Source organism: Bidens hawaiensis, unplaced genomic scaffold (genome assembly GCF_021521415.1).
Source record: "Bidens hawaiensis isolate Kalapana, Puna unplaced genomic scaffold, B.hawaiensis_p1.1 tig00030797_1, whole genome shotgun sequence".
In the NCBI taxonomy this organism is placed as follows: Eukaryota; Viridiplantae; Streptophyta; class Magnoliopsida; order Asterales; family Asteraceae; genus Bidens; species Bidens hawaiensis.
In genome coordinates, this window is record NW_027495151.1 from 48,867 (window position 1) to 120,955 (window position 72,089).

The window sequence follows — 72,089 nt, forward strand, 5'->3', positions numbered from 1 at the left end:
ATGAGTCAAGGTCGGAACGGGTCAAAACGGGTCAGATCGGTTTTTTTTTTTTTAAAGAACGAGGGTAAAGGCACAAACGTTTTAGGTTTTTTACATTTTTTCGTTTTTGATTTATATTTTGAGTTATGATTTTTTTATTAATTTTTTTGGGAGGGGTTTTTATTGTTAATAAAAACCCCTCCCAAAAAAATTCAAAAAAATTAATAAAAAAATCATAACTCAAAATATAAATCAAAAACGAAAAATGTAAAAAAACTAAAACGTTTGCGCCGTTGTCCTCGTTCTAAAAAAAATCCGAGAAATGAACTGAAACCGAAAGCCGACGAAAACGAAACATAAACCAAAAACGAACCAAATTAATTAAAACCGAAAAATCGATCTAAACGAAACTAAAAACTGAAACAGAACATAAATGAAATTGAAAAAACAGACAACAACGAAACAAAAAGCCGAAAACGAATCCAAAACCGACCAAAAACAAACAAAAGAAACCGAAACCCAACCCGTCCAGTGCTCCGAAACCGACCAAAAAGAAACAAAGAATACCGAAACCCAAGCCGCCCAGTGCGAAAGCACATGTCGGCTCAAAACCTAAACCGAACTCGTTCCAATCCAAAATCCGTTTCAACCCGAGCTTGCCACATTTCTTTAAATTTGTCGACCCATTTTGACCCGAAAATAAGAAGGTGGAATTTTAAGTGACCCATTTTGACCCATCTTATTAAAATCTATGACCCAAACCAACCCATATGATTTTTAAAACAACCCAAATTGACCCATTTGAAATGGTTTGAGTCAAGATTGCCACCCATAGTACAAAATAAGGCAAACTTGTGCAAAAGAGACCATAAAGATTCGTCTTTTGGTTGTACATGGGCTTGCATACCTAAAGAGCTAGCCTCGCACCTTATAAGCATAAGCCAACTAAATGAAATTGCACATCCCTATTTGAGTTTTTTAAAAGTGAAACAATTAAGCAATCTGATGTTCTGACCTATATTTGAAAAGGAGATTAACATAAATGAAACTGCACAGCCATATATGACAAGTAAATCAAGAATTTCAATTGATCCTAAAAATAAGAATTCAAGCAGCACAAACAAGACGAACCTAAAATTCATTCAAATTAGCTACCAGTGGCCAAAAAAAAACCAAATTTCTTTCAAACATACACAAGCATAAACAATAATTTAGGGGTGAGTAATAACTGAATCGTTAACCAAACCAAACCAAACTGAAAACCGACGAAACCGAACCGATATTAACTGAAAAGCGGTTATCGTTTATTTTTTGTACCCTTGGTTAAACGAGGCCAGATCAGGAACAAACAATGCACAAGACAGTATTGCTCCTATCTTCCTATAGACCACAAAATTTTATCATATATATAAATTATAAAATTTGCCCAAATGGTTTTAGTGTGTTTCAAGTTATACCAAAAAGCGTGTTTAACCAAAATGTCCTAAATTTTAACGCAACCTTGTTTTACGTTGCTTCTATAGTTCAATTCATACTGAAAACGAACTTGTGTTAACCCAAACCAACTAAAATTTATCCCAATCTGGTTTTGGAATTTACATCGTTTATAATTTAACTAAAAAATGACCAGTTTTAACCTCCGAAACTTTAACCTTAAGCCAATATCAAGTTAAAAAAAAAAAGAAAAAAAAAAGAAAGAAAGAAAGAAAGAAGAAGAACCAGTTTAACCCAAACCTCCTAAACTTTAACCTAATCTGATTTTATCCCGTTACAAGTAATACTAAAAATAGAGTATGAAACGAGCGGAGCTCGGGCTCTATGTAAGTTAAACGAGTCGAGCTCGGGCTTGGCTCAGCTCGTTTGCACAGACTCGAGCTCAGGCTTGGCTCAGCTCGTTTGCACCTTATTTTAAACACAAACACAATATACATGACCAATCCCACTTTATTTCACCATTTTGATTGAAACCCTAATCTTTAACAATTATGAATCCTATAATCTGATGAATCCATCTTACAAACTATAAACACACAGATTTTGGAAATCACAAATTGAAGCCCTAATCTCTAACACACCAAGCTGTTCATCAATTTCGGGAATCACAATTGCTATTGCAGAAAAAAAATACCTGGGCAGCAGATGTGCTTGTAGCTTCAAAGGGTTGGTCGATTCCTGGGTAGGACGTAGAAGATGGGTCACGATTTGGGATTGGAGAAGAAGGGAGAAGCTAGTCTCTGTTTCATTCAGCTTCAATTTCTCACTGACGGCTCAAAAGTCATTCAGAAGATGTATTTGCCAAACGCTCTTTACAATCCTCATGTCTGGCCGAATCAGATATATGCCTCTGAATGGCTTCATTAACCAAAATGATTATTCATTTTTGGTCTTCTTCCACAAAACATCTCTCTCTATAAGGAGAATAGTAAATGTTGTATTTTGTAAACATGGTAGCTGGATTCACAAGATGAGAATAAAAACAATATCTTGAAAAATGTGAGAGTACGTAATACACCATTGACAACATAATACGCGATTTGAAAAGCTCCAAACCAAAAAATAAACGCCTCACTTTGATCATCTTCTCATAACAAATTACAAGTACTTTCTCTTCAACCAATCATAGTTTTAACCTCCGAATAATAAAATCAAAAACATAAAGGAACTACATCATCTATCAAAATGGCATCAGTGGATTCATAATTAAGCAAAATTTCACTATAATTCTCTCATTCCTTATATTTTGCTGGAGTCCCTTCCAAAAACAAACCTTCTTCCCCAGTCACCAAGAATCTTGTACGCCAACTCACCAGCTTGCTGCATATCATTAACTATAAGAAGAATTTTAGAAAAGAACAATGTACCTAGCATACACAGAGTACCAAAGCCACTGTGAACTGTACCCAATTGAAACCCAATCCCCAGGAAACTATTGAGTCAATAGTATAAGAAAAATCATACCTTCAAGAAATGAGCATTTTCAACAACACCAGGGGTGTTGAATGTGTTTGCGCGTGCTCCCATTGCAACCACAAGGTAATCATAATCCACAGTAAACTCTTCATTGGTATGCTGGTTGGATTTGCAGTGGACTTTCTGGTTAACTGTATCAATCTTGAAACATTCTGCTTCCTTGAAACGAACCTCCAAGTTTTTCTGCAATTTCAAATTTCACAAACGTTACACACAAAATCAAACTAGAGCTCATCAACTACAAATTAATAGTACCTTTTTGACAATGTTGCGAATGGGTTCAACTACACTGTGAGCTTCAACGGTGCCAACTGTAACACTAGGTAACAATGGGGTAAACGCAAAATAATTACTAGGGTACACAACTTGAACATCTAAGGAGGGATCTTTCAAGTTTTTCAGGAAGCTTGTGCCTGCCCAACCGGTTCCTAAAACAACAACTTTCTTTCTTTTGATGTCAGATTGAGCCGAATCCGCATAAACACTACCAACTGGCCTCACGTTAGTGTAGGCCACCAGTCCACCACCACTGCATAAATAGCCCAAACCAAAACATCAGTTCATTCAGACATACATTTAAGCCACATTAATATTAGGACTGGTGCAACGAGCCGAGCCGCTCACAAGCTACTCAAGCTCAGATCAATAAAAAGTGATAAAAGATTGAGCTTTCAAAGAAACAAGCTGCACAAGAATCAACCATTAGGAAACTACGTGCACAGGTATAAAGTTTAATCAACTTATCATTAAAAGCCAAAACCTGCCATGCACTTGGGGTGTTTCTTAAAAATCCCAACACATTCGGCTTGATATGCAATGAATCAGTTAGTTGAATGACGTTTCACAACACATGCACCTTGTGGTATTTTCTAAAGATCCTAGCTTTTTTGAGTTTTGAGGCTTTGAACAGAACCCGAGCCTCAAATAAAGCTTGCTTAGTTATCAAGACCGAGCTCGAGCCTTGTGTATCTATAAGTTTGACCTCTTATGGACTTTCTTATTAATTATCACCGCACAGCCGAGCTGGAGCCGAGCTCTGACTCGTTTACACGAGCTCGAACCAAGCTTAGGCTCGTTTAAGATTTCTCTTAAAATATATAAAAATAGTTAAAAGCATATATAAATTAATTAATTAATAAATAATAAACAAGCCAAGACTAAGCTTTAAAAAAAACTCATGAGCTGAGCTGGAGCCAAGCTCTGACTTATTTACATGAGCTTGAACCAAGCTTAGGCTCGTTTAAGATTTCTCTTAAAATATATAAAAATAGTTAAAAGCGTATATAAATTGATTAATAATAAATAATAAACAAGCCAACACTAAGCTTTAAAAAACTCATGAGGCGAGCTTGAGCTCTAGAAAGATAGCTCGAAACGAGCTAAACTCTGGCAAGAGTAAGTCAAGACGAACCAAGCTCGGACTCGAGTAAGTAAAAACGAACTGCGCTCAGGGTCAGCTCGTTTCACCCCTAGCTAGCATGTAAAATTTGGTTGACAGAGCAATTTACACTATATCGATCACTTTTAAATGATTATTCTCCAATTTAATCGGTTTCTAAAGTTCACTTTCACAACAAATTAACAAACGCGAATCAAATTTATCATGCCATTGTTAAGCGAATGTCAAAATACTCTAGAATCGTTAGCAAAACATCATAACAATCAAAATTCAAACAAGTATAATAATCGGAATAGAGAGTAAGTACCTGACAGTACCGGCGACGAGAAATATAGAGAGTTTAGGATTATCACGGAAACCATTGGAGGCTCTCTGGTAGAACGAGTAGTAGTATGATCCTCTCATGCCGACACCTACCTAAACCCTAGCCACCCGTATTGTATTGGTAAGAAAGAATGTGTGCGTGTATATATATATATATATATATATATATATATATGAAAGTATGCGTGCATGTATGAATATGCATGTGCGTTAATTGCTGGAATTTGTGTTTTTTACTAATATGCCCCTCCAGTTAACTAGGACATTTAATAACCTTGGGGTATTCTGGTCAAACGTGAGGGATTAAGATCGTATCTTTTATTACCATCATATCGTTTTTAAAATGGTGAAAGATATTGTAATATAAAGTGTCTAAAAAATAATCGAAAATATCTGACACGCCAAAACAGCAAAAATATCTATTCTATAAATATTTTAAAATTTCAACATGAAGTTACATAAACAGAGAAATAAAATAAATAAAATAATAGACAGAATTACAAAAATTATCATTTATCTTTCATTCAAATCACTCGTTGTCATCTTTAAAATTGATCTTTTTTGTCGTTTACGTTTCAAAATCCTTCAGAGTTTGTCCTTTTCGCCTAACCCAGTTAATTTTTCTTGTTAAGTTAGGTCATGTGCCTTGCACATGAGGACAAGTTGGTCATTTTACCTATTAAATTAAAAAAATATTTTAAACATATATTATCTCTTTAACACTTTCTCTCTCAACTCTAAATCACTCCCCCCCCCCCCCCCCCTCTCTCTCAAGATAACCGTCGTCCAGCCGCCGTCGTTGTCCACCGGAAAACCACTACTCCTCCACCACCGTCCAGCCACCACTCCTCCATCACCGTCCAGCCACTACTCCTCCACCACCGGTACTCCTCCATCTCCGCCGTCACTATCCACCGGAACACCACTGCTCCTCCACCACCGTCACTGTCCACCGTCCAGCCACTACTCCACCACCGGAACATTGAAAATTTTGAAAACCAGGTAATTGTTTCTGCAAATTTGCTAAGATTCATGGGTTTTGCTTTAAACAAAATGGGTCAGTCTTAGATTTGCTTATTACACTTCGATTCAACGGATTCAACCGATTCACCATTTTCAAGCCATGATCTTGATTTTGTACTGTTTCGATCAACAGTGACGAATTTACGACCATATGCTGCTTACAGATTTTGGGTTTTGTTAAAGATTTAATATTTTGTTTTTGTTTGTGGAATTTTGTATTGGTTTACTACAGTCACCGACGTTGAAGAATGTGGTGGGTCGTCGGAAGGGGTGAGATAGTGAGATGGTGGCTACTGGAGGTGGGTGGAAGTTGGACAGTGGCACTGGAAGTTTGGGTTATGTCGAAGAAGACGGCGATTTTCTCTGTCGGAGAAGACGGCGGTGGTGGTGGCTGCCGGAGATTGGTAGTGGAGGAGGAGGAAGAAGAAAGAGGCGGAAAGAGAGTGATAATTAAATATATATTTTTAGTTTTTTTTATTGTTTTTCTTTATTTATTAAAACATATTTTTAATTTAATAGGTAAAATGACCAACTTGCCTTCATGTGCAAGACACATGACCTGACTTAACAAAAAAAATTAATTGGGTTAGGCGAAAAGGATAAACGCTGAAGGATTTTGAAACGTAAATAACAAAAAAGATCAATTTTTAAGATCAGGGACCACGAGTGAAATTTATGTGAAAGATAAAGAACAAATTTTGTAATTCTGTCAACTCATAATTCATTAAACAGAAAGGACATGAATCTACCTATACTAATTTCCTTATTTTAATAAAGTAAAAAATAATTATTTTCCCTCCAAAACTAATATCTTAATTAACCTTAATATACGTAATAAATCAATAATTATTTGCTTTTCTTTTACACTCTATTTATATTATATATATACGTTTTTTATAAAAATAAATATTAACATATTATCATACAATATATTTCAAAATACTTGATAAAATCCAAAAATTAACAACAAACCATGTTTGACAAAGATTGAAAAGAATATAATTTCAAATGTTATCATTAACATATTGTACTATGTATATCGTAGAAGATTGTAAAGAAAAATAAAACTAGAATATGCTTTCATTTTACAAAGTAGTTTTTTTAATCATTAGATTATAAATATATGCTTAAAATTCGATCCATTTTTTTAAAATCAATCCATTTATCTATTATTATTATAACTAGGTTTAGAACCCCGTGTATTACACGCTATAAGTTAATGTATAAATTATAATGAATAATTTAATTAATAATTTAATAGAAATAAAATAAAAGATAATTAATGCAAAAAACAATACCGTTGGAAGCAGCATTTAAAACAATGAGGCCTTTAAATATGAAGGATGTAGTTAAAGCCTTTCACAAAAATGTTTTTCACTCCATACCCTAAACCCTAAATCATAAACAAAAAAAAGACATCGCATTTTTCTTTTTGAATAGCTTTTAGGATATCCTTATAAACACACTGTTGTTCAATGTCACAATAGTCTTATACTAAAGATAAAAAATGAAAAATTTGTCTATAATTTTTAAAACTTATTAAACATTGGATATTTGTAAAAAGTAAACAAAATTATTATGATGAAGATGTCTTAAAAATTAAATGTTAGTGTATTAATTAAACACAAATTCTTTATATACATTTTAATTTTAAAGAAAATATCTTTATGACACGTAATTATTATATATATATTAATATTTTTTTAGATTAAGTATGTTTACAATATAATTTATAGATTTAATAATTCAGTTAATAGAGATTGACCAATTAACACGGTATGTTAAATTTATAATCAATACTATATTTAGAACAAGATATTTTTTTTGTTTTCCATCAATAGAAGATAAGTGATTTAGGCGGAATTTGATAGTGAGGATTAACCTCAGAATGTCATGTGTCCAGATTATTTTCTTTTATTAGTATATATAGGTAGTTTATTATTGTTGTTGTAAATTTTCATATAAATTTATAAATTATCATTATATGATTTAAATCTATCCATTTATTATTTCGGTTAATTTAATAAACTATACACACACACACACACATATATATATGTGTGTGTGTGTGTGTGTGTGTGTGTGTTAAAATGTCATGATAGTATATACCAATTACTTTCAGACATTACAAAGTTTATCATATTTAATTTTTTAGTTTTTTTTTATCAAAGATTGTTTCGAGTTTTTTGTGGAACTTAAATTTGATTTTTATGGGTCAAAAGTTGATAAATTGATTACTTTGTACAAGTTAACTACATTTATGTCAAAATTGGTTATGGGTAAAAAATGAGAAATTTGAGTATTTTTAAAAGTTTGAGAATGCAAATAGACTTGTCGTTAAATTTGTTACATGTTCAAAGTGTTGACTTGAAAATGTCAAACGAATAGTTAGAATTTTAAACATGATTCGGGTTTCAAATATTTTCAAGGGCATTTTTGGAAATAATCAAAAGGTTCGAGATTTGCCAAATTGACTATTTTTCATTCGACTATTAAAATTTAAGAAAAGATTGCGAACACTTTCGACATGCCACTCCCAGGGCTACCAATGCTTCTAACTTTTATCAAATTTGAAATATTTGTGTCAGCGTTGACTTTTCCTTCAATTGTGATAAGAACGTTGTATAAGAAGCATATCATGCAAAACTATGCTCAAATGAAGCAAAATATTCACAAAATTGAACGGGTTAACATGTTATTTTTATGTTGTCATTATGACAAAGTCGAGAAGCCCCCCCTGAAACTTATCACAATCATTTTCATGGTGTTGCTTAGAAAAGCGTACTTCTTGAAAAACATCCGTTGCAATTTAATGTTCTCCTTTCCTTCAATTGTAACACCCCGACCAAAGGCGGATTATACATCGGGGCGCCACATATTGTTTCATTACTCGTGACACTATTGGGTGTCAATATTTAATAAATACATTCATTCGCGCACGCGCAGAGTAAACACAGATAACATAAAACATCATAAATCAATATATTATAATCATAATATTCGAACAGCAAAAACTTGTCTTGATACATTTTAATCTAGGTCCAAAATAATGAAAACTTCCTACGTGTCCACAAGCTCCAAAACAGCTACAGCAACCCTGAACATGTGTTAAAATAAACGTCAAACACTTGCGTGTTGGTGAGAAATCAAGTTTAATACAATACATAGATAACAATAAATCTGCGCGCAACACGTGTATGTCTGGTGTTTAACAAGGGTGCAATCAGATTGTGATCAAGCCTAGATAGATCATAGCTCATAGTTCATAGTTCAATCCGTGCTCCCAATTGAGCACAAAAACGAGAAAACATCTGTGCAAGTGTAAACAAAGAAAACCGTAAACGATAGGTCTCCCGTGTTCATCTAATGGATCCATGAAAACTGCGGAATAGGCCGAACAAAGCGGTTAATGATACACACATACAAATAAACAGCCAAGTAAACGTCCTCAACACATGGGATACTGCGCGACTAAAGCTCATAAACAAGTTTAAGACTCTAAGTTTGTATGAACACATGAACATCCCAAAACATTAAAAGCAAAAAGGGATTAGGTACGAGATTACTCACATGATAAACGATGCGGTGTAAGATAAAGCAAGAACCAACTTTAAACAAGCACAAGTTAACCTATAAATAAGATTATTGTTTTAATGGTTTGTTTTAAGTCTTGATATAAGTTAGCATAATTAATAAGTAAATTATTATATATAATATATATATATTACCGGAAAAGCAGGACAGAACAGGGAGGAAGACGGAGGCAGAGAGGGAGGCGGCAGAGAGAGCAAGGAGCAAGAGAGAATAAGAGAGATTAAGTGTTTTGTGTGCGTAGTGTTAGGAAAAATAATACTATTATTTATAGAGAAACCCTAGGGAACACAATCCCTAGAAAAAGGGGAAAAGATCTCAAAAAGTAAGAGATTCCAAAAGCAAAAGATATCAAAAGATATGGCAGCTGCAGGGGGCAAGATAAAGCTGACAGGGAACAGTAAAAAGGCATGGGCAGTTCAGAAAAAGGTACAGGTCAGGCATGGAAAAAGCAGATCTCAAAAGATAATGTCAGTCACTTTTTCTGTCAACCAATGGGGTTGGTGCGCATGCTGCGCCGAAAGTAACTTTTCAGACATAAAGCAGATTAGGTCAACAGCACAAAAGATAAGACAACACAAAAGCAAACGACTAGATTAAACAGAAGAAAACTCAAAGGGTTAAACGTGAGAAGGCATCGAGCGCGAAGGCAAAAGTGCGCGAGCGCGAAGGCAGACAGAACCAACCTTAACGCGTCGCGGGAAGAATTATATTTCTAAGCGCGCCGCGGGAAGAATCACATTTCTTAGCGCGCCGCGGGAGGAACTAAAATTCCTAGCGCGCCGCGGGAAGAACTATAATTCTTCGCGCGTCGAGGGATGAACTACGATTCTTAGCGTGCTGCGAGAAGAGCTACAAATCCTTAGCGCGTCGCGGGAAGAACTACCGTTCTTAGCGCGCTGCGAGAAGAATTACAATTCTTAGCGCGCTGCGAGAAGAGTTCGTCTCGCGTATCGCTGAAACAGGTGGTCTTCACGCAGGATTCCTTGTAAGGGGTCTGGCGCGTGGAGCTGCGCAGACAACCTTAGGCGGGAAGGAACAAAGGACAAGCAAAGAGTTAGAAGAAAAAGAGGGAAACAAGGCGTAAGGGCGGGACGGCGACAAGAGGGAAAAGAAGGCGGAAAGAGAGAAGAGGGACGGGACGGCGGAAAGAAAAAGAGAGAAAGAGGCGGGAAGGAAAATATATATTATTATTAAAAGTAAAATATAAGTATAAATAAATATTAAATCACAAAAGAAAGAGATCGGATAAGGGAAACGGGTACCTGGGTCGGGTCGGATCGGGGCAGATGTCACAGTCTCCCCTACTTTAAGAAATTTCGTCCCGAAATTTATCTCGAAGTAGGTTGCGCAGAGAACAGGTGCGGGTACTTGATCTTCATTTCATCTTCCCTTTCCCATGTAAACTCGGCTCCGCGCTTGGACTCCCAGCGAACTTTCACGATAGGGATGCGACTGCGCTTGGTTTGCTTAACCTCGCGATCCATAATCTCAACAGGCTTCTCAACGAAATGCATGGATTCATCAACTTGAACTTCATCAAGTGGAATGTGAAGGTTCTCGTCAGCTAAACACTTCTTGAGATTGGATACATGGAACGTTGGATGCACATTACTGAGCGCGGGCGGCAGGTCAAGTCTGTAGGCAACTTTTCCTACACGCGCGAGAATCTTAAATGGTCCAACATATCGAGGAGCAAGCTTACCTTTCTTCCCAAAGCGGACAACACCTTTCCAAGGCGACACTTTGAGGAGAACAAGATCACCAACTTGAAATTCGAGAGGCTTTCGCCTGCGATCTGCGTAACTCTTCTGTCGGCTTCTGGCAGTCAGCAGATGATCACGGATCTTAGCGATTTTATCGGTTGTCTCTTGAACAAGTTCGGGTCCTGTGATTTGAGTTTCACCCACTTCGCTCCAACAAATCGGGGAGCGGCACTTACGACCGTAAAGTGCTTCAAATGGGGCCATACCGATACTGGAATGATAGCTGTTATTATAAGAGAACTCGATCAAAGGCAGGTGCGAATCCCAATTACCTCCAAAATCAAGAACACTAGATCGGAGCATATCCTCAAGAGTTTGAATAGTTCGCTCAGACTGTCCGTCAGTCTGAGGATGATATGCAGTACTCATGTCCAAGCGAGTTCCTAGCGCAGATTTGAGAGATTTCCAAAAGCGGGATATAAAACGGCCATCGCGATCGGATATGATGCTCAAAGGAGTACCATGGCGGCAGACAATTTCCTTGACATAAAGCTGCGCGAGCTGCTCAACACGGTAGTTTTCACGAATGGGCAGAAAGTGAGCAGACTTAGTCAAACGATCCACTATTACCCAAATGCTATCATGTTTGCTTGCTGTCAAAGGTAACTTGGTAATGAAGTCCATCGCTACACATTCCCATTTCCACGTAGGAATTTCTGGTTGCTCGAGCAAACCAGATGGGCGTTGGTGTTCAGCTTTTACCTTAGAACAAGTCAGGCATCTAGCTACGAACACAGCAATATCCTTCTTCATACCGGGCCACCAATAAGTAATGCGCAAATCCTTGTACATTTTATCGGCGCCAGGATGAATAGAATACCGAGATTTGTGCGCTTCACTCAGGATATCAGCGCGAAGATTCTCATCAAAGGGAATCCAGATGCGATTAAGATAGCAGAGAATTCCACTCAGATTGGGCACAAAGTGCGCTTCCGCGCCACACGCTAACTCGGCGCGAAGGTTACCATTACAGATGGATGCGCGCTGCGCGTCACGAATGCGCGATTCAAGGTTGCTTTGGATCGGCGCGAAGTGAAGCTGCGTGCGCGGCAAAATACAGTTAAGTTGGCAGGGTTTTCGGCTGAGCGCATCGGCTACCACATTAGCCTTACCAGGATGATACCGGATCTCACAATCGTAATCGCTGATGAGTTCGTTCCATCGGCGTTGTCTCATGTTGAGTTCCTTTTGATCAAAGATATGCTGAAGGCTTTTATGGTCAGTGTAGAGGATGCACTTAGTACCATAAAGGTAGTGTCTCCAGATCTTCAAGGCAAAAACAATTGCACCAAGTTCGAGGTCGAGAGTTGTATAATTCTTTTCATGAACCTTAAGTTGCCTTGATGCGTAAGCGATAACCTTGCCTCGTTGCATAAGAACACAACCGAGACATTGGTTGGATGCATCGCAATACACGACAAAATCATCATTACCCTCAGGTAGCGCAAGAACAGGAGCTTCACACAACAAACGCTTGAGCGTTAGAAAGGCTTCTTCTTGCTTCGAGCCCCAAATATGAAGGATGTAGTTAAAGCCTTTCACAAAAATGTTTTTCACTCCATACCCTAAACCCTAAATCATAAACAAAAAAAAGACATCGCATTTTTCTTTTTGAATAGCTTTTAGGATATCCTTATAAACACACTGTTGTTCAATGTCACAATAGTCTTATACTAAAGATAAAAAATGAAAAATTTGTCTATAATTTTTAAAACTTATTAAACATTGGATATTTGTAAAAAGTAAACAAAATTATTATGATGAAGATGTCTTAAAAATTAAATGTTAGTGTATTAATTAAACACAAATTCTTTATATACATTTTAATTTTAAAGAAAATATCTTTATGACACGTAATTATTATATATATATTAATATTTTTTTAGATTAAGTATGTTTACAATATAATTTATAGATTTAATAATTCAGTTAATAGAGATTGACCAATTAACACGGTATGTTAAATTTATAATCAATACTATATTTAGAACAAGATATTTTTTTTGTTTTCCATCAATAGAAGATAAGTGATTTAGGCGGAATTTGATAGTGAGGATTAACCTCAGAATGTCATGTGTCCAGATTATTTTCTTTTATTAGTATATATAGGTAGATTATTATTGTTGTTGTAAATTTTCATATAAATTTATAAATTATCATTATATGATTTAAATCTATCCATTTATTATTTCGGTTAATTTAATAAACTATACACACACACACACATATATATGTGTGTGTGTGTGTGTGTGTGTGTTAAAATGTCATGATAGTATATACCAATTACTTTCAGACATTACAAAGTTTATCATATTTAATTTTTTAGTTTTTTTTTATCAAAGATTGTTTCGAGTTTTTTGTGGAACTTAAATTTGATTTTTATGGGTCAAAAGTTGATAAATTGATTACTTTGTACAAGTTAACTACATTTATGTCAAAATTGGTTATGGGTAAAAAATGAGAAATTTGAGTATTTTTAAAAGTTTGAGAATGCAAATAGACTTGTCGTTAAATTTGTTACATGTTCAAAGTGTTGACTTGAAAATGTCAAACGAATAGTTAGAATTTTAAACATGATTCGGGTTTCAAATATTTTCAAGGGCATTTTTGGAAATAATCAAAAGGTTCGGGATTTGCCAAATTGACTATTTTTCATTCGACTATTAAAATTTAAGAAAAGATTGCGAACACTTTCGACATGCCACTCCCAGGGCTACCAATGCTTCTAACTTTTATCAAATTTGAAATATTTGTGTCAGCGTTGACTTTTCCTTCAATTGTGATAAGAACGTTGTATAAGAAGCATATCATGCAAAACTATGCTCAAATGAAGCAAAATATTCACAAAATTGAACGGGTTAACATGTTATTTTTATGTTGTCATTATGACAAAGTCGAGAAGCCCCCCCTGAAACTTATCACAATCATTTTCATGGTGTTGCTTAGAAAAGCGTACTTCTTGAAAAACATCCGTTGCAATTTAATGTTCTCCTTTCCTTCAATGCTGGTAAATTGATAAATATATCAATAAAGGTAGCGCTCATTCCGTATTTAGGCTGAGTGGTTAGAACTACTATCGTATAAAAATTCTTATTTCCGAAATTGGTTCACAACTAAAATTCTTTCAATTATACATATATGACACTAAGAACGAAATTTTTAATAGAAAGAGCGTTCTCAGGTACGTTTTTGCACATACATTTATTTTATTAAGTTCATTTAAAAAAAATCATTTGGTGATATAAATAAAATCAATTTATGTACACATAGTATAAATACAAGCATAGATGAATACATTTTTTCATATACGTTATGTAATTATTTCCTTTACTTAAAATGTTATAATTTGGATCATCCCGTGTGTGATACGGGATCTAAAGCTAGTATATTAATAAAAGAAAATAATCAGGATAATTGGCAGTCTTGTATTTCTTCTTAACTAAACTTTCCCGCTCAAATTTCTAATTTTTTTATAGGCATTATAGAAACTTTCCATATATAAATAAAGATTATATATTATAAAATTGGACAATTCCTATTAAAACAAATAATGTTTATCACGATTAATACGAGAAAATATAAAACTAAAAATGGAATTGAAATATTTAACCAATTTCAATTTTAATTTATAAAATATAATAATGTCATTCATAATCATATAAAAAAATGTATGAATAATAATAATAATGATAATAATAATAATATACAATTTCTTAGATGACTTTAGATTACGTTTTAATTTAAAAATTAAATCACTTTTTTTAATATCTTAACCGTTTTAAATACTTATTTTTGTAACATGACAACATAAATATGTATACAGGGCTGGGTCAGGTTATTCAATTAAGGTGGGACAAAAATGAGAAGAAAAAACAAAAGGATTTATGGCCATGAAAAAAACCCCTAAAAAAGGAAAAATTAATTAAAAAAAAATCATAACTCAATATTTAAGAAAAAACGAAAAATGTAAAAACCCAAAAATGTTTCCACCGTCTTTCTCGTTCACACACACAAAAATAAATAAATAAATAAATAATCTTGAAAAATACACAATTTGAGGAAAAAAGATCATTGTGTTTTTTGTTTATTCTCGTCATTGATTGTGTTTTTTTATTTGACGGCTGAGTTTTTTTTCTTGACATTGTGTAATATTACTCAACATTTGTTATATTTTGTTCGGTATTGTGTTATATTTTGCGACATATTGTGTTTTTTTTATTTATCATTGTATTGTTTGTTCATTTTCGGCATTGCGTCTTTTTTTCTCAGCATTGTTTTAATATTATGTTTGTATCATCTTACAACTTTTCTTTTGTTAACAATACAAAACAAAAAAAGTGTATGCTTCGCAATAAGCCCAATGCCAGAAAAAATGCATTGTGTGGTTGAGATCATTAGTCATTTTGGTGACTTATTTTATTTAACGTAATGTTTACTTGTGAGAGACTAACTGTATTTGCAAAAAATTCACGTTACTTTTAAGCTTATGACTAGGGCCGTCTCCAAAAATTTAAATACCTTGGCCGAACCGAAATAAAAAGACCCGTAGGTCCTAACGATTAACAAAATATATAAGCTAATTTTATCAAAAGACGATTAACGTTAATTATTTATTTAGTTTAGGCCAAATAGATTAAATGGATTATGGATAAAAAAAAAGTTTTGGGTCCAATATAATATGATTGAGATTCATACCTATTATATACATATATGGGGAAGTATAAAATAAAAACCCACTTAAGTTGTGAAAACCCTATGTAACATCATATTTTTTTTTGTTACACACGTAATATATGTTGTAACATTTAATACAAAATATCGAAAACTAAAAAAAATGTTTTGCTATTTTTTAACATTTTTTTACTAATTTTTATATATGTTTTCAGGAGAGAGAAAAAGTTATATTTATGTTTACATTTTTTATTAACCCAAGGGCCGGCCTTGCTTATGACGATTTCCTTTCAAAAAATGATCCTTAGTACTTTCTCAAACTTGAAACTTCTTAGCACTTATAGTATATATATTCGAATATATTTGTAATACATTTTTTACATAATAGTGCTCTTATGTTAAGCATTTATTTTTTTATTTAGTTCAAATAATTCATTGTATTAATTTGCACATTCACAAATTCCGTGTAATACACAGGTTAGTAAATTTATAAAATACTTCAAATAATGAAGAAACTAATAGATTTAAATATGAAGCAACATAAAATAAATCAAATTTGATACCGGAATATTCAGTTTGATAACCTGCTACTAATTCTTCTTATGCTTCTGGTAAATCAAAGGATTATATTTAAAAGAAAGATGGTGATAAAAAATAGTTCGGAATGTATATAACGAAAAAGATGGTAATAAAAAAGAAGTCAGATTATATTAGCAAAAATAGGAAATTAAAAAACATAATTGAATATGCTTTAACGAAAAAGATGGTAATAGAAAATAATTCAAGATTATATTAACAAAAATTATGGAAATAAAAAGTAGTTATGATGAAAATATATAAATAGATGTTAGAAGATAAAAAAATAGTGGAAATAAAAAGTAGTTTGATGAAAATATATAAATTCAGAAGATATTTTGATAGAAAAGATAAAAAATTAAAAAGTAAGAGTTCATTTGAGAGAACCCAGCTGGTTAATCGAGTCAAGGCTACACCAACTCGGAATCCTTCCATTGACTAGAGCGAGAGGTTTTCGACGCTCGCCCTCTGCTCTAGGAAGATATTTTAATAGAAACTTTAAAAAGTGGGAGTTCATTTGAGAGAACCCAGCTGGCTAATCGGGCCAAGGCTGCACCAACTCCTGATCCTTCCACTGTCTAGAGCGGGAGGTTTTCGATGCTCTGTGAAACCAGCCTGACGCGTTGCCCTCTGCTCTAGGAACCACCACATAGCCCAAGCCTTCGCTCAAACCACATGACCCAACTCCAGACTTGGAACGGGCAAGCTAGATTTTGTAGCAGCTTGACCCAACCAATCTGGTTCAATCACAATCCAACCACTTTAATGCCTTCACTTGAGTTACAAACTTACATTACCAAGCTCAGCCATGTGCTACATCTCGTTTGCTGTTTATAAACAAGAACATATTTGTTCTGGTTTCCGATGTAAGACAGAAACAAAGTCTTCAGCATCTCTTTCATTTTCAAACACATGATTTCTTGTGATATTGGAAAACAATGCTTATTTGTTTATTGACTTTAAAGTAAATCGAAATGGAGATTGTGTTTTTTGTCAATTGACTTTGTTGAAAATCGAAAATAGTTTTCCTTACTTCTTGCTTTCCTGGTGCCATTTTAACCCTCAATGTCTCTATTTTCAATTTATGAATTAAGATAAAACTTTAAGTTTTTCTTAAATTTTATCACTGAAAAAGTAAATGGAGTTTGGCATATACACTATAGCTGACTTTAATATTTTGAAGAATAAAATGGAGTACCTGTCTTATTATTTCTTTAATCAACCTCGGTCAAATTCCGTAGGTGCTGCAATACATAACCCTTAAAAGCATTATAATCATGTTCGTAATCTTCAGGATGTAGTACATAACCCCTAAAAGTCATGTCTAAACGATGAATAATTGTTAAAATGGCGACTCATATACATGTCAAAAATGTAACCATAAAAAGTGAAAAAAGATATATATAATGGCAAACGAGTCAATTTTTAACATAAACCAGGCGACATCAAATTCACAATAACATTAAAACCACAAATGTGGATAAACAGGATACAAGCAAAGATCAGAATTCTATATGGACATCGGTTAGATACTTCCTCAAGAAACACAAAAACACTCAAAACATAACAATTCACTTCCATTTTACCTCAAACAACCAAACCCGACCCAGCATCAATTAAATCCGACTCGAATCTCTACCAAAAATAAATCTCCTCGTCCAATCAGACACAACTAACACCCTTGTTCTCCAACTCACTTGCTTGCTGCATTTGTCCCAAAAAATAAAAAAGAATCATATACGGAAACATATCATACGCAATATGCAGAAAACTACATTACCTCGCATACACAGAATACCATAGCCATTGTGTACTACGCCCCACTGAAACCCAATCTCCAGGTAACTCTGCTGCAGCCTGCTCTCCACCTAAAGGCGCAAACTGCCCAAAATGCTTATACCTTCAAAAATAAAAAACAGTCAGAAAACCATCACTTTTAATAAGAAAATACAGTGCCAAAATAATACCTAAACGGGCAGAAACCATGACGCCCGGTACCCTTGAAACGACGCGGGCCCTCTGGTGTAATCTTGGCCAACTCCCTCTTATTAAAGCAGTTTGATAGATATGTCCCTTGTTGGGCCGCAACCTTTCACATAGATTATTCAAAAACTTGACTGATATGCCCTCTTATCTATTTTGTTTAGAAACAAAACCATAAAAAGGAATATGATTTACCTGTGCTGTTGCAGGGAGACTTTTCATCTGAGAATCAACCTCAGAAAGAGCTAATTTAAACCCTTCAATGTCAACTTCCTTTCTTACATTTCCATCCGTATCATTTAAAAGATCGGTCACATTAGAAAGACGCTTGCTCTGTAAGTGAAGTTCAACTTGCGGATAACGCATGAGTATGTCATCAATAATATCTTGAAACTCTTCAACAGTTAGCGTGCCCGATTTATCCGTGTCAGCAGCATTGAATATCGCACCAATATCTTCCTACAGAATATTTATTCGTCAAACGTGACTGATTTTTGTAACAAATTAATAAATATTAAATACCATGACTTTGCGTTGATCAATGGTTGCACAATCACCGATTGCATAAACATTTTCACATCCCTTTACTCTCAACCATTCATCAGTAGCTAAAATCTTCCTATTACCCTATAAACGTATAATAAATCAATAAACAAAAAACAAAAAACAAATTAACAAATTAATAATAAACCTGGCCAATTTGGTCCATGAAGTCCTTGACAATGGGTCGGGTTGAAACACCAGTTGACCAAACAACCATTCCATGAGGCATGGAAACATTTTCACCACTAGATTTGACTTTCACGTTGACTTCTTTATCCGACACACCTAAGACCCGACATCCCGTATGCACATCAATACCGTCTCTAGCAAACTTTTGTTCAGCAAACGTACTGATTCGACTGTCATACGTGTTCAATATATGATCACCAGATTGAATAACTGATATTCTAACCAAATCTTTGACCATAGGATACAATTTGACCAAATCTTCATGAACAAAATCATGCAATTCTGCTGCAAATTCTACCCCAGTGGGCCCACCTCCAACTATTACAAAATGTAGGTTTATTCTTCGCTCTTCTTCGGTCAGCTCGGGCAAAATAGCCTTTTCAAAGCAGTCGATTACACTCCTACGAATCTTTTGAGCATCTTCAACTTCCTTGAGAAAATGGCAATATTCTGTGACACCAGGGGTATTAAAGGTATTTACTTCCGCACCCGTTGCAACAACCAAATAGTCATAGTCTAGAGAGAACTCTTCCTTCCCCACTAAATTTGAATTGATAACCGATCGACACAAAACTTTCTTGTTTGCCGCATCAATCTTCGTGCATTCGGCTTCCCAAAACTGAATTTCTCCATTTTTCTATATAAAAGAAAAACAAAATCATATATACCAAAAGGTTCTTTTAGAATATATGGAAAAACAATTTAAAAGCAAGTGTTACCTTTTTAATGATGTTACGAACGGGCTCCACAATGCTCCGTGCTTCAACTGTGCCACAAGTAACACTAGGTAACAATGGTGTGAAAGCAAAATAATTTCTAGGAGAAACCACTTGAACATCATATGAACTAATATCTAAATCTTTGAGGAAACTTGTACTAGCCCATCCAGTTCCAAGAACAACCACTTTTTTCTTATTTGTTAATCTTTCGTGTTCTATGTTGCTTGTAGGAGTGGGACCATTTGGTTGTGTCTCTGAGTAACCAAGAAGTCCGCCACCACTGTAGACACCAAAATTGATGGAACATATGATCATTCAACAAGACATATGGGATCCCTATTTATATTGTTAAACTTTAAAACTAGTGGTCCTAACTCCTAACATTTAGGAATGGTATAAGATTAGAGGCGGCAATTCTTGACACGATATACATGTATTGGATCGGCTGACACAACCCGTTTTCTTAAATAGGTCAGCCCGTTTAATATATGGGACAACCCAAACATGAGCCGTTAGAAAGTGGGTTGACATGCGCGCTTAAAAGTTTCTAAAAAAGTTATTATTTTGATTTGAGAGATGAACAATGTTAAAACTTGAAGTTAAATATTTTGATTTTTTTTTATTTTCTTTGACAATGAACTTGTTCATCATCATCATCATCATCGTACTCAGTATATCCCACCAATAGCAAAGCTATAGTAGGGTCTGAGGAGGGTAAGATGTAGACAGCCTTACCTCTACCCCATAAGGATAGAGAGGCTGCTTCCGGTGAGACCCCCGGCTCGATAGTAGTTTTGCATCAAGCCTTGGACATAAGGCACATAGCACTCAATCATCGGGACACCGGCTGATCGGTGCATGTACCCTTGTCTTTCGGCTATCAACGCCACTACATGATGCCTGATTAACCGTCCGTCACTTTTAACGTTATTTTCACGAGATTAGTAAAATAACGTCAAAATTAGTGCAATTTCACTTTTGCCCACCCAAGGGTTCACACATATATACATCATATGTGCAATTTCACCGCAAGCAGGGCTATGACAATGAACTTGGAATATAAAATGAAAGGGAGATTCATTTTATATTATTGACAATGAACTTGTTAATAATATAAAATGAATCTCCCTTTTAAACCTTTTGATCTAGTCTTTGTTTCCAACAAATTCTAGTTTATTATTCCAAATATGTGTTCCCAAGTTATTCTCATTCCCTAATTCTAATTTCGAGCTGAAAAATAATCATACAAAACAATTAAAATAACATAAATTAGAAAAAGGTTTCATATGAGTCAGAGTAATTAATTGTTACTAAGTATTAATAATCATATTCTTCGCGAATGAAGAGAGAACGGGTTGACCCGAAACATAACACCCCTGTATAGGATATGCAGATGCAGAATATGGATAATGGAAATTGGAAAGTGAGAATTGGCATACATATAGTTGAGTAGAAAGCATTTAATAGAATAATAGACAGTCACTAACTAGCGCGTTTAAAAGCAAACAGTAACCAATCATTAAATTAGGGGTTGCATGCCAAAATGGTTGCTAAACCATAACTTGATCTATTAATAACACATTATCCGATCAATCCAAACCTAACCCTTGCTTGCTAATTAATAATAAGTAGTGAACCTGAGGGAGAAGACGACGAGAAGCTTGGAAGAAGACGAGAAGCCATTAAAGGCTCGGTTCAAGTAAGAGACGATGGTCATGGTGAATGATGGTGTTGACTGTTGATTGATCAATGTGATTGAGAGTTTACAGATGTTTCTTTATTATTCCTCTCGTCTGTTGAATTATTATCTGTTGTTAAATTAATTAAACTTCGCATTAATAGACGCATAGAACTAATTTGTTGTTATTATTAGGTCTATTTTTATAGGTATTTATTTTTTTGTTTATATTTGCTAATTTTTTATTATGAGACGTTATAAGTATTTGCCGATATATATTTTATTGTTATTATTAGATTTTTTCTTTTGCTGTTATAAGTATTTGCTAGTATATGTTATTAGTTTGTTCTTGATTTTGATTCTTTTGTTATAATTTTTAGGTTTTTTTCTTTGTTATTATAAATCATTGTTTATTTAAATTGGTATTTTAGTTGGTATTGTTTCTTACCGTTCTCATTTTTTTATAAATTGGTATTATTTCCTACGTTCTCATGTTAAGATTAAAATATACATGAACTTTCCCCTATCATGGAGTGTGTGGCAATTTTTATTTCTTTTTAGCATATTTTTGAGTTGTTGACTGACCATTGATCTACCCGATCATATTCATTCCATAGTCAGAAGAAAACTTACTATATGCGAGAAAACCCCATGATCTATATTGAAACCTGATATTTTCTGTTACACGTGGGATGTGAACCCATGACCTCTCCTTTTTAAATTAATTTTGTTTCTTTTTATTTTTCTTAGTTATTTATAAGTTATTATCATGTTTACTTTTTTAAAAAGAAAGATACAAACCTTTATTACCGAGCCCATGCCAAAAGTCTTGTCTCACATCAAGGCGTAGAAGAGGGATCATCATCTTTATTCATTTTTTGGGTAATATATTGTAGTTCCCACTAAATGGTGTTTTGTAAAGGTAATTGTTGTTTCAAATTTCAATAGTAGATTTTATTAGACCGGCTAAATCTCACACCCTCCTAACATACTATTAAATTTATTTATTTATTTCTTTATTTTAGCCTTCTTTTGTAGAGGAATATTTTCACACTTTAATATTTTAAGATTGTAGTCTATAATCACTTTGTGTTTCAATAATAGACTGGTGTGTGGATTAGAATATTGCTTTAGATTTAGACTTATATTCCTTTTAATATATAAATCAAGATTATTCTTTTTGTTTCTTTTATTGTGTCCTCTCTTGGTAGTTCAAGCACACTTGTGTTTTATTTTATACAAATGTGTTTCATGTGGGTTCTGTTTGAATTAGTATATGTTATAGTTATTATTTGATTATGTATTGATTAATATGTACATCAAACACTTCTTGGTAAATGAAGTTGTTAATTAAATATTTAAGTAAACCATTTAATCCAGTAAAAAAAGGTTCCATGACTCGACTTAGAATAAATATGTTTTAATAGATACAAAGACCGATATTATTTATTTATTTATTTATTGCTAAATTACAAATATTTTGAGTGTGTTTATGTTGGATTAGGGATGAGTTCGGTACCGATCCCGAAACTTAAAACTTTGGTACCAATTCGGTACCGACGATACTAAATCGGTACCGATTTCAATACCAGGACCGTTTCGGTACCGATACCAAGTATCAAATGCTCTATGTTGGATGGTAAATAGGAAAACAAGAAAGAAGAAAATAAAATCCTGTTGATTGCCATTGGCGATTTAGAAAAACAAAATAATTCCGTTGACTGCTTCCCCCTCTATATTCTTTTAATTAATCGGCAAAATCATAATCATAAAAGTAAATTCCGTTGCCGGAACTTGAACCCAGATCTCTGGGGTGAGAGCTAAGTATCCTAACCAACTAGACTACAACGGATTTATTAATGATCATCAAGTATATTATTTATATAAGACATACGAGAAAGCTAGAAATCGAAAATGAGACGTTAACATTAAAAGAGTTGTATGTGAAGTAACGAAATAATTGACAGTTTCAGAAAATACTTCAATTTTATAAATTATTCAAAAGAATATATATGTATGTTCATGCATCTTGGAGCAACTTGATACGTACATGCAGATTGAATGGTGATATTCTTTTTTATAAATAACTGGTATTGTATCTGGAGCGTTGCGGCAGGACAGCCGGTAAAACCTAAACTTTGAAACCAGATGTTGGTAAAACTTTAACGTTATGTCGGCGAGTTGACGCGAATTCAGTCGGGATCATTTATGTTCGTTATGGTATAGACACCGTTGATAAAACCTTAGTGTTAAACCTAAAAAAATAAATTCATCAAATTAACATATAAAAAAATAAATTATTTAACACGATGTTTGTTTGGTCGGTAAACCCGGGCGGTGGTAAAATTCAAGTGTTGTCATTCGCGGGTATTGAGACGGTAACTGAACACAAATTCGGTCAGTTAAGGCTATGTTCGTTATGGTACCGGAGCTATAAAGGGAAAAATATAAAAATTGAGTGAACCAAAGGGTAACGTCGGTCGGTAAACTCATGTGTTGGTAAAACCCGAGCGTTGTCGGTCACGGGCGTTGAGGCAGCAAGTTTATGCAAATTCGGTCGGTTTCCGTCACTTCCATTACGTTATCAGAATTAAAGCAAACAAAAAAATTGTCATTGGGTCAGCTTCCATTATGTTCGTTACAGTACCAAAACGAAAAACAAAAAAAAAAAATTCCATGGACAAGTAACGTGTCGTCAAATGATCCAATAACGACTTAACGGCACCAAACTTATCCTTTATATATAACTAGGTTTGTACCCGCCGCGATGCGGCGGTACATTAACATGCATTCAGTTGGTAGAAGTTCGTTATGACCGTGACGGTACATTAACGTGTATTCGGTTGTTAGAAGTTCATTATGATGCCGACACTAAACACAAACCTTAATCTATCAACGTAGAAAACAGTAGTGAGATTGGTGTAACTTATAATATAAAAAATTAACATATTAAAGAAAAAACAAATACAACTTATGATCAAAGCGACACAAATGGTTGGTATCGGTTAGCTTCATTATGAAACTGACACTAAACCTAAAGATTAAATTAGCAAACATCCAGAATACTCACATAACTTATTATACCAAAAAATAACTCATAAAATGATGTTTATTGGGTCGGTAAAACTCGGGCGTTCCAGCTTCAACTTGACATGGATTGGGTCAATTCTGGTTACGCTCGTTACGACATAGGAAAAACAAAACATTGGTCGGTACCTGGGCGTTACGGCGGTGAGTAGACGCGAATTGGGTCGGTGTCGATTACGTTCGTTACGATACTAAACTAAAAAATAATCAAAATATTGTATGATGCGTCACAAGGTGGTGCCGCCACGTGGACCAATGATGTTTGTTACAGCTGTGGAACAAAAAAAAACACAATGATCGGTAAAATTCAGGCATTACGGAGAGAGTCGAACTAAATTGGGTTGGTTTCGATTACGTTCTTTACGATATTGGAACTGAAATAAAAAGAAGTTGGATGAGGTGTCAGAAGCTGGTGCCGCCACGTGGACCAATTACGGTCTTGCGGCACCAAACTTCTCAAATATTATATATAATAATAAATATAATATACCTATACAAATAAAAGAAAATAATGAGGATGATTTGTCAGTCCCGTATTCATTCTTGGCTAATTTTTCCCGCTCTAATTCATAATATCTTTTTATAGGTATTCTAGACTTTCCATATAAATAAAGATGATATATTCTAAAATTGGACAATTTCTAATAAAACAAATAATGTTTACAATTTACATGAGAAAATATAAAACTAAAAATGGAATTGAAATATTTAGCCAATCTCAATTTTAATTTATAATATATATAATAATGTCATGCATAATAATATAAAAAGAATGTACCAATAATAATAATAATATAAGATTCTTAGATTACGTGTTCATTTAAAAATTAAATCACTCTCCTTAATATCTCAACTTTTCTAAATATCTATATTTTGTAACATAAAAAAATATGTATACATGTATATTTTCTAATTTAAAAAACATTTTCATATGTAAAAAACGGATTTAAATCATAAAAGAAAAAAATGAATTTAATGAATTTGCGACGTTAATAGCTAATTAACCTAATATTTATTTCATATAACAAAATCCGAATTGTTTTTACATACTATTCTCTAATCTGCCTTATATATATCAATATACAATTTTAATTAAGAATATTACTATTGCAGTTGATCAATGTCTTCTGGATTATATCAAGTGTGTCACACTTTCGTTATTGTAATTTTTTCTATTCATGTCACTTCTTTTGATTTATTATGCAATTACATATCAAATACTCCAATGAAAATCAATGTTTCAATGGGCTCATAATCAACTTCTTTTGTTTTTAAACTTTTAAAACTTTAACGTGATAGTGGCATTGGCTGCGGGTGAGTTCTTCTATTTGTAACTTTTTTACTAATTTGATAAAAATAAATAAATGGTCATATGTTTTTAATTATGTCTTATGGTTTGCAAAAATGAGTAAAAACATGAAGGCGCTAGTCGTTGCAATTGGGGCACTGCCACTGATGAGATTGAAGTGTAATTATTCACAATTTGAAACATATAGACTTGCCACATCGTGTATGTCAACTTCGTGCATTCATATATTGCTTTAATATTGAACTTTATGTTTGTGTTATCTTACATTTTATTTTATTAACAATACACAACAAAAAATGTATGCTTAACAATAAGCCCAATGTCAGAGAAAATGCATTATGTGGCTAGAATCATTAGTCCTTTTGGTAGCTTATTTTATTTAATAGAAGGTTTACTTTTGAGAAACTAACTATATATACAGAAAATATACTTTACTTTCATGCTTATGACAATTTCTTTTAAAAAGTTGAAAAGTATTCCTTTTTACTTTTCTTAAATTTGTAAATTATAAACTTCTTAGTACTTGTAGTATATATATTTGAATATATTTGTAATACATTTTTTTACATAATTATGTTTTATGTTTAATATTTAGTAGGGGTGTCAATCTTGACCCAAACCAAAATGGGTCAATTTGGGTTGTTTTAAAAATTAAATAGGTTGGTTTGGGTCAGAAATTTTAACTAAGTGGGTCAAAATGGGTTATTTAAAATTTCATCTTGTAATTTTCGGGTTAAATTGGGTCACCATATTCAAAGAAATGGGTCGATGTGGGTTAGTGTCCTAAGGAAATGCGGCAGGTTCGGATCGGAACGGCTTTCCGCACGAGAAAGGTTTCGGCACGAAACGAGTTTGAGATTGAACGAGTTCGATTCAAGTTTCAAGCCAAAACGAGTTTTCACACAGGACGGATTGGGTTTTGGTTTCTTTTTGGTCGATTCCAAACTCGTTTTTGGTTTTCTGTTTCGTTTTTGTCCGTATTTTAGTTTCGTTTTTGTTCGGTTTTAGTTTTTTAGTTTCGTTTTGATCGGTATTTTGATTTCAATTGATTTGGTTCGGTTTTGGCTTTTTGTTTCATTTCCGTCAACTTTTTGGTTTCGGCTCGATTTTACGATTTTTTATAAGAGAACGAGGCCAATGAATGAAACATTTTAGTTTTTTTGGTTTTTGATTTATATTTTGAGTTATAATTTTTTTATAATTATTATTGAATATTTTATTGAGGGTTTTTTTTCTTAATAGGAAACCCTTTAGAAAAAAATTCAAAAAAAAAAAATTAATAAAAAAATCATAACTCAAAATATAAATAAAAACTAAAAAATCTAAAAATACTAAAATGTTTCCGCCGCTATTCTTGTTAAAAAAAACGAAACCCGTTTTGACTCGTTCTGACCCTAACCCATTCTGACCCAAATCAAAATAACCCTTTTTTTAGTTGACTCATTCTGACCCAAACCCATTTCAACCCATGACTCGTTCGACCCAACCTGATTTAATTTAATTTTGAATTATTTTATTAGTAAGAAATTGTGAGAATGTATTTTATATATAAAAAGATGTATTGTTTTAATAGTATAGTAGATTTTTACATTAACAAATCCCGTGTAATACACGAGTTCTAAAGCTAGTAATAGATAATAGATAATTACCTTTTTTACTAAAACATAACTTCGTATTGGTATTGAAAATACTGTAACTTTTTTAAACTTAAGAAGCAAGGGCACATTCGCATTATGGTTTTGTTTATAACTTATCAGAAATTACCCATTTAGTTCTAAATGTTTTACTTGTGAATAATACGTTTGGACGTTTTAGATTTTATGTGTAATTATTTTGTGAAATGACATATATAAATGTTATCATGAAATATATGATGTTAAACAGATGGGTGGATTAATATTTGGTTCAAAGCAAGCTTACGTCAATGAGTTTTTCAGAGTGTGATGAGTTCGGGTCAAAACTGGTTAATATCTGAATCGACTTTTTAAATAACATTATTTGATTATATATGTATAGAGGCAAATTCAATGACATCAATGAAGCCGATAACAAAATCCATCTAAGTACTTACTTCTGGTAGAGGTGTACAAAACCGGTTTTAAATCCAAACCGAAGCGGTTTATAGATCGAACCGGTTTGGTCAACGGCCAGTCAAAACCGGTTTGACTCAAACCGGTTAGGTTTATAAACTGGTTTAGAAGCAAGATAGGCCGGTCTTGTCACGTCGGTTCGGTCCGGTTTAACCGCTTTTCCTCAAACTGGTTCGGTTTTAAAACCGGTTTGATAGATCTTAAGGATAACCGGTCCTAAAACTAGCGGTTTGGGAACCGGTTTAGATGAAACCGGCTTTAAACCCAAACCGGTTCGGTTCGGTTTGCCTAAAACCGGTCCCAAACCGGTTTTTTTTACACCTCTAAGTCCTGGTTTTATATGTTTTGATACTCATGTTATTTACGTAACCTTAATGAGAAGAATGATTTTTTTAATGGAACAATTGCAACTAGAATTACTTGATAATCGTGTTATATAGATAGTGTGGATGAGCAAATTCGGTACCAGTACAGAAATCGGTACTGATTTTGTATGTATCGATCGGTACCAAAGTTTTGAGGTCGGTACTCGTACTAGTATCGGTATTTCCCGAATTTTTTACCTTTAATACTGGTCGGTATCGGTACCGAACCCAAGATTTCGATACCGATACCTGTACCAAAAATTTACGATTTTTAAGACTGGAATTTTCGATACCCACACCGGTCGATACCGGTACGGTATCGATCTCATCCCTCACCGATAGTGCTCATATCTTGCATAGACATTAGAAAACATCATTTTATACATACAGACTTTTGAGTTTTGACTATAAAATATTTCTTTTCAAATTCCAAAGGAGATAGTTTCAAGCCTCCATATGCTTTGTTATACCAATAAATAAGAGTCAAAACAATCTATTTGGCTTGTTCATTCGATGTCCAGTTTTTTCATATGGACAACCATATATTACATTATTCCAGGTAACTTGTAGACGTGATCTAAAAATATTAATATTGGATGAGATCGATACCTGTAGTATAGATTCGGTTGTATTTGTAATACATTTTTTTTAACTAATCATGTGCTTATGCTTTACTTTTATTTTTTTATTTGTATCAAATTATTCATTGTATTACTTTACACTGTAACATCCGTCAATTAAAAAAAAATCCGCCGAGCGTCATGGGGGAGTTCCCTCCATGCCCCGTGATGCTCGGGCCGCCTGTTAGACCGCAAAACTTGATTCTTTTTAACGATTTTGTTTGTTGACGCGTTCTAGCTCGAGTCTTGTTCATCCAAACCAATCAAGAATGGACCCATAAATATTATATCAACCCCCAAACATATTTTCATCTCCAGATTTAATCATATAATTATTTTAATTCTTTATTTTATTTAATTTAGCAACCAATCACATTGAATGCAAAGTGGTTGGAAGTTGATTAAATGCTCAATTACCCATTAAGACAACCTCATCCGTTTGCATACACACACAAGTTCATTTCACATGTTTCTAGCTGTTCATCTTTTTTCTTTCTCTCTAATTTTCAGATTTGCAAAGCAAATTAAAAGCGCTCTTACCTAAGTTGACTTTAAAAGTCAAACAAAATGTTTGCTTGCTTTTCAATCCATTTTGGGTAGATTTTTGTTGCGTTTTCTATTTATTTACTTATTATAACATTAAAGGAATGATTTCTCTTCTTCAACTTTATTTGATTAATGGGTTCACCTTTCGTTTACACATTTTTGTGTTTAAAGGCTAGTATGGTCATTTTTGGGTTTTAACTCGTTTAGCTTTCTGTTTTAGTTTAAGTATGATTTATTTAAGTTTCACATTAGTTCTATTGTTTTGGGTATGTGATAGCCAACCTCTGTCCCATGCCACGTTATGGATTGAACCATAACCGAACTTTCACTTAAACACATTATTTGATGTTTAAGTAACATATTTTAATGTAATGTTTCATGATCTGATTTATTTAAGTTACATATTACTTCTACTGTTTTGGGTATATGGTAACCAACCTCGGTCTCAAACCGAGTCACGGAGTGCACCAAAACCGAACTATACCGAATCCTCGCTTAAACACACTAGTTGATGTTTAAGCAACCGATTCATATTTTACATTTTAAGTTTATGTTTTTATTTTAGTTTCATAACCTTTCTCATACCATTGGCATGTCGCAACTGAACTTGGTTTCATACAAGTTTCAGACCGACAACCAAGCACTGGTCCGACCGGTTGAACTGGTCCGGTTTTACGATTGGACCGGTGAACCGGTTCAGACCGGCCGGTTTTTTGAGAAGCGAGTGAACTGTATTGGAGTTTATGAATGAAATGAATCATTTAATTATTGTCAGATAATAGGGTCGTAAGTTCATGTCCAATCAAACGTTACTACCCGACATGTTCCGTCGATTTTGGTCACGGTGTGACATACACATTGACAAATACCTTGTATTACAAATGTTCTAAAGCTATTTTTCTAATAAAACGAGAAAGCTACCCGTATTACTAAGAAAACATCTAGTCGTACCGCCAACAATGACACACTCCTCATAGAATACCAACTCTCAACTACCAGCAACATTTGATTTTGGATACAAATCCTAAATCACATGGCTTTAAACATGCTACATCACATGAATCCAAGTAGGATTCCCAGTCCGTTCTTTATCTCTATCTATAAAATTACATTAAAAATATTATATTTATCTCTCATGTTTAATTAAATATATTTTTATACTTTATATCATTACAGTTTTATTTCTCAACCATATAATTTACACTCACCATCACTAACAACCAATACAAGGGAATAATGAATGATGGAGCAGTGGCATCAAGTTAAGCTTGATTGTTATGTTTAATAATGATATTTTGATGTTATTTGGAAGATTAATAGTTATTTGTGCATTTATAAATGACACAACTAATATGTTTTTAAATGACAATAAGGCACGTGACCTCCCAAAATATACTCTCTCTCTCTCATTCATGTCCTTTCTCCTCTATCCTATTTGTCAAGTTTTTGAAAATTCATCATCAAGAACTTTCCTCCACCTTCTCTTATCAATCCATCACCTCTCTCCTCTAACTCATATTCTCTATCCTTGAAAAATCTCAAAAAACCTTCTATTGGAGATGAATTAATAGTTGTTTTATTGTATTTTTACTGAAAAATAATTTCGAAGGTAAAAGAATAAAACCTTTTGATACATTCTAACCATGCATCATTTTCAGCCGTCATCAAACTCACAGTCGGATTCCTACAATAGACGTCACAAGTCCCCAGCTTCTTCAGCCATTCTTCTACCGCCAGTCGCCACCTTTTCACCCTTGGGAGAAACTCGATATCATACCAGTAGCAAATGGTATCATACTACCAACCATAAAATTTTTAAAAACTTAGTACCGGTTGCAAAAGAGTTTGGTTTCACATCTCCAATATACCCGATCCTAAAGTTCTCAATCCTGACTTTGTTAAAAGATTGGTACTTGTATTGGAGCAAATATGTTTGTTTTAATTACATATCAATCAGGTAAGTTGGTTTCTACTATTTCATTAAATTTTCTTGGCAATATGTCTCCTTTCCTTTTGTATTCTTTAAAGAGCATTTCAAATTGATCATCACTTGACGCTCGCTGAAATAATACTCTGCTTATTTTTTTCATTTTAATGTAAGTCCTTACAATTGGTCAGTAGGAGTATGCAAGAAACCCAAAAGACAGAACAAAAAAAATACAAACCGAAACAAAAATTGACAAAGTGGTTTTATGTTTTTGTAAAAAACCAAACTAAAAGTTAGATTTTGGTTTTGCAAGCAAACATAAAAAATATAAGCCGTTAAATGTAAATTAACATGAAAATAGAATTTAGTGCTGTTATTTAACTCCAGTCTCGTACGAAAGAAGAAGCTGATGACAACACATACTTTGTGAGCCTTTTCAGACTTCAAACCTGTTATATTTTATCCAGGGTAAAAAGTATAGTTTAAACTCAACAAAACAAAATGAATAAAGGTTAATCCTCCTCAGTTAAATCCAGTATTATCAAGTGAAATACAGCTTCAGCCAAGTGGTTCTCCCTGTAAAACAGGGTCTTGGATCCACGTAACTCATACATTTGGATTATATCATCATCGGATAATAATAAAATTTAACACGTAAGCTCAGAGTAAATAACAGCTCTATCAATCATGAATTCTCTGAAGCAGAACTGGCTTATAGCTGTGAATTTAATCATCAATGCAAACTTTTATTAATAATGAAATCGGCTCATATTAAGAAATTCAACCATTTTACATCCTTTACTTCACTGATCACTCTCAGAAGCGCGGATAAAACATTCAAGTCATTGCCGATAAAAAAATAAAATAAATTGTAAACCTCCACGTTAACACCGCCTAGGGTTAGCTATTTGCCTCCATGACTAGACCTCTTTCCAGTGAAAATATTTAGGAAAAACGCTTAAGGTGAGGTGAGGTGAGGCAAATAATAAAAAAGTTATGTAGGCGTCAATTTGACACAGAAACGGCCATAATAAAGGTACAGAAGGCTGAACTGCAACACTCGACGGCAATAGATCTGCTATAGCACGAGCATTGGGGCTTACTTCTTCATACGATTATTACGTGCCGATCGAAAACCTTTGAAATAATGAAAATTGTTGATTTTGGTGTGGCAGGCTGTGATGGTTAGAGTCAAGCAGGTGATTTGGTTAAATAGGGATTTGGTGGAAATTTGGAACCCTAAAAAGTACTGTGTTGGTGTTATTTGGGTTTTAGGATCGGCTGGGCCGGCCCATTGGCTTCAGTTTAAAAAATGACAGCTCAAGTCCCTTCACTTATTAGTAACCGGAAAGTAGAGGTGCACGAATCAGGTTTCTCAAATACCCAGTTTTAGGTATGGAACTGTGTTCGGGTATGACCGGGTATTGGCAATACCCAGATCGGGTTCGGGTCCGGGTATTGTCTCTAAAAACCATACCCCATGCATCGAGTTCCGGTCTGGTATGGAAACGGCTATTCTAAAATCGGATATTTGAATACCATATTTCTGGGTATTGAAAAAAAACCCTATTTTCAGGTTATTTTGGGCATTTTTTCAGGTATAGATTGAATTTTTTAAGTGTTGCACTTTTTAAGGGTATTTTTTGGGTAATTTCGGATATCAGAAAAACCAGGTTTCGGATATGGAACTGGTTCCAGCCTTCGGGTATTACCGGGTACAAATCGTGTCCGGTTCCATGTGTGGGTTTTGGTACTGAAATGCATATCCTATCTGTACTCTATGTGTAGGGTCGGGTACGACCGTACGGGGATTAAAAACTCAGGTATAAAAAAACCCGATTCCGGGGTTTTTTCAAGTTTTCTGTGCACCTCTACCGGAAAGTAGTTTGCATATAAAGAAACTGAAATTGATGTTTTGGGTCTCGAGTACGAGTCTCGTGTAAGACATTGGTGTATCATTTATAGAGTAAATTTGATTGTCGTTAAAACAAGAAAAGGAAGCTAAAATAGGCATGTTTTGGGCTATCCAAATAGTAACATAAGAAATAAGATAAATTATGTAACTATACATAGACGGTAATATTGCTGTGTCATGAACCTTTTTTTTTTCATTGATACCAACTCAATTCATATGCTACGTGGCAGTATATCGGAAATCAATTTTATATTTGTGCATCATCAAAATGTTATTCTTGAACTGAAGGTGTTGAAACGATATAATAGGTGTGAAACTCCTTGGGGAGCCGTTAGCAAGGATGCAGAATTCATCAGTGGACTTGCTGTGAAAAGAGCTTCGCGGGCTGTAGAACTGATGAACCATCTCCCACATTTGTGGGACCCTCAATGCGAGCTCCTTTTGCTTCGATTATGTATGGGAGTAGGTAAGTTGTTGTTCGGCCTCATAACGTGCCAGCCCGAGTATGTAGGGGAAGCTGTTTCTGTTTTTGACAATGGCCTTCGGGGGGCGGTTGAGGACATCGTCGTTTGTGGTGGTGCCTTCTTTGGAGATTTTCAATGGCGGTTGGCATCACTTCCGACTCGTTTTGGAGGTTTGGGTTTATGTTCAGCTTCAGACGTATCTACATATGCGTTTGTGGCCTCGAGGGCACAATCTTAGAAATTGCAAGACCACGTTCTTCGAGATTGTGGTATTGATGGGTTTGACTACGATTATGGGAGTGCGATAGATCGGTTGCATATTTCATTTCCTGATTTTAATATTAGCGGTTTCTCTAATAAAGACACCGCCCCACCTAAAGCCCAACATGCTTTGGCGAGTGCCCTTTATAGTGGAATCATCCAGAGTTTGGAAGTGAAGTTTGATTTATCTCCTCGTCAAAAAGCGGTGTTTGAGTGCCTTCGATCTCCACGGGCTCAAGATTTCTTAAGTGTTATCCCTATTGAAGGACTGGGCCAACATATGTCGATTTTGGAGTATCGGACCATCCTTAAGTATTGGTTAATGATTCCTTTGTTCCCGGTAGATGAGCCATGCCCAGTTTGCCACAAGGTCTGTTTGGATTCTTTTGGCGAGCACGCAATTCACTGCAAAGAGTTACCTGGGTTTAAATACAAACATGATTTGGTGAGGGATGTTTTATGCGATGTTCTTAAACGGGCCGGAATTTCAGCTAAAAAGGAGGCTCCCGTAAACTTTTTTACGGATCCTCTTGAAGGAAGATCTACGTTACGACCGGCCGATATTCTTGTTTCTGGGTGGGTAGGGGGGAAACACGCTTGTGTGGATCTCACAGGAGTCTCCCCTCTTGTTGGGCTAAGGGACAATGGGTTTGTTGCCTGTCAGGCAGCATTGAAGGCGGCCTCGGGTAAGGTTGTTAAACACGAGAAAGCTTGTTTGGAGAATCAACACGTGTTTATCCCCTTTGCCTTTGACACTTTTGGTTACTTAGCTCCAGATGCCGTGGACCTTCTAAACAGAGTTCAAAAAGTCATGCATAGCAATTTATCGGCTGATAAGAATCAAAACTTTGTTTTTAATAGGATTGAGTTTGCTATCCAAAAAGGGGTTGCGGCGCAGCTTATTGCCCGCTTACCTGCCACTTCATTGATTGTAAATCGTTTGGTTGGTTTCAACGAATTATTTGTTTTATAGAGAGAATCAAGGGGAAGATCATTTCAAAAAAAATATATATATAATAGATGGACACTAAAAGGTGTTGAAATCACTTGAACTGAAGTGTCGTCAAAAGTAGATATGCAGAAAAGTGTTGCATGTGGAGTGCGCATACACTAACATGTGCCACATTTTGGCGATTAAAGCCGGAATACTCGCACACTGGCACCAAATTTTACCACGAGATAAGAGAACCATTTATACATACAAAGAATTTAGGAATTATTGATTAAACACCACCCTCTTTAATATTACCATATTGAATTTTGATTTTAAAAGACTAAATAATCACAAATGCAAGCTTACAAATTTTGGTATAGAAAGCATAACTTAGTCTGCATAGCTTCAAAACTAAAGAATGTGATGCAGATATATGGTAGCGCAATATCCTTACCCAACAATTTGCCACAAATATGACTAAGATGAGGGCAACTGGTCATAATACTGAAAAACATTTCGAGCTTTATGTTTCACCTTAAATGTTGGCATTTGACGATGTAGCAACAACCATACCCGGTCAAAAGTCCGACCAATAGCAAGGCTATAACGATGCAACAAATATAATCTAATTACCAAACATAATCATTTACCAATAAAACAAAATCAAGCCTTTTAAGATCATAAACTCAATACATTTAAACCTAAACAGGCAAAACTGATTCAAACAAGTAGACCTTCAGACCACCATCCACGTCAGATGCCGATATCCAGCCCATTTAGCAGCAACACGAACACCAATAGCTAACGCTGCACACAACAAGGTAACCGGAACCCTCCGGGTCCACGTTGTTGCAACGACGTCTTCTTCACCCTTGTCTTCTTCTGGTTGGTTCTTGGAGTACTGAACCACGGACAAAGCCAAGAACCCACCCATAACCGCAACCCTAACCCATGGCTCACCGACACCTGCTAGCACGGCAGCCACTGGCAAAGCAGACGCCACATAATCCCTCTTCTTTATAAACCGAGAAAAAGAAAATAACCCGAAAAGCAGAGTCCAAAACACAAGGTCTCCAATCATTCCTTCGACAGCAAGATATCCGGTTAAGCCAGAAACTGTTAAAAGATGCCAGTGGTTGTCCACTGAATTTGGAGATGCTACTTCACTAACGGCGAGTATAGCTGACGCCAGAATAATGACCGTTGAAAGCTCGGGAATGGGAGTGTATGCTACTATCTGCGAGTAGAACGCTCGGACGGCGTACAGGATGGTTTCGATGGCTCTAATTGTGGATGTGATTGGATCACCTAAGAAATGGTAGATTAGGGCTAACACTAGTTTCATAAGGTATCCGAAGAAGTGAAGTATTGATGTTGCAGCCCTTTTCCAGTTATAAAGCTCCCACAAGACTGTTCTCCAGGCATACACCAGGAAACCCAGTGCTGATTGATTATTATTGAAAAAGAGTCAGCTGATTATACAAGTATCTAAATCATGAAAAAATGAAATTATTACCTATAAAATAAGGCCATCTGACGGGAGCATCAGGAGCTTCTTGGGTCAAGTATCTAAATCTTTCAGGCATCGTGCTCTCTCCTCCTTCATTTTCATCAATAGCATCCTCTTTTGATGATGATGAGTTGTTTACATCTTCTTCTCCACCGTTGGAAGTTGATTTTACGATGAACCCTAGGTTTTTTGTACCAAATGAAAAAACCCCCAATTTAGTATTTGTGACAGACGAGAAATTGCAGCAGCGTTGGATTGGATGTGGTGGTGGTGGTGTTCTACGAAATGGAATTGAGTTTGAATTTGAAGAGAGTTTGTGGGGAGAGTGGTAAGTGGATGCGAGGGTTGAAACCATCATCATCGCCGCCCAGGTTTTAGGGTTTACTTTCTTTACCCATGCTTTATCTTCTCCTCAAGTCTCAACTCAGAAACAAATATTATTTTTATTTAGCCAAAATACTATACTATTTATTATTATTATTATTATTATAATTAAAATTCAGTCTTTTTTTTTTTTTTTTTTTGCTAACGACCAACCAATAATGTCCGGCTACCCAATGGTAAAAGACAGCTTTACACGTCCATGATCGCATATAGCATTGGATAGCACAAGCCTGGGAAAACTTACTGCCTGGAGGCCTATTATGATAAAACCCGGCTGAGATTGAGTTGGAATCTGAGACGTTGCAACATCAAAACAAATATCACTTCCTTTCAAATATCAGTTAAGCTAAAACTCATTTGATAACAATTTGGTTTTAAGAAACCTAGTATGTATATATAAAAACCACACATATACAAATTAAGATTTTCAAGACCGAATTTTACATATGTATTTAGACAAAAGACCATACAGTATGGTTTGCATATGTGCATACTCACATTACATGTAAATACAAGTTTTTTTTTCTTTTTAAAATTCATAAGTAAATAAAATCAAAGAAACAGTTATGAAGGGACAAACAAACCAATCTTTTTTTTTCCAGTTTTCCCTTAAAACAATGTGTAGTATATTAAGACACGTACTTTTTTAACACAATTACAATTTTACTTCTATGGATTGCATCGAAGTTTGCTATTGTAACGAGTTTTGACTATGCAATAAACCTTCCACATTACGACCAGGCGTCAAACACTTATAATGGTACTTCCGACTTGCGCATATTGTTGCCGAACACTTGTGTACAAAACACACATATTACACATTTACACCTCTCCTCGATACGCTTCTTACACTCGATGTATATTGGTCTTTTCAGAATAATCACATCATGTACCACATAGAATTTAATGGTGTGTATAGTTATACCAGTTGCAGAAGTTGTATAATTTTTAGTTTTGAGAGTAAAAACTGATTATAAAAACCAGCTAGAAATTTCTATATATTCCAACACATGAAAAAGCAAAACTCCAATATATGAACAATATGATCTCATAATAACTCTTTTAAGGGTAAACTAAATAAACAAAATCATATTACAAAATGATAGTTCTAACAGTAGCTTTTAGAAGAGCTACATGTTTGATGGTGTAAAACCATTGTAAACTGTATTTTCCCTGTTAAACCGCAAACATCATGAATATTCACTCTGCTCAATACAATCTAAACTCAAGTTTTATACTGCTGTGTATTGAGCATCAAGGGGACTTAATAATACATCTAAGTTGCCAAATCCAAGAGTACATCATTCCTAAAGCACAATAAAATGAGATCATCATAAGGGGTAAAAATGGAAGCCTATCACCAAAAACCAAAGGATGAACAAACTGCCCCCATACCTCCACACCCACAAAACCAATCAGATAAACCTTTTCTACCCATCTTCTAACAAGACCACCATTTTTTGAAATGGATTCAGAAAACTGAGAAGTAAACCCGACCCACATTAAAGCCACGTGTAAGAGTAGCAAAACAACTTTTATCGGATATTCTTGAGCTTCATATAACAGAGGAAACAACGAGTACACAGAAACTGCACGAAAGTAAAAACGATATTAATTTAAAATTTTAAACCCAACTTGAAAAATTACATATCGAGAAAAGCTTCAAAAACCATACCTATAGATAAAATAAAGTAATGGCGTGCGTCCTCGATGCTTTCCACTGCAACAACTGCAAGGGGGATTAAAAAGTGAAGTGACGCCTTCTCATGCACATGCCATCCAAACAAAAAGCCACATGTGTATGCATATGCCACCTGTCTTACTATCATCTTCGGGTCGGGTTTCCTCCAAGCCTTAACAAGACAAGGAGATATAGCAAACAAGACAATGGCAAACGTTACCGAAGGTGTAATCTGCATATCATATTTCACAATTAATTAATAGATTTATACATATGTTACTAATCAGTATACATGGAAAACTTATCTACAAGTTAATAGTAACAATAATAATACCGTTGGGAGTACGGCAAAAGGAGAAGAATCCCCAACTAGGCCACCAGTGAATGAAGCGGTTGGTGGTTGTATATGAAACCCTAATTTTGAAAGCGCAAATGCAAGCACTTTATCTGATAATATATAAAACACCCAAAAATTTGGAGCCCAATAAGCATGACAAAGCCCCCTACCAAAAGGAAACATGCGCCTCAAAACTTCTGGTATCTACAAACAAATAAACATCATAACAATAAACGTTTCATAACTTAATCATCTACAATCAAATCTACACAGGATAGAGATATTTTACCTGCCCATAATATGCAAACGGTCCGTAGGCAGCCACGAAAACACCAACTACCACCTTGCCCATTATCACCAACTTGCCAAAACCCTTTAAAATCCCGCCACGACAGTAATGCCGAAACAAATATACAAAATAAACGGGTCCTGCTACTGCGAACAGATGCTTGAAACACAACAAAACCGCGAAAACAAACCCACCAATCAAGTCATCTCCTTTCTGGAGCGCGCCCAATGATATTAATAAAATCCCTAAAAGAAATCCGTTGTACTGAAAATGCACATGGTCAACAATAAACAACCCGGGTGACCAAACAACCAAAACCCAGATCAAAAACCGCTTCTTTAACTCCATGTTTTTAGTCAACTTGTAAATTGAGTAAATTAGTAATGCATCTGAGACGATTACAGTGAGCCTTTGAAAGATGATGACCGAAGGAGCTTTGTAATTAAGGCCATTGTAGAGGTCTGTGATGGTGGGGTCCACAAGAGATGCAAAAAGGGATAAAAACCGTTCAAAATAAGCAAAGAAAGGTGGGTAATCAAGGGTCCATGGGCTGGTTTCATCTGTGTACCATAGAGATAACGGTAAGGTGTGAGTGAGGGCTAGCCAGTTACGATGGACCTCAAAATCAGTGCTGTGATAGGCTGGGATCAGGAGAAGTTTGAAAAATGTAGCGATGAGAGAGAACCAAACGAGATCTTTGATGACATGTTTTTCTGTTGTTTTTAGTGGTTTTTCACGGTTTTGTTGTTTCATGGTTTCTTTTAGTTGGTTTGTTTGAAAACAAATGGTTGTTTTGCACCTCTTAATGTATTGCCACCTGCCACATCAGCTGCATTGTCAACTGACACCAGTTAGATTATCCTCAGACGAAAAAAATACAAAAGCTATAGAAAACATCATAGACGAGCCATTTCAGCATATTATACATTTTCAAAGATGGTTTAAACATTGATTAAAAGCCCTAATTCTAATTGGATCAATTAACCCAGCATGTTATTATGTTATAAGAAGTTAAAAATTCAATCTTGTCAAAGATTGGTATATAAGTTCTTATGACATGATTTTATGACTGTACTAACTTAAAAATATATCAGGAAAATGCTACTAACAAGATTTATTATATTCAACAATAAATATTAAAAATTAAAATTTCCAGTAAAACCACATTACAACTACAGACCATGATATATTTTACAGTTCTCTAAAACCAAGTTGACCCTTTCATTTGTTCAAGTACTAGATAGATATTTCCGAGTTAAATTGCAAGATCATGCTTTACAACACTCATACCTGCAAGTCATTAAGCCGCATATTTAAGTAGTTGTATGTGTTTATGTACTAGGGTTATTTAGGTTTGGATCAGAACAGGTTCGGGTCAAGACGGATCGGTTTAAAATGTGTGTTTTGTTTTTTGAAAAAGAAGAAACATGAGCAACTGCTGATTGAATTGAACTTAATAAAGCCACACACATACATACATACATACATACATACATACATAATACAGTTTTAAAGTTCCCAGTGTGATATTGAAACAAAAAAACAAAGAATGAAGTAATAAAAGCTCAATATATATAATTAAAGCATAAACAGTGACAGTATCATATCAATTTGGTATCCCTAGGTTTAGAATCGAAATGTAATGTACCTTTGATTTGGAAGAGACATAAATGATACAACACTCAATTGAGTGAGTAACGATCAGATGCATACACACGTACATAGAGAAACACTACAATTAACGGACGGAGGATTACCTTAAACAGGACGTTTATTGGAATCAACGACTGATTTGGTGGTGGTGTTGCCGACTCACTACTTCTCGCTCGAGACTTTTTACGGGTCTTGGATTTGGGTCGAGTTCGGTGCCCTTAATTGAAAAAGCATTTTTTTTAAATGGAAGGAATCCTCCGAACTAAATTCACCACATCAGAATACAATCATCTTTTGATCCGTTAAAAATCGTCACCTAAGGCTAACGTCCGTGAACACTCACATGAAAGCATGACAGTGCGGTTAGATAAAACTTGTTCAGTTCAAGGATCTAATTAGTGAAAACCACCTACTCGTCTAATCTCTCATCATCACTCTGGTGCCTCTGAAACTAAATACTGAGGACATGAATCGAACCTGGATCACATGAAACACCAAGTCTCTCTTTTACCACTCTAGTCACATGAAACACCAAACTACTTGTTTTTCTTTAAATAATTAATTTTGTTTTCTCATCGTTAATTAATTAAGTTGAATAACACTCATTAATTAATTAACTAAAGCTAGTTGAAAAATCGTCATCTACCTAAACCTACAGTCCTACACAAACACGCTAAGGGTGAGGGGGAACACAACCCGTTCATACCCGCCATAAGGCCAAACACCGGTCACCACCTCAACTGTAGTTTTTGAACCCGTCGGAACCTGATCCCATCGGTGCTGCATTACCCGCCCAACCCTCCTTCTCCCTCTCTCCCCTGCACGAGACAAACATGCACGAGACAACATGCTCACCCTCTGATATAATGTTAAATATATATAATTCTCGTGTATAGTTTGCATAACATTTTATTAGTTTTCATTCGGTTTTTATTAGAATTTGTATATTACTAATATATTTGAATAATGTAGGTTTTGGAGGTTGATCGTTGTTAAAACGAGCGAAAAACGAGCTAAAATGAGCTAAAACGAAGAACCGGAAGGATCAGAACCGGACCGGCCCGAACCAGGATTGAACTGGACCGGACAACCGCCCACCCACCCCCTAGCATGCCGTGTCGCGCGGCCAGGGAGGCAGGTTGTGGTCGCACGACGCGAGGACACTCAGTTTCCAGATTGTTCCACGTTTTTGATCAGTTTTGGGTCCAGAAACCTATATAAACACCCCTAAACTTAAGTGAGGAGTTTTTGAAGGGTTTGAAGGCTCGGAATCATACGGTGACGTGCTAATCAATCAACAACGAAGACCACGGGTTTTATCGCCTTTAATCTTTCGTTTTTCTTGTTTTTCACCATTAATTCCTTTATGACTGTTTTATTCGATTTTACAATGTTTGGCTAGACATTATAGACTACTTAGGCATGTGATGAACCTTTATTGATGTTTGATTTTGATTCGGGATTTATTTTATGTTATGGTTTTATGAATTAAGTAAAAGATTTAATTATATTGAGTTGATGCATATGGATACTTAGGATTGTTTGATAAAGTTTATTAATCCATAGTTGCCTTGGTTATTGTTTGTCATACGATAGGTTGCTATTAGGTCATCTACTTTGTGTTTTTGACTATTGTGTGGTTGATATGCATTAAAACCATAGGAATAATATTATTTAATCAAATAAACTTAAGTGTGTTGCTAACCTAAATAGCTGTAAGGTGCTAGGTTTTTGATAGGTCTTTGTTGATCAAGATTGCTAGATTTAGTTCTTCATAAGAAGTTCGTCTAGGTTTGGTTGGTTAATTTTGTCCATCGAGTCAATTGAATATATTAGACCGCCTTTGATTTTCGCGTTGTAAGGTATGATTTCGTATAAAGGAACTTGTTCATAATTAATTAGGTGACCGTAATGAAACTTGATTCTTAAAACTGGTTTGCATTAAAACTTATTAAAAACCCATAGGTGTCTTCTTGAAAAGGGTCAGAGGTCCTGTTCAGGTTTTCTTTTAAGCGTCTATTTTACGATTCCAGTTCCATAACAAAATATTTTCCCGGTTAATTGACAACTGAAACTTAGGGGATTCTAGCCCAGGTAGGTTTTCATTATCATCTGATTCAAATCAATTAATTTATCTTTCGTTTAATTAACTTGTCTTTTCTTAATTAGTTTATAATATTAGTTTAATCTTAGTATTTTAAATAAAACCTCCCCAAACAAACAAGCAATTAGTTGTGTCTATAGTTGAGTCTAATTTAGTTAGTTAAATGTAATTAAAAGAGTCTCATGGGTTCGATATTCGAACTTAATTACCTGTACTAGAGTCGACCGGTTCACTTGTCGGTTAGTAGTTTAAGTTAAGTTAAGAGTCTAGAATTATTACTTAGTGTCTAGATTAGGATAATTTTAGTTAATAATTTTACAATTACTTTTAGCACATCAAGTTTTTGGCGCCGTTGCTGGGGATTCTTGGCGATTGCGTTATTAGCTTTGATTAGACTTACTTGGTATATACGTGATATTTGTTTTTGTTTAGGAATCTTTTAGTAGGGTCTACATACGTGCTATTTTATTTTTGTTTTGAGTCATAGGAGTCAAATTATCCGTGTCTTTTATTTCTTTTGAGTCTCATAAATATGTGTGAGATTTGTGGTGGACCCCATTTTACGCTTATATGTCAACAATATGTGGGGTGCTTGGCACATCATTATACTAACCCCTCTATGCAGCCGCAACAAAATTTTTCGCAAGGGCCTCCTCCATATTATTATGATAATCTGTATCAGCAACCTCAGCATAATCAGGGCCAGTTTGATCGTCAATATTCTGATAGTAACCTTTTTGAGAGTAGTGTGTTAGAGAAGATGAAGAATATAGAGAATATGTTAGCTCAATATATGGCCTTAGATACCCAAAAGAAGTTAGTTGACCATGATATCATCCTGAGAAATCAACATAGTGTTTTTACAGATCTCCAACGTACAGTAGAAAGTATTGCTAGAAGAGGAAGAAGAAGAAGAAAAAGAAGAAGAAGGAGAGAAAAGAGATTGAAGTTCTTGGAATATGTAGACGGGTCAGATGAGGGGATCACTCAAGTAATGGAGACGAAAATGGACGATGAAGTCTCGCCTCCGGTGTCACAAGTTACTATTGCTAATTACTGGAGTGAATCTGATGATGAGATAAATGAAGAAGAGTGGGCTGCTTATTAAAGGTCGTTAGTGAAGAAAAATGAGATAGAGGATGGAGTGAATTTGGGAGATTCACTTGAGTTGATGTTTGGTGTTGATGAAAAGGTTGAGAGTAAGGTGTGTGAGGAGGATGTGTTTTTAGATTTGACGTTAGAAGATTTGCCTAAGTACGATGAAATAGATGAGTTCGATTCAGAGCGTGACTTAGCATTGTTTGAATCCTCATTAATGGAAATGGTGGTAGTGGAAGACCTCCACAGCTGGCGTGTGACACTTATAATAAATGTCGCTCATAAATCAAAACCACGGGAGAAGGTGAAGAGAAGAGCATTTGCGAACTGGCATAATTTGCAAGTCAGGAGATAGACTACATGAAATAAGAAGCTATTGAAGTTCGAAAACGACCAGTCTTCTCGATACATGCCATGCATCCGGTTCATGCCAAGTAAGTTTAATTTTGGTGGTCTGACCCGTTAAGGATTTCTAAAATCTTTTTCAAATCCACTAATAAAATTTTAATGTTTAACAAGTACCGGGTGGAACTGAACGGGTTAGATAGGGTCCATATCAAAGAAAAACCTCCTGATTAAGTTCAAGTGTGAGGAGGTTTCGCAGAGTTTGTATAATTAATTGTGTCACTAACGTAGTTTTTGTAGTTTTTCTTCGTTTTTGTGTTTTTAAGATTTGTAGGTTAAGTGAGCTAGGAAGAGAATCCCAGGAAGAGTACAATGAAAAAAATAAGTGTGGGGATAGAGTAACGGAGTCATATACTTTTTGTTTATTTATTTCCTGCTATTATTTAGGTTTTACATATAAATATTGGTTGGGTTAGTTGGTTTGGTGAAAGACTTTGAACGCTTAATATCTATCAAATTGGTTTATTTGATGAGATAAATTATTAGATATGTTTGTTATGTTTTTTCTGCTCCCGTTCATGTGTGAGAGAAGGCGGCATTGTTTGCTGAGCACGCTCGGAGTTGGAGGACATTCATGGAAGAAGACTTTGGTATTAAGTTTCATACGCATATTGCCAGCTAAGTCTTTTCCATTATCTTGTATTTTATTTTTAGTTTTTGTTTTTATTTTTATTTTTAGGTTTTTTTAGTATTCTGACTTTCAAAATTTAAGTATGGGAATATGATATTTGAGTTGTAGTTAAATTTTATTTATAAAAAAAGTTTTGAAAAATGTCCGTTGAAACATGGTTTTTTGCATTTAAATGGAAAATAATAGTGTAATCGGGAATTGGCTTTTCAAACTACACACACACATATATTTATAGGAGAGGGTTCAAATGAAAACCACTACTTAAGTTAGAAACTAGGAGAACTCATATGGACCAATCACAAAATTTTATTTTTATTAGTTATTATTTTTATTGTAAGGGTGCTTTAGTAATTTGGTTTAAATTTATTTATTTGTTTTGTTTTATTTCATTCAAATCAAATCCTTATTTCTCTCATGAGAAAGTTGAACAGATCTTTATTTCAAATATAATCTCTTCAACGTATTCATTGATTATACAATTATAACTTTAATTATTGATATAGTTAACCACCAGAGCATAAAGTTTTAATACAGGTTACCATCCCAGTGAACATTCTATCTACAAGATATTCACATGCCTTTTTGCCTTTTTGTTTCATTTTAATTTTCTTTTGTCTTATATTACGTATGTATTATGATCTAAAAAACATTAATATGCATTTGTTATTAGTCTAGATTTTCATAAGGTTATTTTATACAAACTAAATGGGATTTGGTTATCTGTTTTGATTGCCTGTTTCTAGAAATTATACATAATTTAGTGATTAACTCTTTGTTAGCTCTTTTCGATTTTAAGTATGCTCATTTTGCTCTAAAGACAAAGAATGTTACCCTATAGTTACGCAAAGAACCCGTTTCATTTATTTATATGTGACTTTTTATTACAAGAATGAGCATAAACAACACGCTAGTTTACATATATGTAACTTCGTAATTTAGTTTTACATATATGTATATCATTAAGGTATATATATGTAGATTAGTATGATTAGCATCAAATTGCAATGAGCATGAACAACATATTTGTTTACATATATGTAACTCCGTAATTTAGTTCTACATATGCGTATATCATTAAGTTACATATATGTATCTTAGTATGGTTAGTTACAAAATGCAAAAAAAAAATAAAAATAAAAATACCAGAGCTACATATATGTAAACGGATATGAACACGAGAGTATGTGGTTTCGGCATAATTACATGTGTAAATATGTTTGTTACATATATATATTACCACGACTAACATAAAAACTGAATAAAATTAAACTTGTTCGGCATGTAAGAGAATACTATAGCATTAAAAATTTAAAACATAAAAATGAAAGGTTAAGAATAAAAAAACGGAAAACCAATAAATTATAATGATGGTTGTCTTTTTTGAATTTTCGTTCATTGCTTTTTGCCTTTTAACAGTTCGATTTTTTTTATTTTTTATTTTTTTCATATTTGAATGATTCTATTTTTAATTTTTTTGGACCAAGTCTTTCTACCTACAAATATGGAGTGAGAGAGATTATAAAAAAGTCAAAACACGAGGAAAGAGACCGAAGGTTTTTAGGATACGCTAATTAACATCTCTACCAAATTTGCCCTTTAACTTCTTAATTAATCCCCTCTAATTTTCATTTAATTACCTTATTGCCATAGTGTATATCAACCATAGATCTAATAAATAGATGGTTTAGATTGATTTAACTAGTTTTCTAGAAAACCATGGTTCTCATTTGCACACACACACACACACACACACACACACACACACTAGTTTGAAACTCGTGTAATACACGGAGATTGATGAAAATTTTAATCTTTTAACATTAAGCGAAATACAATAAACAACACGATTATCATGTATTATTAATGCAATTACAATATATATTAAATTTAAAGAAATTACAAAACAAACATTACACAAATATTTTATAAATAACTAAAAATTTCCTTGTAAACTATATTTGTGGTTTTATTGATCAGTATACCTTGTTTATCAAGAATCAAAATCTTTAATATCATATCTCTTGATCAATTAATATAGTGTCCTTTGAGATGTTTTTATCAAGTTTTTCCCAAACATGATTAACCCAAAACTGGATTACATGAACTTCGATGACAGAGTCGTCCTTAAAACTTGGAAGTTGATTGAGCATGATCAATTTGTTATCACAAACCGAACTATATAAGAATGACTTCAACTTTTTTTTTTAATATATTTAGAATTAAATATCATATAATCAAGCAACATATAAAATAGTTGAAAATTAGATAAGGAATTTTCATGCCAAATATATGAAATGGACATACTAACCTGCTTGTCATTGTTCAGAAAATATTGATTTCTCTGAGTTAGCAGAGTACCATAAGATTTGGTGATCTTATATTTAATACTTGAAATATTAGATAAGCTATGTTCACGATTTGAATACTGATATTAGTGAGCATTTTAGAAAGTTGTTACAATATTTAATTAATTTGACTCCATCTTTATAATTATTTAAAGTAAGAAACCATGATTATAGCTTTCCTAATAATTTTTATTTTTTAATTTATTTTTAATATTTATTTATTATTGTTTTTTAAGCACGAGTATAACTTTCCAAATGATAAAAGAATTTGAATTTTTAGGTGAGCAGGTAAATGATTTGACCGGATTAATAGAAAACCGTGATTGACTTATTGTAGCTTTCCCATATTAAACTCTTGTTTTCTTTTCTAAAAAAACTATTTAGCTAAATAATCTCTTGATTGATAAGGAAAATTTGAAAAATTCACTGATTTATATTTAGGGTAGATTGGAAAAATTAATGATTGATAATTTACTGATTTATATTTAGGGAAGACTGAAAATTTTAAAAAGTTGTCGGAATCAATCCCATAAGTATCATTTATATCAGATAATAAAAATTATAATAGTACCCATAATATTAACTATCTGTAGCCTTCAACTTCAAGGCCTTCTGTTAGATTGATGGAGCTTCTCTTCCCTGTCCCTTTAAACATAAAAAATATTACCATTAACAATTTTTTACCATTAAAAATTAATACTGATAACAAAATAATATGGAGATTTAAACAAAGTTAAAGGAAGCATGCTCCATGCCTTTCGTTTTTCATCCGTTTTTCCTAATATTGCTGGAAAAGAAATGAAGAACAAAACAAAATGAAAAAATATAAAAAAAATAACAAACAAAACCATAAGTAAAAGTTCAATCAAGATAATTATCTCCAAAGCATACACTGTTAGTAGGGCTGTCACTTTGACCCGAAACCCGACCTGAAAAAACCCGTACCTGAACCCGAACTAACCCGACCCGAAGAACCCGAACCCAAGAAAATCCTAACCCGAACCCGAACCGAAGTAATTTGGGTTGGTTCTCGGATTTGATTTATAAGTTTCGGGTCAACCTGAAAAACCCGAATAAACTTCTAGTTTTAAAATTAAATAAATTTTTATGTAAAATAAGCTAAGTCTTAGCCACTAAAGTTATCGTAATCTAGCTCTAATTGACTGTTGTCATTCTAACTATTATGGATCGATTGTTTATTATTAATTTATGTTTTCCGTTTATTACTAATAGCAACTGAAATCGAACAACCAGATCACGCCCGATTGAATACAATTAAGGCTCGAGTTAGATTTACTCTTCTTTTGAATTATTTTATCAAGTTATGTTGGTTTGATATTTGATTATTTGTATTACAAGCAAAGAATAATATGTTGTTTTAATTTTAGCATTGTAGTTTTTCAAAATTTTTTTGTTTTTATGTTTTTTTTCTTTTGTTGTTTGTTTTCTAAGATACTCGAAACCCGACTAACTCAACCTGAAAAAAGCCGGACCCATATTAAGTTTCATACGCATATTACCAGCTAAGTTTTTTCCATTATCTTGTATTTTATTTTTATTTTTAGTTTTTATTTTCATTTTTAGGTTTTTTTAGTTTTTTTTTGTATTCCGACTTTCAAAATTTAAGTGCGGGGATAGGATATTTGACTTGTAGTTAAACTTTATTTATAAAAAAAAAGTTTTGAAAAATGTCATTTGAAACATAGTTTTTTGAATTTAAATGGAAAATGATAGTGTAATCGGGAATTGGCTTTTCAAACTACTAATATATATATATATATATATATATATATATATATATTATAAAAAGAAAGCGTACTAAGCTTGGGATGTGTCGGTAGGCCCAACTAGTTTTGAAAGGTTTCACAGTGCATATTCAAAATAAACCTAATTAATGCGTCTCTATCCCTATGGGGTAGGGGTAAGGCTGTCTACATCTTACCCTCCTCAGACCCTACCATAGCTTGGCTATTGGTGGGATATACTGAGTACGATGATGATGATGATGATGAATCATAGATTTTGTGGGTTTTCATCCTAAGGGGGGATAGTGAAGTTGAAATTCGATAAGGCATAGAGAGTATTACCATAAGCTAACTACCCTAGGTGGTGAGAATTGAATGCACTTTAAATTAGCATACCACTCCGTTTTATGAAAATAAATAAAGAGTGGTGGCGTCCCGCCTTGTCCAAAATTTTAGGAGTTTTACTCTTTAGTTATATATTTATAGGTTAAAGATGTCTAAGTGCACAATGAAAAAAAAATTAAGGGAAAAGAAAAAAAAGTTACAAAATATTCCAAGAATTGGTCCGAAATGCAAAAGAAAAGAGAAAAGTTATGTAATGAAAAATGACAAAGAAGCATTCTCAAAAATAGAAAAAGAGGCCAAAGTGCACATACTAGACGAGACAAATTACCAAGGGGATAGCGACTATGAGACTATACTATTGGGCTTGAGGTTTTTAGTCGATAATATTTTCTTAAGGAATATATAGGAAAAAGTCCAATAATATTTAGGGCATGCTCATACGACCTCACTTGACCTATCATCCTTAATTCTATCTAAATATATTTTCTTCTTACTACTAAGGGGTTCTTGTCTTATGGTGATATGCTGAACCAGTTTGCTCCAACTCGATTTTTAAATTATCTTTACTATGCTTGAGATGGGGGTGGAACTTAAATATAAAGGTGTGAGACCCATAGGTTTTTGATATCACTTAAACTTAATTACTAAAGGTGCTTGTGGGCTTGATAAGCTGGTGGCTGGGTTTAAGCAGACAACAATATCGGCAATCGCGGTTTTTGCGTTTATCTAAGCTTCAAAATAACCTATCTTTTTAAGACCTTATTTTCGATTTTGATTCCATTGCAACTAAACTTTTTCAGGGATGAAAAAAGAGTAAGTGTGGGGATATTTGATATAATGTTAAATATATATAATTCCTGTGTATAGTTTGTATAATATTTTATTGGTTTTTGTTCGGTTTCTATTAGAATTTGTATATTACTAACATATTTGAAATATGTATGTTCCGGAGGTTGATCGTGGTTAAAAAGAGTGAAAAACGAACAAAAATGATCTAAAACGAAGAACCAGAAGGATCAGAATCGAACCGGATTGAACCAGAATTAAACGGACCGGCCAACCATCCACCCCCTAGCACAATTGGTGGTTGGTTAGAGTGAGGAAAAAGGTAATGGGTCAGGGTTAACGGGTCAGGGTGGGGTGGTCTAATTTAATTTTATGTTAAAGGATTAAAAAAATAATAAAACTTTTAAACAAACTGAAATAATGGTTATCCCGGACTTAACGGTGAAAAACTAACAGAGTTAGCGATTTGGACGTAATTGGTAAGAAGATGGAAACCTTGATGGTCCATATGCAAAAAAAAAAAATAAAAAAAAAAATAAATTTTTTTGAACGAAAGTGGCATTATTGACCAAATCTCATGCTCGATTTTTACACTTTACTCTGTTTGTTTTGATATTTTGAGTGTAATGGTCAGAACCTGACTCCCGATTCGAAGTTCGGATTTTGAACAATATCAGCTTGCTTAAATATTAAAAGTTTCATAACTAGAGTTTTGCATGTCCGTTTAACTTGATTCTAGTTGTATTATTCTCGGTTTTAATCCTAGTTACTGTCTCAAAGTTCTAGATCTGTTCGTGTCGGATCAGTTAGCGCGTTAAAGGCTGAAGACTCGTTTATTATTCTTATTTTATTTTTAGCACACCAATCATTAGGGCGAGTAATCAATCCCCTATTTTATAGCTTCTAAAACTGTTTGGGACTTTATGCATACCGACTTCGTATTCATTTATTTACATTTAACTAGAAAGTCATGACTTGTTGTGTTGAACGATTAAATGCTACTTGTTTGGTTGATTTATTTTATCGCATTCGTAGAGGTCCATCATAATCATATTAAAGTATGATCAAATGTCGTCTTAGTAGCCAAAGCCCGATTCGCAAGACAATGGTCAACCGACACCATTATTTGTATTTCTTTTGTCTTAGTAGCTAATGCTCAATTTACAAGGCAATGGCCAAACAACATCAATTACTTGCTCATGGTTTAATCGTTGATACTTAAATATTGGTTTGCTTAATTTTATTTATATTATATTGTTATCTCAAAAACTGTTGATTACTTAATCAACCTATGTTGTTGACAAATATACTCTATTTTATATGCATATTACAGGTTGTTCTTTGATTTGAAGTGTATGTTGAAGATCAAATAGAATGGACTTTAATCTATAAATAAAAAGATACAAGTTGATATTACATTATTTGTTTTGGTTATATTTGTAATTGATTGAGACTTGTGTGCCTGATTTGAAATTAATAAAGTAATTTTAGATATTGTCATTTAAATTGTATGATAGTGTCTTATGAGCTGTGAACCAACAGTTAGCACCCTGACATATTTCGCCATAGGTTGGGGTGTGACAGTGAGTCGACGCAAATTCGGAAATTATCGATTACACACATTACGGTATAGATACCATCGCCAAAACATAAGTGTTAAAACCCAAAAAAGTAAATTTGTCATATTAACATATAAAAAATTAAATATTCGACGTCAGTGTGGTGGTAAAACCTAGGCGTTGTCAACCCCAGACAGTGAGTCGGTAACTCAACACGAGTTTGGTCGGTTTCGGATACTTTCGTTTGGGTAGCGGAACTAAAAGACGAAAAGAATTTGAAAAATGAAGTGGACCAATGGGATGTCGTCAGTTGGTAAAATCAGGTGTCGGGTGTAACATCTCGGATTTTTCGTATTTGTTTAAACCGATTTGGGAACGTAATTCGGATCTTTCGAACTATTTAAAACTTGTATTTATTGGTATTTAACTTGGTTTAACTTATTTTATAATTTCATAACTTTCAATTATGCCAAATAGCTCTTAGAAACTTTTAAAATCACTTAAAACGGCTAAAAATCGCATTTTCAGGAACTACATGGACTAGTTTTGCCAATTCTTTCCTATTTTTGATTAAATTAACGAAACTTAAACTCCAATATATGTAAACTAATGTTATAAAACATTTCAATTTCGTTTTATTGCTGTCCAAACCAAAATCTTTAAGTTATTATACTCGATTTTTGTCATTAATTGATTATTTTGTTTCCTAATTCGTTTTTGGTATCTATATCGCTTATTTTTGGCATAAATTGAGTGAATTAAGTTTCAAGAAAACTAATATGACTAAAATACATGTCCATATACATAAACCCTTGATCAAGCCCAAAATCTACAGACTTATTTCATTGATTCGGTCATTAAATGCTTATTCGGTTGCTTGAACGAGTAAATAACCATAATTAGTTCGTTTTAGTGTTTCCTATATAAACAACCCTTATTTCTCCTATCATAAACTTCCCTAAACCCTAAATAAACACCCTCCAGCCATCACCTACCTCCACCTTCGTCATCTTCTTCGGTTTTTGATTTATTGTTGAAGATACGCTCATAAACGGTTGACTTTGCATACGTGTGGACCTTTGACTCTTCGTTTCTCTTGATCCTTTCACTTTCTGGGTAAGTTGTAAACTAATAAATCGTTCATACATATTCCCTAGTCAATAATCTTCAATCAATTTCAGTGGTTGAAGGGTGTTGCTTGGTCAATTCGCTTAAAACCCTTTGAAGGGCAAAACAGTCAACAAGTTTGACATTACGTTTTCTCATACTTCTGGTCGGATTCAATGTTCGGTCCAGAAGACTTTTATTCTCATAACAAAATTTTAAGGCTACTGACCTAAATCCGACTTCCGACTCGCTGTTCGGATTCTGGTCAGTACCAGCTCGCTTAAATCTTAAATATAACATAACTTGAGTTCTGAACGTCCATTTGGATTGATTCCAGTGGCCACGAGTTTTTTTACTTATATTATTATCATATATCAAAGTTTTATATTCTGATTATTTATATCGTTTGACATGTAGTGAACGACTCGCTTATTCGTTAACTCGCGTATCCATATTTATATTCGCTTGTCATTAATCTAAGGTGAGTTTGATCATTCCCCTTTTTATCTAATGTTTTCTAAAGGTTTTGAGGACATATGCGTATTTCATATTACATATATATATTTCAAACAATAGCAAACGTACAATTGTGTGTGATTAATCAAATATACTTGTTATATGCTTACTTGTTTATGTGCGCATTCGTGTTCGGAGAGGTCCCGCATATTCCCTTTGTATAGGGTTCTCATGCTATTGACCAACGCCCGATTCGCTTGGCAACGGTCTTATTATTATTTGCTCATGGTTGATTTACCGGCGCCCGATTCGCTTGGCAATGGTTTAATTGACACCTTACTTGTTCATGGTTTGATATACTGACCGCATTTATTACGTTTTGCTTATTTCTTATATTAACATTATTTTTAGTGTCAAAAACCGGTGATAAACTCACTCAACATGTGTTGTTGACAAACTGTATTTTCTACACATATGCAGGTTGCCATTGAATTGAAGTTGAAGTATGAACACTTAGAAAGACCTTAGGATTTTAATGGAGACAAATATTATTCAAATCTTGATTGGATTACATGTATTATATTATTGGTTTTTATTTTGAATATTTGTGCACTGTATTTGGAAATAATTAACTTAATAGATATTGTTACATTTTACTTATGATAGTATCTTTGAGCTGTGAGCAATCGGATCACGCTCCAACATTTCCGCCTTAGGTTGGGGGTCTGACATCGGTAAAACCCGAGTATTGTCGGTCCCGGTTATTGAGGCTGTGAGTCTACACAATTCATTCGGTTTTCGTTATGTTCGTTACGGTATTGGAACTAAAAAATCAAATTCGAAGACTAATACGGTGCCGCCAAGTGGCCCAATCGACACTTCGCAGCAACAAACTTTGTAAGGCTAAGCAGTGGGGCTACATGTGGGGTGATTTTTGCCCAATATTGCCCTAAACATCACCCCCTGGCCCATTTTAGGGGCGATTTAGGGGGGGGGGGGGAGAGGGTGGCTACAAATACATGTCGCCTGATAGTATAAAAAATATTATTATTTCATTCCATATGACCGTTATAACACCCAACATTTTAAAAATAATAAATAAAGAAATATATAAATAAAGTTTGTTATTTAATTATCGTAGATTTAATTAGAATACGTGAGGCCTTAAGTAATGCAACAATTTCATTTGCCAGTTATGATATACCTGTACGACTGTTACCCATGACCTTAGTAGGATTCGATGTAGTTTTAGGTATGGATTGGTTAGCAATGAACCAAGCCCGTATTTTATGTAGTGATAAGGCGATTGAAATTCGAACACCAAATAGTAAAATCATCCGGATAGTTGGAGATAAAGAGGCAGGAAAAGTTGGAATAATTTTAAAGATAAAAGCCAGTCATTGTTTAGGTAAGGGATGCCTTGCTTTTATGGATTTTGTAACCAAAGAACCCGAACCAAAGAAGTTGGAAGAAGTACCAGTTGTTTCAGGATTTAAAGATGTATTTCCTGATGAGTTACCAGGAATTTCGCCAGATAGAGAAGTAGAGTTTAAAATTGATTTGGTGCCTGGAACCTCACCAATAGCTAAGTCTCCTTATAGACTGGCACCTACAGAGATGAAGGAATTGAAGAAACAGTTGGATGAATTATTAGAAAAAGGATTTATACGACCAAGTTCTTCACCTTGGGGAGCTCCGATATTGTTTGTCAAAAAGAAGGATGGTTTGATGAGAATGTGTATAGATTATCGAGAGCTGAACAAGGTCACAATCAAGAACAAATATCCGCTTCCCAGGATTGACGATCTGTTTGATCAACTTCAAGGTGCAAGTCATTTTTCTAAAATTGATCTCAGATCTGGATATCATCAATTAAAGGTCAAAGAAGAAGATATTCTCAAAACAACATTTAGAACAAGGTACAGACATTATGAGCTCACCGTATGCCTTTCGGACTCACTAATGCTCCGATAGCTTTTATGGATATGATTAACCATATTTGTAAGCCGCATCTTGATAAATTTATCATTGTATTCATTGATGATATTCTCGTATATTCGAAAACCAAACAAGATCACCAAATTCACTTAAGAATTATGTTGGAAACTTTGAGAAGAGAAAAGTTATATGCCAAATTCTCGAAGTGTGAATTTTGGATACCGGAAGTTCAATTTCTTGGTCATATTGTAAATGCTAAAGGTATTCAAGTTGATCCAGCTTAGATAGAAGCCATAACCAAATGGGAGAAACCAAAGACACCGAATCAAGTGAGAAGTTTTCTAGGCTTAGCTGGATACTATAGGAGGTTTATTCAAAAAATTTCAAGAATAGCTGTCCCGCTAACGGAACTTACTCGAAAGTCTGTTAAATTTGAATGGAGACCAAAGCAAGAAGAAGCATTCAAGACATTGAAACAGAAATTAAAAATGCGCCAATCTTGGCTCTACCAGAAGGTCAGGATAACTTTACCATATACTGTGATGCTTCGCACACGGGTATGGGACGTGTCTCGATGCAAGGAAAGAAAGTAATTGCATATGCTTCAAGACAATTTAAAGTCCATGAAAAGAATTACACTACACATGATTTGGAACTGGGCGTGATAATCTTTGCATTAAAGCTATGGAAACATTTTTTGTATGGTGTTAAGTTTACCATATACACTGATCACAAGAGTTTGAAGCATATTTTTGATCAGAAGGAATTGAATATGAGGCAAAGGCGTTGGATGGATACTTTGAATGACTATGACTGTGAAATTATATACCATGAAGGAAAAGCCAACGTCGTGGCAGATGCTTTGAGCAGAAAAGAACATGACAAACCAAAAAGAGTCTGAGCTCTTAGACTAGAACTTAAAGTAGACTTAATCAAACAAATTAAGGAAGCTCAAAAGTTGGCATTAGAAGAAGAAAATATTAAAGCTAAAAAAGAAAATGGAATGATTGATCAGTTAGTTAAAGATGATGATGAAATACTCCGACTAGGGAAAATGATATGGGTACCTATGATTGGAGAATTGAGAACTAAGATTCTTGGTGAACTCATAAGTCAAAATATATGATGCATCCGGGAAGTGAAAAGATCTATCATAATTTGAGAAATGATTATTGGTGGATTGGCATGAAAAAGGACATTGCCATATATGTTGCTAAATGTTTAACTTGTTCAAAAGTAAAAGCCGAACACCAAAAGCCATTGGGGTTGTTACAGTAGCCTAAAATTCCAATATGGAAATGGGATACGATAACTATGGACTTTATCATGAAGTTACCGAAAACTGTTTGACAAAATGATGCGATCTGGGTTATCGTAGATAGATTGACGAAATCAGCACATTTCATCCCAATACAAGAATCTTATAGCATGGATAAACTGGCACGATTATATGTTGAAAATATTGTATCTTTACATGGTGTGCCGCTGTCTATCATTTCCGATAGATATAGTCGTTTCACTTCAAAATTTTGGGCGAGTTTTCAAAAGGCTATGGGAACGAAATTAAATTGAAGTACTGCATATCACCCACAAACAGATGGTCAAAGTGAACGCACTATCCAAACGTTAGAAGATATGCTTCGTGCATGTGTAACTGATCTAGGAGGAAGTTGGGATACTCATTTACCGTTAATGGAATTTTTATATAACAATAGTTATCATACGAGTATCCAAATGGAACCATTCAAAGCACTATACGAACGGAAATGTTGAACACCCGTATGTTGGTCAGAAACTGGAGATAACCAATTATCAGGTCCTGAAATCGTTCAAAGAACCACTGATCAAGTAATACAAATACGAGAACGATTGAAAGCGGCAAGAGATAGAAAAAAGAGTTATGCTGATGTTCGCCGCAAACTGTTAGAATTTCAAATAGGAGACAAAGTACTACTCAAAGTATCGCCTTGGAAAGGTGTAGTACAATTCGGTAAAAAGGGAAAATTAAGTCCACGATTTGTTGGGCCACTCAAAATACTTGAAAGAATAGGACCTGCTGCATATCGATTAGAGTTACCCGAGGAAATGAAAGGCATTCATGACGTGTTTCATGTATTAAATCTACGTAAATGTCCAGCCGATGAAACACTTGCAATGCCATTGAAAGACGTTGAAATTAATGAAAAACTTAAGTTTTTGGAACAACCGATTCAAATTGAAGATAGTATGATTAAGATTCTCAAACGTAAACGACTCAAATTGGTAAAAGCCCGTTGGGATTCAAGACGTGGACCTGAGTATACATGGGAACTTGAATCGGAAATGAAGAAAAAGTATCCATATTTATTCCAATAAATATCGAGGACGAGATTATTTTAAAGGTGGGTAGGATGTAACATCTCGGGAATACCCTGTTCAAATTTTGGGCCAAAAGTGACAATTCTGAAACTTAAAGGGGTTAAAAATATTTTAGTTTTTCAGACCCATCGCGCTACGCGATGGGTGGAAAGATTTGATCATCGCGATATGCGATGCTATTCTCTAGAAGTTTTAAAAAGGGGGCGCCGCGCTACGCGATGGTCCAGGATTAAAAGGGCATCACGCTACGCGATGACCCCATTAAGTAACCAGGGACATGTGGCCAACCACGTGTCAACACGTGGCAGCTTCTTGTTGATTGCGGCGTCGCGCTACTGATAGAGCTCGTAAGGATCTAGGTTTAAGATGACATCGGGTTAGTCATTGAGTAATTGATACGATTATGATGTAATACTGTTAGTGTGTGTTTTTAGAGGAGAATTCGGCAGAGTAAAGATGCTATAGGAAGATAAAATAAGAACTGCATCCTTTAATGATAATGTTACAGATATATATAGACGATGACACATTCGTTAACTTAACCCTTAACGAATGTGTCATTCGTTACATTAATACTAACGAATGAACAAACTCATTCGTTTTACATTAATTCTTAACGAATGCCCTTCATTCGTTGTCACATTCGTTAAACTAGGTTAACAAATGTGGCTTACAAAATTAACGAATGTAGCTTATTCGTTACGGGGTAACGAATAGCTTTACATTAGAGCGAATGGGGATGTTTACCAAAATGCCCCTTACATTATCAAATAATATAATAATACTATAATAAAGACCGAGAAGCCTAATTCGTGTATCAACAAACTCCCTATCGTCTCGAGCTCTTTATACTTTACTTTTGGAACATCTTCGTCTTGCAGTCAGTGCAGCTATGTATCTTGAATGCATAACAGACTCGAACAACTCGCTGAACTGCATCGCAAGATCATAATCACTTACGTTAGCAAATCGGATCTGATTATGAAATAACGCATCATTATCAGACTCCGATAAGTTAACAAGTCACATAGGATCAATCACACGTATAACACTCATGTTAGATCTTGTGCCCAATACGATTACCGCTTCACCCGTCCTATTATCATAATACCATCTGTTGAATGTGGTGAACAGACTCTGAGGGAAGATCTTCATCGTTGCCCTCTTCATAGTCTTCGGCGGCTTAACCTGTAAAACCATTTTTCTCCAGCCAGTGCGAGGATTGATCTCATCGATATATTTGTGTGTCGGCACTTGCGGTTTGAAGAATTTGAAACCAAATTTTTTCTCATGTTGCAGATGATCATAGAACCACTCAGCCCACTGATTTTTCCTCGATTAACAAACAGTCGGTTTGCTAGTGTTCTCACATACCATCTCGGCATAGATAAAATATTGTGTGGACGCTTGAAATAATAAATACCATGTTCCCACTTAACGATATATATACCTTAAGTTCAGCATCATACTGCCAAGTAACCAAGTCACCTCTCACGTCTTTGGCACTTTTGTACTTCTTCATCTAGTAGGCAGAAGCTTGAACCTTCACTAATCTGACTTCCTCCTGTACATGATATCGGAAGGTCTCGATCATCTTATTCATACGTTTCACATCTTGCCCAAACATACCATCCAAAGCACGTTTTCTTTTCTTCTCCTTTGTAGATAAATGATTGGTTTCAACTTCTTTGTTCCACCTCTCCCGTTCTTCACGTAAACGTTGTTCTGCTGCCTTAAAATGTCATGTAGTAAAGAATGGAATACCTAAATCATTGTTGTTGTTGGTATAAATATTAGGATACTCCTCAGCAGTCACGTCTTCCATTTCCACCTCTTCATACTCAGGCACATTCCCACGAGGAATGCCTGGATTTGCACTTTTCTCAAAATTAATCTCTACCTCAACTGACTTCCCTAATTCCTCAACCTCGTCTTCAGTCAGATCCAGAAGCAGGGCAATTTGTTCTTTAGTCAGCGAATGATCAACAAACTCATCCTCTTCGATCTCATCAGCATTTACCATACTATAAAAAATCCCGTTCATACCCGCAAACAAAATCATATTTGCCGGTATAACATCAATCGGTTTCGCTCGAGTATAGTCCTTGTACGGCACAATCTGTAAATTATTTCCCTCACTACCACCACCAGTACTCGTTCCACCAGCCTGATTACCTGCCGACGGTGTAGAACTCCGCCAGGTTACTGGTCACCAACACCCCCTTCATCCGGATCGTCATTTTCCTCAACCTTTTCAACTCATCATCTTTGTAAGTAAGTTGAAGGATGATCTCATCTTGCTTGTCTAACCTCTCCCCCTGAGCAGCACCTAGGGCATTAAGTTCCCTATTTTCTCGCTGAATGAATAGAATATGTCTAAACATATTCCGCTACACTAGCTCATGAGCTGCTCGATCTGCTTGCATCTGAGTTTGTTGTAGATGCAACAGATTCAACATATGAAACCATTGAGCTTGAGGAGACATACCATAAAAATTTGGATGAACTGGTGATGTGTTCTAAAACACACTTATTTTCCGCATCTTTTATCTACATATTATATTATATTTTATGTGTTTTAACTCGTTTTGGATAGCTATGGGTTTAAGATGGTTGATCCAGGGAGTTTCACAATTCCTTGCATCTTGAGTGATGATAAGGTGATTCATGCGCTGGCCGACCTTGGGGCCACCATTAATCTTTTGCCGTATTCCGTGTACAGCAGGCTGGGCTTAGGCGAACCGAGGCCTACCAGGTTGAGTATCCAGCTTGCTGATCGTTCTGTGAAGTATCCGCGTGGGATTGTTGAGAACATGCTCGTTCGCATTGGTAAGTTCATCTTCCCGGTGGACTTTGTTATTCTTGATATGAACGAGGGTGATAATGTTCCACTCATTTTGGGCAGACCTTTTCTAGCCACCACGCATGCGTTGATCGATGTTCGCGATGGCAAACTGATTCTTCGAGTCGTGGAAGGGAACGTCACGTTTGACGTTCGACGGTCACCTAAGCATCCCAAATCGGCCGATGACTCCCTATACTTCATTGATACGATCATGACTCATATGGGGGAGTTTTCCAGTGACCTCTGTGGAGGCTCCGCCTCTTACACATAGATTTTAGATAGGGAGACTCCAGAGGTTGAGATGGTCGCCTTGACTGAACACCCCCCTGATGCTGACACTGAGTCGTCTTCCCTTGATTCTGAGTTAACTACCAGAGATCATTGTTTTCATCAGTTGTATGAGTTGGAGGAGCTACGGGACCATACTTACGCGTATTCATATCGTTATAAGCAGTGGGCGAAGGAACTGCAGGATCGTAAGTTGAAGGGTAATAAGCAGTTTAAGTGTGGGGATTCGGTCTTACTGTATAATTCCCGGTTGAGGTTATTCCCGGGAAAGTTGGGATCCCGTTGGTCAGGGCCGTTTACGATTACTAAGGTTTTCCCGTATGGCACTGTTGATATAAAAGATAAAGGCGGGACGTGTAAGATTGAAGAAACCGAGCTTTTCGAGGAGTTTACGAGCCTTTTACGCATACGATTTCAAGAAACAACTCAAAGCCCGGTCCATATGCATCATGGAGGCCCAAGTCTTACAATAATATTATAATATAAAAAAAACCTAAGAACCCTAACCTAGTCCGATCGCAGCTGGGCAGGAAAGAAGAAAAGAGAAAAAGTTTTGTGGAAGCAAAGGTGTGGAGTTGTGACGGCTAGGGAAGGAAGAAAAAGGCAAGGGCAAGTCTCGGGATCATTCACCACCGGTTTTTACAGCCAAGATCAGCCTCGAAACATCTCCTATCGTTACATTTTTTTCATTGTTCATACACTTTGATTTACTTGTTCAATTGATTAGTAGTTTTGCAATTACTTGAGATATTGACTTGTTTATGATATTTGTTGATTATTGAATGTTTGAATTGATGTTTGGGATGAGTTTATTAATGGTTTTATTGAGTGTTTGCTGCTTTCCAAATATGATTAGAGGCTAAACTTGTTAGTTTTACCTAGGAATGATGATAATTGTTAATGTTTGATGAGCTTGTTGGATTGTTTGATTGTTAGACGTATATTGTTATTGTAAAGTTTGATTTAGACATGAAATAGGTTGTGTTTAAGGGCTGGAAATTTTGGTGATTCATTGCTTAAACCTCTTGTGTCGGTTGATTAGTTTTGTATTGATTGATCGGTGCTTGTTTGATTCTAGACTTTGTGTTTAGGGTTTGTTTGCGGTAGGTACCACCGTAGGGTTTTGTTGCGTGATTATTTGGTAAAAGTACAGAGGTTAGACACCTTCTTTGAGACCGAGAGGTGATAAGAAGTTAGGGTTGTCTCATTGCCTTTGCATGCTAGAATAAGGATTGCGCGAGAGCGAGTTCGTTTATTGTCAGGTTTAGGTGTTTTGAGCGACTAGTTGATCTATTTTGGTTTAAGTTGAATTGTTCCTCTATCCTTGGTTGTGTAGTATTCATTGCCATTAGGGTCAAGTGTTGGTGAGACCGAGAGGTGAGTCAACATTAGAACACGTTAGCAATTGTTTCCCGGTTTGGTCGTTTTAGTCGATTTTGAGTAGTTTAGGCTTGTTGAGTGAGACCGAGAGGTAATCCAGTGAGCCCGAGCGATCCTTATTCGTGTCATCTTTACGGACCGGTGTCTTTAAGTCATTCAATCCATTATCTTGTTAGTTCTACAATTTGATTCAGACCTAGGTAGACGTTTTTCTCCATCCAAAGTTAAGACAGTTAGTTTGTCGTTAAGTTTTCTATTTTAGGTAAATTTTGTCAGTCAGTCTAGTTAGTTCAATTAAGTTAAAAGAAATCAAAAATCAATTAAATATTATTCTTAGGTATGTCTTGTCTAGGGTTAGTGATCGTTAGCGTTCTTACATGTCCACGTGTTCGATACTCGGACTTCCTAGATCTATACTACTTGCGATCGGTACACTTGCCGGTTGTGTGTGGTTTTAGAATTTTCGTTTTAATATAAAAGCTTAGTTGTGAGGGTCATTCTTTTAAGCATATCCGTGCACATCAAGTTTTTGGCGCCGTTGCCGGGGACACGGTTTTAGGCGTTTGAGATCGACTCGAGTTAGGTCTTACCTTGTGTGCTACTTGTAATTATTTTTGTTTTGTTTTGCTTATTTGTTAGAATAGTTTAGTTAAATTTATTTCTAATTATAGTTTAATGCGACAGACTTGATCTCAAGGACCACCCGACACGGAAGCATTTCCCGAGCCAGAGATAGAGTTTCGTGAGAGACGTCGCGCCGTTTCACCATCTTCCACCTCTTCGTCCGTTGAATCCGACGATAGGGATAGAATCATGGGCGACAATCCACCACCGAGGAGGACAGTTGCAGACCGGGCTCGACCGGCCAATGCTGGTGCGAGATCCAGCATCGCACCACCCGCCATTAGAGTTAATGCGAACTGGCAGATTCCGTCGAATATTCTGAACACCATTTCTCATTCTGCTAAGTTCCACGGGTTACTTCACGAAAACCCGCATCATCATCTCACTCGCATCGCGCGTATCTACGACACCTTCCATCTTGCCGGCGTATCCGAAGACGCTGTGAAACTCCGCGTTTTTCCGTTTCGCTCATCGATAAAGCGAGTCTGTGGCTCGAGTCCTACCCACAGGGCTCCATAGCTACTTGGGCTGCCATGCAGACCCTATTTCTTGAGAAATACGATCCTCTGGCTAAGGCCGTTCGTTTGAGTAACCAGATACATTCTTTTCAGATTGAGGATACCGAGAGTTTCTACGAGGCTTGGGAGAGTTTCAAAAATCTTTTATCGTTGTGCCCGAACCACGGCTTGCAAGATTGGGCGGTTGTCGAGAAGTTCTACAATGGAGTGACGTACGTGACGCAAAACATGCTTGACACGGCCGCGGGAGGAAATTTGCTGACGACGAAGGACCCGGATGAGTGTATCGCTTTGTTTAACGGGTTAGCTATGAGTGGATACCAGAGACCGACCCACCAAGGGTGGTCAGACCGTCGATTCCATATCACGCGGCATGCATTCGGTGGACAGACCACCGCACTCACGGCACAGGAGGAGGCGTTGGCGAAGATCGTGAAGGACTTGCAGACGAAGAGCAAGCCGTGTGAGATTTGCAGAGGAGGGCATGACACCATTCCGTGCCCATTCAGTTCCCGGGAGGAGGCAGTAGACTATGTAGGCAATCCAATCCGAAATCAAAATTCTTTCAATTCTTCTAATTCGGGTTGGAGAGGCAATCATAACTCCAACTGGAGGGGCGGCAATCAGTCCGGTTTTCAGCAGCGGCAGAGTCTATTCCAGGATGCGGGTGACGGAGCGAGCAGTGAAAAGAAGAAGCCCACCTTAGAGGAGATGATGGCACAGCAGATACAGATGCTATCCCAGCTCATGACACGAGGGGATTCCCGTTATAAAGAAACCCAAGAGAAATTCCGTGATCACGAAACCTTCATGAAAAATCAGGGAGCATCGATTCAGAATCTAGAGCGGCAGATGGGAGAGATAGCTAGTTGTTTAAATGAGAGGCCACCGGGTACACTTTCGAGCAATACCAAGAAAAACCCGAGAGGATTCGTGAAAGCTGTGATTACTAGGAGCGGTGCAGGGGCACGAGACGAGCCCGTGATTCAGGAGAGGTCCAGACGAGGAGTTGTCGAGTAGCCTGCAGTCGATGGAGAGGAGCAGGTGGATGAGGAGATTCAGATGGAGTCTCCGCCGGCCCAGGTGCACCAGAGGAGCAGCCTAGGGAGTTCATCACAGGGCGAGAGACAGCAGCTACCGATCGAGCCACCGAGGGTCTACAAACCTAGATTGCCATACCCCGGGGGACTTGGTAGAGATAGAGATGAGGAGCAGAACTCCAAATTCCTTGATCTTTTGAAGCAGCTTTACCTTAATATTTCATTCCTTGAGGCACTGACTCAGATGCCTAAACAGGCGAAGTTCCTTAAGGATATTCTCTCGAATGAGGAGAAGTTAGCTGAGGTCGCTTCCATCCCTTTGAGTGCTAGTTGTTCTGCTGCTTACAGAGGAAGTTACCAGAGAAGATGGTTGATCCAGGGAGTTTCACAATTCCTTGCATCTTGAGTGATGATAAGGTGATTCATGCGCTGGCCGACCTTGGGGCCACCATTAATCTTTTGCCGTATTCCGTGTACAGCAGGCTGGGCTTAGGCGAACCGAGGCCTACCAGGTTGAGTATCCAGCTTGCTGATCGTTCTGTGAAGTATCCGCGTGGGATTGTTGAGAACATGCTCGTTCGCATTGGTAAGTTCATCTTCCCGGTGGACTTTGTTATTCTTGATATGAACGAGGGTGATAATGTTCCACTCATTTTGGGCAGACCTTTTCTAGCCACCACGCATGCGTTGATCGACGTTCGCGATGGCAAACTGATTCTTCGAGTCGTGGATGAGAACGTCACGTTTGACGTTCGACAGTCACCTAAGCATCCCAAATCGGCCGATGACTCCCTATACTTCATTGATACGATCATGACTCATGTGGGGGAGTTTTCCAGTGACCTCTGTGGAGGCTCCGCCTCAGACACATAGATTTTAGATAGGGAGACTCCAGAGGTTGAGATGGTCGCCTTGACTGAACACCCCCCTGATGCTGACACTGAGTTGTCTTCCCTTGATTCTGAGTTATCTGCCGGAGATCATTGTTTTCATCAGTTGTATGAGTTGGAGGAGCTACGGGACCATACTTACGCGTATTCATATCGTTATAAGCAGTGGGCGAAGGAACTGCAGGATCGTAAGTTGAAGGGTAATAAGCAGTTTAAGTGTGGGGATTCGGTCTTACTGTATAATTCCCGGTTGAGGTTATTCCCGGGAAAGTTGGGATCCCGTTGGTCAGGGCCGTTTACGATTACTGAGGTTTTCCCGTATGGCACTGTTGATATAAAAGATAAAGGCGGGACGTTTAAGGTGAACGGTCATAGACTGAAGCATCACATCGGCGAGCTGATGACTAATCAGACGGTCGAGGTATTCTACCTTGACTCGCTCTCCGAGACGTAGACGTGTGGATGCATCATTCGGGAGACTGCCCGAGTTTTAGAGTTTGTATTCCTATTATTTATGTGTGCTATTTGTTTCATTTGTTTTTGTCTATTTCAGGATGTTCCAAGATGAAACCGCTCGTACTCAATCTCTGTTCGAGTCGGTCGATTTGAGGGGTGTTCTTCTATTTATATATATATATATATATATATATAAATCATAAAAACCAAAAACACAAAAATATGTTTATTTGTTTATGTTCTTGTTTTCTGTTTGGTACGCCGCTACATGCGAGCGATTTTGAGTTTTTGCAGGTTATATTAGGCGCATGGTAGCTATGGTGGCATTTTGGAACAGGTTCCCCCGAGGTTGCGACCGCGAATGAAATGATATACGGTCGTTTGGTTACTACTCAGCCGTTGAAGATTGTGCACACAAACCAGGGGAGTAACCCGTTCTTTGTTTTAGTCTTGTATACTATATTTTTACGTTTTGTTTTCTTTTTATTTTATTTTATTTTATTTCTTTTCCTTGTACTCATCGAGGACGATTTCGTTCTAAGTGTGGGGATGGGGTTTATTTTACTTAATTGTAGAAAAAAAATTAAAAAAAAATAATAAAATTAAAAAATACAAAAAAAATAATAATAATAGAAAAAAAAAAATACTAAGTACGGATCTCCAAAGTAACAGGTGTAGTCGTCAAAGTCATGCGGTTGAGGACTAGAGTAACAGGTGTAGTCGGTTGAGGACTCGACATACGTGCCAGTACAGTCTGCAACACATCTCCAAAGTACTGATCCGACATAGATGTAGTCGTCAAAGTCATGGTCGGAGGTACTGGAGAAACTGGTATCGGAAATGGAGTTGGAGATCGAGTAACTACCGGAATAGAAGACCTCAGAATTATCTGTGGAGTTGGAGAAGTAGGAATAGAAACTGGAATAGATACAGGTGGAGTCAATCTCTCGAACGGTTGGCTTGGTATCTCAATACCCGAACCCCATTTGACACGTTGCTTCTTAGGTTTCTCTCCCTTATCCACCATCGGCTCTTTACCTTTATGTTTGCGCTTTTGTGCATACTTTAACTCAGCGCTCGGCCCTTGACCACCACCACCACCATCATCACCACCATCACCACCTTCACCACCTTAACACTCAGAATCAGAATCAACATGAGCCCAACGATCATTAGGTGGCGCTTCATAATCAATATTGGCAAGATGGCCAATCAAACCCTTAAACCTAGGCCGATCTTGAATACTTTGACCACGGTAAGAACGTAACCGCCTCATTGTCTCAGCATTCATATGCTCCAGCTTCATCAAATCACCAAGATTAGTTGGATCTTTAAATAAAGTCGGCTATAGAACATCAATCATCAGCTATAGGAATCTTGGATACATTAAGAACTTGTGACGGCTTGTTAATATTCTCCTTCAAACCATAGAAAACCAGTTCAGAGAAATTGAACGGTTTGTTGGGAACAAGAGCAAAAAAAGCAGATTGCAGCATCACTCTGCATTCGTCATATCCACCCTTTCTTCCACCAAGGCAATGAATAAGCACTTGCATCAAATATTTGTACTGTTCGCACAAGTTTGCTTTGTTGTACATTGACCTATCCAAATCTCCATTATACTTAATCCTACCGAACAACCCACGAATCAAACTTCTATCAAACTCACATCTGCCATCCACCGTATCAACAAACCCCAATGTATCTAATAACCCCCACATCAATCACCTCGCGTTTCTCCTGAATGACAGCTTCTATCTGATTCTCGGCTTCATTAAAAAAAGCTGTATTCCAAAAGGCACGAACAATACTTTGGTAAACCAAAGTCTGTGTTGATATAGCCTTGTAGATCCTGGAATGTAATAAGAAATTAATCACCCCTCCGAACATTGGTGAATCTTCAAAATCATCGTGTAAAAAGGCACAGATGTTGTGCTTTTTATCCCACGACAATAGCACGGGAAGTTTTTTGAGTTAAGCAGCTTGTTGTGGAGCTTGAACCTCTGGTTTTCGTTCGGGATTGTCATATTGTTGTTGCTCAGGAACTGGATTCTGAATGATCTCGTCAGTCATTCTGTTTGTCAAGAATAAAATATTTAAAAATATTCTACTGTTTATCGAATGGGTATCTCATTCGTTATAATATATTTATACGAAAGAACACAGTCGTATGAGACTACTTTAATGAATCTGTCATAGTCGTTAATGTCTAACGAATTAGCCTATTCGTTACTTTAAACCACGCATTCGTTACGTATAACGAATCAACACCCCATTTGGTATTACAAACGAAAGAGAGTCATTCGTCATCCAAGCGAATAACCACATTCGCTAAGATAGCGAATAACTAGGCTATTCGTTAATCTATAATGGATCAGATTCTTATTAAGTTAATTTTGACTCTCATATTTCAAAATCCAAAGGACTTAGACTCTGAAAAGTCAAAACCGATGAGCATTCTTCCATTAATCAATTGTTTCAGATTAAAACCTAATTAACCTTAATCAACCAAGTCGGAATTACATTCAATATATTAATCAGCATTCAAACACCATTAACCTAACACAAATCCTATGCATTTGGTTAAGCTATTGTGTCTGTTCGGTTCAGTTTATTAATCTATCAATTAAACCCTAAATCTCCATGTAAATACATCGAATCTGGCATCATTCAACTGGTCATTACCTATAGATTATCACTTAAACAGTTAATTTGTGTAACGATGAGTATACAGATTCTAGGAAAAATTTGCAAGAGTTTGTTTAGTAAGGCAATGAAATAGTATGCAGGCGAATGATGATTCATTCGTCTGCCTTGGGATTATAAACCCTCAATTATTTCACGCGAATCGAGGTCATTCGTTCAAATTTGAACTAACGAATGTCCTTAATCGTTAAATTAATCTTTATTCGTTCAATATTGAAACGAATGAGATATACATTCATTAACAAATCAACGAATGATACTTTAACACACCATATTCGTCAAACGTATAACGAATTTGAGTAACATTCGTTAAAAATTTTAACGAATGATACATTATCGTTTCATTCCATTGGTTAACTGTTTACACGAATGTCTTCCATTCGTTACACCCAGCGGAAGCGAATGTCTTTCATAATGAATGAGATCATTCGTTAAGTATAAATAACGAAAGGCTTGACATTTGTTAACGAATCACCAACTATCATTAACGGATGAGATTAATTCTCATTAATGATTTAAATATTCATTCAAAACCAATTAGGGTTTAAAAAATGAATTAAATAATCAATTAGATAACCAATTAGGGTTTTTAATTGAATACCATAAAATACCCGATCCATAAAAGATCGGTAATGTTTAAATTAAACGGATTTTTACATTAAAACCAACTGATACCAGTTGTAAATACATTAAGCACGAAATAACTTAAAATTTTGGGGTAAAACTTTTCTGTTTGTTTTGGATAATTCGCCAGCTCGGTAAATCGAAAATAAAGCAGAAAATATAAAATCTTTTTGGATTTTAAAAACTTTTAAATTCAGAAAATGTAAAGTAGTAAACAATTAAACTATCAATGCAATACATATTTTTGTGAGATCGAGCAGGGAATCATATTGATCAAATTTTCCTTCCGTCACAGTTTTATTTTTCATTTTTTATTATAACTGATGTTAAGTCGATTATTGGTATTGTTGTCCACTTAAATCTTCGAACAAGTGTTTCAGAACATTCGGTGATATGTTTAATTTGTTCAATTAGGCATGTATATCAGAAATTATTAGCTCCAATCTTGATTCAAGCTTAATTTGATTTTCTCCAAATCACCCCAACTTGACTTAAACCTAAAAATCAATTTGATTAAAAATGAATGATTTTAAGCAAACATAGTCCGTAATCCCCACTACAAGATATACCCCCGTTATCAAGCGATACCCTAAGGTCCTTCCCCATGGATGAGTATGCACGATTTCATCTGTCGGTTTACATACATTGTGTCCCTTGTGGTCCGTTTCTTAATGGTAATAAGACTCGAGCAAGGAGACAATTAATGACTCACAGCGTGGTTTGATCAAGTCTGTAATTCATTTTGTACACAAAGTACATTTTGCGATCAAGTTTAGAGACTTAGGCAGTTATACTGCGGGTTCGCTTTTTCAAGCATTTTTAATATTCATCGAAATGAATACCAGATGTAAAACCGCATAAAGACCCAATGGAGTCAGGAACACTAAAGCATCCCATCAATACAGGATTTAAGGCCATAAGACCATACATCATTGAAGCGTTAACCACCAACTAGAAGCCTTTACTTTAAAAATATTTTTCAAATTGATTAGAAGGCTTGAGTTTGACCGGATTATTATATTTCTGCCTTCCTTATCAACACCTTTTATAGAACCAATAATCTAAGTTATTCGGCAATTTAGATTTGTATCACTTACTTGAACTTACTTGTTTGTTAAAAGACCTACCAATACATCAATGCAATTAAGCATAAAGTCTTTTATTACTTACTTTTTACTGGACTTGGGAGCAAATGACCAATGTACTATCATTTTCCCTTTTTGCTCGAGAACTCATGTTGAGCAGCATTTTTCAATGTTTTTGTATTTTTCGATATTTGAATGTTTTCGGAGTTTTTAATTTTTCTGTACAAACTGAAAATAACAATATTTTTGGATTTTTATATTTTCTTCTCCCCCTAAAAATGACAAATAAAACAAAAAAGAAGAAAAATGAAAATAAAATGATTTAACTGAGCTGTTGAATATCAGATAATCTTTTTAAACCGTTTATACCCAGCAAGTATTGAAAACGTGTTTTATCAAATGCCTTGGTATAAAGGTCAGCCTTTTGAAAATCCGTATGTATTTTTTCAATATCAATAAGTTTCTTTTCAAAGCAATCACGTATAAAGTGATAACGGATTTCAATATATTTTGTTTTAGAATGTTGAACCGGATTTTTGGTGATAGAGATAGCAGCCGAATTGTCAATGTAAATGGGAGTAGTAAGAAACTTCAAACCATAATCCCGCAGATGCTGCTGGATCCAGAGAACCTGTTAACAGCAACTCGAGGCCGCCACATACTCAGGTTTGGCTATTGAAGTTGAAACCGTTGTCTGCTTCTTACAGTGCCAGGAAACAAGCCGGTTTCCTAAAAACTGACAACACGCTGTTGTAGACTTGAAATTGATCTTGCACCTCCATAGTCCGAATAAGTATAAGCCGTGAGATCAAACTTATCGTCCTTGGGGTACCACAACTAGATGTCAAGATTTCCCGTCAGATAATGTAAGATACGTTTAACTGCTGCCAGATAAGTCACTCGGGGACTCGATTGGTATCTGGCATACAAACAAACAGCAAACATTATATCAGGACGTGATGCAGTCAAATACCTAAGAGAACCAATCATCGCTCGACATAGGGTCAGATCAACGGTATCCTCCAATTCATCCGGTGATAAATTGTGACCCACTGGAAGAGGTGTCGACGGGATTTTTCTGGCAGATATCTTGAATCGGCTCAAGACATCGTTCACATATTTGGTCTGATGAATGAAGATCCCGGAATCAGACGGGTGAACTTGCAATCCCAAGAATTAACTCATCTCCCCCATTGAACTCATCTCGAATTTGATTTGCAACGTATTCTTGAAATCTTTGCACAAGCTGTCGTTTGTCGAACCAAAGATAATATCGTCTACATAAATCTGGACGAGGAGCAGATTATCACCAACATTCTTATAGAATAATGTACAATTCACAGTGCCTCTCTTAAATCCACTATCTATCAGATGGTCAGCCAAAGTTCTATACCAGGCTCTCGGGGCCTGGTGTAAACCATAAAGAGCTTTGTTTAAGCGATAAACACGCTCTGGATAGTTTGGATCCTCAAAATCGGGTGGCTGCTTCATGTACACTTCTTCATGAATTTCTCCGTTCAAGAATGCCGATTTAACATCCATCTGATAAACTTTAAAGCTCTTGTAGGCTGCATAGGCAAGAAATATGCATATAGCTTCCAGTCATGCTACTGGAGCGTACACTTCCGTGTAGACAATGCCTTCCTGTTGATTATAACCCAATACGACCAATCGTGCCTTTTTTCTCACGATTACCCCTCGGTCGTCTTTCTTGCACTTATAAAACCATTTCGCCAGTATTGCTCTTTTGACTCGATCGGATTTGTCAATCAGATCCCATACACCCAATCTTACAAACTCCTGCAGCTCCTCCTGCATAGCTTCAACTCAAGACGGTTCCTTGAGTGCCATCGTGACACTTGTCGGTTCTATCTGAGATAAAAAGCAAGTGTATCGTGCAATGTTTAGAATCCCCGTTGAGTGCAAATCCGCATAAGCACACAAAATCGGATCATCTGTAGGAGACACTTACT

The 72,089-nt window shown here is 35.5% G+C and overlaps 4 protein-coding genes and 5 non-coding genes across 9 annotated transcripts; 1 reads left to right on the forward strand and 8 right to left on the reverse strand.

Annotated features, from left to right (window-relative positions):
• Positions 1-17,773: 17,773 nt before the first annotated feature.
• On the reverse strand, positions 17,774-21,469 carry LOC143581061 (external alternative NAD(P)H-ubiquinone oxidoreductase B1, mitochondrial-like). Its single transcript, XM_077063933.1, has 8 exons — positions 21,371-21,469; positions 19,734-20,013; positions 18,974-19,651; positions 18,805-18,909; positions 18,478-18,741; positions 18,267-18,388; positions 18,080-18,199; positions 17,774-18,003 (listed from the first exon to the last, which is right to left on the reverse strand). Exons 1-8 carry the CDS (start codon positions 21,448-21,450, stop codon positions 17,916-17,918), a joined length of 1,737 nt encoding a protein of 578 aa, XP_076920048.1. The 5' UTR covers positions 21,451-21,469; the 3' UTR covers positions 17,774-17,915.
• A 10,246-nt stretch (positions 21,470-31,715) lies between these two features.
• LOC143581068 (small nucleolar RNA snoR97) lies at positions 31,716-31,816 on the reverse strand. Its single transcript, XR_013143769.1, has one exon. It is a non-coding gene; the product is annotated as a small nucleolar RNA snoR97 (small nucleolar RNA).
• A 58-nt stretch (positions 31,817-31,874) lies between these two features.
• LOC143581067 (small nucleolar RNA Z278) lies at positions 31,875-31,990 on the reverse strand. The gene has a single exon (XR_013143768.1). It is a non-coding gene; the product is annotated as a small nucleolar RNA Z278 (small nucleolar RNA).
• An 18-nt stretch (positions 31,991-32,008) lies between these two features.
• LOC143581066 (small nucleolar RNA Z223) lies at positions 32,009-32,100 on the reverse strand. The gene has a single exon (XR_013143767.1). It is a non-coding gene; the product is annotated as a small nucleolar RNA Z223 (small nucleolar RNA).
• Positions 32,101-32,117: 17 nt separating this feature from the next.
• On the reverse strand, positions 32,118-32,206 carry LOC143581069 (small nucleolar RNA U36a). Its single transcript, XR_013143770.1, has one exon. It is a non-coding gene; the product is annotated as a small nucleolar RNA U36a (small nucleolar RNA).
• A 143-nt stretch (positions 32,207-32,349) lies between these two features.
• Positions 32,350-32,508, reverse strand: LOC143581070 (small nucleolar RNA snoR134). Its single transcript, XR_013143771.1, has one exon. It is a non-coding gene; the product is annotated as a small nucleolar RNA snoR134 (small nucleolar RNA).
• A 3,005-nt stretch (positions 32,509-35,513) lies between these two features.
• Positions 35,514-36,794, reverse strand: LOC143581055 (uncharacterized). Its single transcript, XM_077063928.1, has 2 exons — positions 36,446-36,794; positions 35,514-36,372 (listed from the first exon to the last, which is right to left on the reverse strand). Exons 1-2 carry the CDS (start codon positions 36,792-36,794, stop codon positions 35,666-35,668), a joined length of 1,056 nt encoding a protein of 351 aa, XP_076920043.1. The 3' UTR covers positions 35,514-35,665.
• A 1,077-nt stretch (positions 36,795-37,871) lies between these two features.
• LOC143581062 (dolichyl pyrophosphate Glc1Man9GlcNAc2 alpha-1,3-glucosyltransferase-like) lies at positions 37,872-40,068 on the reverse strand. Its single transcript, XM_077063934.1, has 4 exons — positions 39,131-40,068; positions 38,839-39,045; positions 38,499-38,736; positions 37,872-38,412 (listed from the first exon to the last, which is right to left on the reverse strand). Exons 1-4 carry the CDS (start codon positions 39,881-39,883, stop codon positions 38,078-38,080), a joined length of 1,533 nt encoding a protein of 510 aa, XP_076920049.1. The 5' UTR covers positions 39,884-40,068; the 3' UTR covers positions 37,872-38,077.
• Positions 40,069-54,585: 14,517 nt separating this feature from the next.
• Positions 54,586-57,657, forward strand: LOC143581056 (uncharacterized). Its single transcript, XM_077063929.1, has 2 exons — positions 54,586-55,039; positions 57,095-57,657. The coding sequence occupies exons 1-2, from the start codon at positions 54,586-54,588 to the stop codon at positions 57,655-57,657; spliced, it is 1,017 nt and encodes a 338-aa protein (XP_076920044.1).
• Positions 57,658-72,089: the final 14,432 nt, after the last annotated feature.

Coding starts and splice junctions, on each gene's coding strand:
- LOC143581061 (XM_077063933.1), bottom strand. CDS start 21,450: ATGACCATCGTCTCTTACTTGAACCGAGCCTTTAATGGCTTCTCGTCT. Junction 20,014..21,370: donor CTCGTCGTCTTCTCCCTCAG/GTTCACTACTTA, acceptor TGGTGTCTACAG/TGGTGGCGGACTTCTTGGTT. Junction 18,742..18,804: donor TTGATCAACGCAAAGTCATG/GTATTTAATATT, acceptor AATATTCTGTAG/GAAGATATTGGTGCGATATT.
- LOC143581055 (XM_077063928.1), bottom strand. CDS start 36,794: ATGGTTTCAACCCTCGCATCCACTTACCACTCTCCCCACAAACTCTCT. Junction 36,373..36,445: donor CAGATGGCCTTATTTTATAG/GTAATAATTTCA, acceptor ATAATCAATCAG/CACTGGGTTTCCTGGTGTAT.
- LOC143581062 (XM_077063934.1), bottom strand. CDS start 39,883: ATGAAACAACAAAACCGTGAAAAACCACTAAAAACAACAGAAAAACAT. Junction 39,046..39,130: donor CGTTTGCATATTATGGGCAG/GTAAAATATCTC, acceptor ATTTGTTTGTAG/ATACCAGAAGTTTTGAGGCG. Junction 38,413..38,498: donor TTACTTTATTTTATCTATAG/GTATGGTTTTTG, acceptor ACTTTCGTGCAG/TTTCTGTGTACTCGTTGTTT.
- LOC143581056 (XM_077063929.1), top strand. CDS start 54,586: ATGACCTTAGTAGGATTCGATGTAGTTTTAGGTATGGATTGGTTAGCA. Junction 55,040..57,094: donor AAAAGGATTTATACGACCAA/GTTCTTCACCTT, acceptor TATGTTGGTCAG/AAACTGGAGATAACCAATTA.